The sequence below is a fragment of the Erythrolamprus reginae genome, chromosome 3, assembly GCF_031021105.1.
Source record: "Erythrolamprus reginae isolate rEryReg1 chromosome 3, rEryReg1.hap1, whole genome shotgun sequence".
Classification (NCBI taxonomy): domain Eukaryota; kingdom Metazoa; phylum Chordata; class Lepidosauria; order Squamata; family Dipsadidae; genus Erythrolamprus; species Erythrolamprus reginae.
The window spans coordinates 233432359-233504447 of record NC_091952.1 but is presented as its reverse complement, the minus strand read 5'-3'; the positions used below and the strand labels follow the sequence as shown (position 1 = coordinate 233504447).

The following is a 72089-nucleotide window of genomic DNA, read 5'->3' as shown; positions in this document are numbered from 1 at the left end:
GCACTTACAATAATTTCTTTTATATCAGGTACATTTTAATAGCACTGAAGAATAAATACAGAGATGTAAATTTGGTTAGTAGTTTCTGAGGTATGCCAGCCATCAAACATTGTCCACTTGCATCCATTTTTATTAGTATTAATATTTACATTGCACAATTCTCTATTCAGTGGCAAATAAATAGGGGATCATAAAACCCATCATAGTTCTGTATTCTTCTATTTTTATTTTTTATTTATTTTATTCGATTTTTATGCCGCTCTTCTCAGGGTGGCTTACAACATGTTAGCCATAGCACTTTTTAACAGAGCCAGCATATTGCCCCCACAATCCGGTTCCTCATTTTACCCGCCTCGGAAGGATGGAAGGCTGAGTCAACCTTGAGCCGGTGATGAGATTTGAACTGCTCACCTACAGATCTAGTCAGCTTCAGTGGACACTATGCTGACAGACACAGCGAACCTTCTTGTCCAGCTCGCATTGATGTGTATCCTGGATGACCTGCACTACCTGAACCACTTGTAAGAGTTGTAGAGTCCGCCTCATGCTTCCACGGGTGTGAAAGCACAACCAACATTCAAAAGTTATCAAAACATCTGCCAGAAAGCATTGGTACTGAGATGTGGTCTGTGGTCCCAACCTGCAGAACTACTCTTTTATTGAGTGTATCTTGATCATTGCCATCTTCCTGCCCAATTGATTTTTTTAAAAATAGATATGGAAACAACTGTTATTTTAGATAATTGCCTAGATTAAGCAATGTGATATAATTTGGGTGATATAAATTACAGCATGCAAACAATGAACATATGAGCAAAAATTATTCAAATTATATAACATTAAAACATGTGGAATATATTAAAATCCAAAATATAAAATGAAGAAGTACCATAACGTAACAACCAGAAGATGATTCCATTCATCTGACCCCTATTATTATTTATTCTATCATGTTCTCATGATGAGAACATGATAGAAGAGGGTATAGCATTGGACATAACTTGATGTCCAATTCAGCTAGCCAAGTGATTGCCTTTGGCATTGCTTCATTGCCTTTGGCATTGCTTCATTTCGATCTTCTAGGGCAGTGTTTTTCAACCAGTGTGCCGTGGCACACTAGTGTGCCACGAGACATGGTCAGGTGTGCCGTGAAGCTCAGAGAGAAAGAGAGAAAGAGAAAGAAAGAGAGAGAAAGAAAGCAAAAGAGAGAAAGAGCGAGAGAGAAAGAGAACAAGAGAGAAAGAAAGCAAGAGAGAGAAAACAAGAGAAAAAAGAGAGAAAGAGAGAGAAAGAAAGCAAGAGAGAGAGAAAGAGGGAGGGAAGAAGAAAGACATAGAGGGAGGTATGGAGGGAGGGAGAAAGAGAGCAAAAAAGAGAGGGAGGAAGGAAGAGAAAGAGGGATGGAGAGAAAGAGGAAGGGAGAGAAAGAGGGAGGGAGAAATAAATAGAGTGAAGGGGAGGAAGAGAATTTTTTTGTCCAAACTTTTTTTAGCGCCCCCCCCCCCCCCCCCGGCTCAATGTGCCCCATGGTTTTGTAAATGTAAAAAATGTGCCACAGCTCAAAAAAGGTTGAAAATCACTGTTCTGGGGAACCAAAGAATTGTGGTCAATCTTGCACAATATGTGTAATAGTTTGCATATCAGCATCACAATCAGAACAAGAGCAATCTTTCCATCCCAACGGATAGCATATAGGCACTTCTTCCAGCATCACACCTAATTCTATTTAATTTTGGCCGGACAAAACAAGGGTGTTTAATAAAACCAGGTGATTTGATAGAGGTTAGGCCATAAGAAGGTACCTTGGACCATTCCTCTCTCCACGCATTCTTGAGTTAAAGTTAATAGATGTTAAGTCAACAGCTGTTTTCTGTGTTGGGCTATAGGATTTCAATCTTGTAATAGACTGTGCATTATCCTAGTGAAGAGTGGGCCTTGTTATTTATCATTCTTGAATATTGCTGGATGAGAGCTTGTCTTCTAACGTAACCAGTGCACAGAAGTGGGATGCAATGTGCCAGTAGTGATATGCATTGTCTGGTGGAGTTGGACATCAAACATTCATTCATTCGACTTGGAAGTAACTAGGTCATCTAGTTCAATACCCCTCCCCACCAAAGCAGGAGTCCTTACATTATTTTGGCCGAGAGCAATCCAATCTCCCCTTGAAAGTTTCAAGTGCTGAAGCGCTCACAACCTCTGCAGGCAAGCTGATCCACTGGTTGATCGCTCTCACCTTCAGAAAGTTCCTCATTTCCAGGTAGAATCTCTCCTTGGTCAGCTTCCATTATTCCTCGCCTGGTCTTCTGGTGCCTTGGAAAACAGCCTGACCCATTCCTCTCTCGGCAGCCCCTCAAGTATTGGAACATCAGGTCTCCCCTAGTCCTTCTCTTTGTTACACTAGCCATGCCCAGTTCCTGCAACCTCTCTTTGTATGTTTTAGTTTCCAGTCCCTTATCATCTTGGTTGCTCTCTTTGAGTGTGGGTGCTGTTATTGACCATTTGAGTGCGGGTGCTCTTAAGCCACACACCACCACAATATTATGATCCTTAATGCCTGTGAAAAAGCCTTAATGGTTTTTAATCGCTACGTCAATATTAGTCTTTATTTTAGTGATCAGGTCATACATAGTAACGGTACCATATAGATTTCTATGACTTGGATTGCCCACTCCTGTCTTTGAAGGAAGAAATTTGGCTGATCGATGAAATTAATTTGAACTTTTAAGGACTGAAAAATAGGATGAAGTATTCTCAGAAAATATAAAGTGCCAAGGAGGGCAACAGAACTAACTTTAAAACTTCTTTTTATTCCTTCACTGCAAGCATTTCTAGATAGAAAAATAAAAGGGAGATGTTTGCCTCCAGCAAGAGACAGAATCTTTAATGTCTTGTTTTATGGATATATATTGCTGTTGCTCTTGGTGGTTACATTAAAACTAACAGAAACCTAAATCTGTGGTTATGTTGTTGCCTTTCTCCCATTTTCCTATATGGTGGGAATATGAGACAGAAATTATCTGACTCCTCCAGATGATAGTGGCTGATCTCTCTCTCAAAAGAGAGCTTTAAAATATCCTTTTAAAAATGGGCATTGGAAGTGGAAACAACATATCCCTTGTGAGGAACGCATGACAGACAGTTAACTTATTTATTTCTAGTTAACACACTTCAGGCTTTCTGATTTTATAGCATTACATGCACAGAACCTCTTTAGTAAAGTGGGGGTTTCTCATTTCAGTCTAACTGCTGTTAATTTGTTCCAAATGTTAACATTGCAAATAAGGGTCTGGTTACCATCTCAACATCAAGTCGATAATAAGAACAGAACTGATCAACATCTGGTTTAGTTCAGAGTTAAAACATACTGCCGAACACTACAAAATTTGGACTGGAAGAACCTGGCCATTTCAGGGCCACCAAGCCCTTTCCTCGAAGAACAGATCTCTCCCTAAACAGCATGTGTCATTATTTATTGCTTGATATGTTCACTAAAAATGGACTATCACATTACTAATTTTGGGCAAATTCTGAAATATGTAAACAGGCCAAAACCTCTTAGCATAAATTATGAAAGAGCAGCTTTAATGATAATTTTTTAAAAAAATGGCTCTTGCCTTCCGGACTTGGAAAACCATTTTAAAAAGAAAAAGAAAAGCAACGTAAGAGAGAAAAATTTAAAGTTTCTAATTTCATCTCTGCTGCAGACAGCTCCTACCATAAATATATCATAGTATATTGGACACTGCCCCTTTGTGAATAAACTTGAAAACAAATTTAATATATGAATCCAAATTTAACCCCAAAATGAGATTGCTGCCCCTCCAAAGAGGAAAAGGGAAAGGGGGAAGAGAGAGACAGACAGAGACAGAGAGAGATCCTAAAGTTTAACCAAAGTCATAACAATTTTTAAAGTGCCTAAGTATAAAGCGTTTTCAAGTGTTCCTGCATTAAAATTTTATTTCTGGTAGATTTATATTTTGGACATTTCCTTGCTTGGTGAATTGTTCTATTCATTACATGAGTAATAGCATGGAACAAGTCCATGAAAGAGTGATAAATCTAAGTCAATATAAGCTATATAATTTCAGTGAGGGTATGAGATACTAACAATACTCACTTATATGAAGACAACTGCAAGAGAGGCCATTCATTGCAAACTCCCCTTGTATAGATGCCACTTTAATTTACAAGATATATTTTTGCTTGATCAAAATAATCACATTTGATTTGTGAAGAGAGAAAAGCTCTATTTTACCCTTGCATTGTACTCAACAATTAAGAGCCAGCCAGCCAGCCAACTAACCAACCAAAAACCCACCAACCCACCATGTTTTAGCTTAGCACAATGGAAAAACTTAGCTGCAATTGTAAAATACTTTAGCTGGAATAGTCATACTATTGAATAGTACAAACATTCATACATTTGCCATTTGGAGTAAGTGGCAAAAAAATTCAACATGATAGAGACACAGACACTGTAACTAGATTCAAATAAAAAGTTTCTTCATAAAAGTAGTATTCTTATAAATAATGGCAGTAGAACTTCAGTAATACCTGGATATTCATTTATTGCTGACTCCACATTCTGTGCTTAATGAGTGAATTCAGCACTGTGTTATTTTATTCAGGAAGGAAATATTAAAAGGCCAGGATTAATAGGAGATGCAGTTAAACAATAATTGGATGAGTTGTTGCTGAATTCCGTGACTTCACTGACTACAGGATTGGGGAGTCTGGCTTGGCAGTAGGATGTGTTAAACATTCAGGATGTTTCTGTTGAACACAAGCAAACATGTGCCAACGGTACAATGCAGCTGATAAAAGTTCAATTATTCTTTAGAGGTTCATTAACAGAAGTGCAGACCCCATATTTCTAACATAAATATTATACATGCAGTTTTGGTTCCACTAGGCAGTGCATCTCTTGCGCAAATAGTATTATTGTACTGCCACTGCTAACTTGCAAGTTCTGAGTTGTAAAGTTTATTACTATGAAATCTTTTCTTACAGTACAAACCACTTTATGGCAAAGGACACAGTGATATTCTTGGGTGGATGGAAAATTCAAGCAATGCAATTCTCGCTAGGAAAGAAAATGTAGTTATGGGTTTTGATCCTTCCGTTGTAAAATATTTGAAGCCCACGTAACCTTATAATACAACAGGCAGCAGGATTGACTGCGGTCAGAAAGACAATTGTGCCAAGGGAGAAATAAAATGTCTAAGGCTCTGTAGCAATGAGAGATAACAGAGGTAAAATCGAATTAACCTACCATCCAAAAGACAGATTGTGAAAATGATGGAATATATTTAAGTGAATTTTTCCTTCATTATAGACTTATCAGAACCCAAAACATCAGATAAGTATTTCTGGGAAAATAGAAAATATTTTAAGAGTTTTATTTAATATATTATTTTTGTAGACTTTTATACAATTAGCCTAGTTATAAAGTACTGGATGAACTGGAGCCTTTTTATCTTGATGTATGCAAGGAATGGAATTGTTGCTTGTGATGCATATTTTTCACATTTTTTTAAAAAAATGGGCAGAATCTATTAAAGAAGAAAACAAGTCCGCTTTTTTATCTCATTGGTTTTCTTCAGTTCAGTTCCTTTTGCATTCAGAGTAAGATCTGATGAATCAATAATATACAAAAAATATTTGTTAAAACTTAGTCACTAACAGGCTAAAATTATATGTTTTACAATTTGTTTCTACAATTTTTCCAAACAAAGTATTTTATTTATGCGGTTGAAGCTAATGCCCATTCCACACTGATTGAGAAACAACCATTTTTATTTATGGATATACAGTGATCCCTCGATTATCGCGAGGGTTCCGTTCCAAGACCCCTCGCGATAATCGATTTTTCGCGATGTAGGGTTGCGGAAGTAAAAACACCATCTGCGCATGCACGCCCTTTTTTTCATGGCCGCGCATGCGCAGATGGTGGAGTTTGCGTGGGCGGCGGGGAAGACCCAGGGAAGGTTCCTTCGGCCGCCCAGCAGCTGATCTGCTCGGCAGCGCAGCAGCAGCGAGCAGACGAAGATCGGGGTTTCCCCTTTGCGTGGACGGCGGGGAAACCCCGATCTTCATCTGCTCGCTGCTGCTGCGGCCGCCCAGCAGCTGATCTGCTCGGCAGCGCAGCAGCAGCGAGCAGACGAAGATCGGGGTTTCCCCGCCGCCCACGCAAAGGGGAAACCCCGATTCGGCTCCTCGCTGCTGCCGCGCTGCCGAGCAGATCAGCTGCTGGGCGGCCGAAGGAACCTTCCCTGCGTCTTCCTCGCTGATGCCCCCGCTCGCCTGCCCGCCCGCCGCCCGCCAGCAAGAGGGGGAGAGATAGAGAGAGAGAAGGAAAGAAAGAGATGAGAGAGGGAGGAAGAGAGTGTGAGAGAGGAAGCAGCAAGATAGAGAAAGAGAGAGAGAAAGAAAGATGAGAAAGGAAGAGAGTGACATCATCGGGTGGGAAAAATCGCGATATAGCGTTTCGCGAAGAACGAGATCGCGAAAATCGAGGGATCACTGTATATGTTAATTCATGCTGCACACTAATTATGTGCAGGACAAATCCCTTGGATAAAATTAACCCTGTAGCTCTCTACCCAGTCTTCTCTCTGCAGGCAAGAAAATCTGCCCTGCCCCTTATACTGCCAGAAAATACCTATTTAATGATTTATGTCATAGCTTAAAATCTTGCCAATGCATCACTACAATCCTCTCCCTTCCTTAGCTAACTCTCACCATAAAATCAGAGCCAAGTGAAACATGTTTCAAAAAGCAAAATGCCCAAACTATGTGATTTAAACAGGAAAAGAGATGGGGTATGGAATAAACTGGTGATTAGTTTTGTGAAGCAGTTTTCCTATCCCCCTACCTTCTACAAGTTCTAAGTTCTGGTGTGATAATAACCTTAGCTCAACATGGAGAAATTAGAAAGGGTGTTATGAGAAAATTAACATACCAAGAACAGCCTTAATGCATTTTTTCAGTTAAAATCTCTAATTAATAGCACATCACTTATATTTTATCAATTAATCCTGAAAAACAAATGTTTGGTTTACAGGTAATCCTCCTTTAGCAAACATATCTGGGACTGTCAACTAAGGGGAAGTGGTCTCTAAGTGAAGCCACATCTGTGCTTATCACTTGATTTCAGTTTTCCTTTGCTTTAGACTGGAGGATGCCATATTTTTAAATTTATATTTCATATTTGTCAACCACCCATCTCCCTCAGAACGTGTCTCAAAGTTACTTTTTCATCATTATTATTCCTGGAAATGTTCATTAAATGTGACTAAACAATGATTACTTATAATTAATTAAAATTAATGTGCCAATTTAAATATCAAGTTGATTTCTAATCCATCCTTTTTTATTAAAAAAAACACCCTATCCTTTGTTCTCAATCAAATAAATATGGGTATAGTAAAAGCTTAAAACACATACTCTAATGTCTATTATTAATCCAAGTTTACATTTAAAATAAAGGTGGGGGGAAATAAAAATATACTGTAATTTAAACACAATTTTTAACTCTTCAATCTAAATGCAGCTTGGCAAATGAAATTTATGTGACACAGATGAAAAATACTTTTTTAAAAAATTATGAAATAATACTTTAAAAAAAGCAACTGTATTTTGAATTGAGTTCCAGTTCCACCCCTAGAAATACCTATCTTATTACAAGTAATTATTGAATTTTACAATCAAGAATCCCATTATTACTTTTGATCAGTTATATTGTAATGAATACATGTACTGTATATGACTTAAGAGATTCCTATTTTGCCTGGATTCACATTTTGCCTGATGGTATTCAATATCAAACACTTCAATACATCTTAGATTTATTCAATCGAATATTCAATGGATTCAATATTCAATGGATTTATACAAGAAAAACTTTTGAGTGACAGAATCATCAAGTTAAGAGATGCAATGAGACTATTTTATTTAAATGGCTGCTTGCAGTGTTCTACAACAGATCCATTTTGGAGCTTATTATGTGCATTAACTCAATTTTGAGATAACTCAATTTTGAGACATTCTCAGATGTTCATTCTTTTGAACTACGTTTCTATTGCATGGAAATTGGCATTTGGACAAAGAATGTGAAGCAAGCACAAAGGCATTTTTAAAAATGAAGTAAAGCTGTTTGCTGTGGAAGAATGGGCAAAAATGCCTATCCAGCAAGTTATAGGAAAAGGGTGGTTGTAGTTATTGCAGCTAAATAGTTATGGATTTAAGGCAGTGACTACTTTTCCACAACAGCACATTGCATATAACTCTCTCTTATTCTCTTATAGAAAGCATATTTAAGTTATGGATGTATTCAGAAAATCTGAAAGGTAACAAATGCTTTTTCACAATATTTAAAAAGTTTCAAATGAAAAGAAAGCATTCTTCCCTAAAGTTATCTATACCAAAAGACCAGCAACAGAATCAATAATAAACACAATTTGTTGTAAAGTAGGAATCCATTAGTAAGCCATGGAAGAAGTTCAATGTTTGGGGGCTTCCGGTTTGGTGGAGATCGCGGCGGGACGTGTCTGGCAGGGCTCTGCCAGGCGAATCCCTTCTACCCCCTCCGAAGGTCGCATTTGCGATCGGATCGGGCCCGGATGGCCCGATCCATGAACAGGGGGCTCTCCTCTGCCCGAGGATCCATCGCCAGGACTCCGGAGGCAGCGGTTCGCCCCGCAGCTTCGAAGACGGGAGAACCGCTCCTCTTTGTTTAAGAGGACCGGCCAGCGCTTTCTCCCCTCACTCAGCGGGAAGAACAAAAATCAAAGAAGTGAAAGTATAAATATCTACATCTACATTGAAAAAGAATATAGCAGAGAAAGGACCTAAGGTAAAAATTTCTATTCTGTTTCGTGTTTAAAGCCAGAAGATCGTAAAAGTTCTAAGTAAAAGTTTTTTTTCTCCAGGGCGAAAGTGAAAGTTTTTTCTTGTTTAAACTCATCCGCAAATAACAGCCGGACCTAATTCTTTTTTTCACTTTTACTTTTCCATCTTGAACGTGAACTTTGGAACCTATAAAATAATTTTCTGACTTTATGGCTTAACAAAATAGTTTAAATTTGACATGACTATTTAGAAAATTTTAACTGCTAAAGGAAATTCCTAGTGATGATCAGAATTTGTTGTTAATAGACTTTTAAAATCATAATGTTCTGGACTTAATTTTTGAAGCGGAGGAACACAGTCTTGCTGCCTTTTTTTTTTTTCTTCTGCTGCTCCTTTTCACAACATGAAATAACTTAATAATTATGAACTAAATGGAATCTAGAAGAGATTGAAATCACTTCTTTTTTGGATTACTTATTGTTGGATTAACCTATTTGGAATACTTGCTGAGCCTTTTGGATTATTTGCTGACACCTTTTGGATTATTTGCTGAGAATTCTTTGGTTTAACATCTGCCTGCTGCACGGAAATTAACTTGACTCCATCTTGGGATCTGTTTCTTTGCTCCTGTCTTGAATTTGGAAAATAAACTGACTTCATTTTGAACACAAGCAAGCCTTGGATTTGTTTTACTCTTTGAATTTTGAATTGAAATCAAATATAACTTTACCCTTTGAGATTTGGATTTTCATCTCTACTTCCTAGCAAAACTATAGGATTTATAAGAAGAACTTAAGTATATAATACTGTTATTGTGTCTTTGAATAATTATTTGTTTTTTTTTTCCTGATTCTTCTTTGACTTTCTTCCCTATTCTTGGACATTTCTATTACTAGAAGAAGTTTGGTTTGAACTATATGCATTGTTAATAAACCTTGGGTTCCTGCTCTATTCTAAATAGTTGAACTAAAATATTACCCTCTTTCTTTTCCTTTCTGAACAACTCTTTTTACTTCATTTTTTTCCCTTCTCCTTTTTCTTCCCTCCTCCTAAAGTTTCTCCTCCAACTCTTTTTCTTTTGTTTTCTACATATAGTTGATATTCCTTCCCTTCTTTTATTTTTTGTCTTCCTTTTACTTGAAAAGGCTAATACCTGTTCTTTTTTTTCTGTGGCACTAAATAATAATATTTCTTTTTTCTTTTCTTTCTTCTCCCTTCTTTTTTTTTTGAATTCTGTTATTAATTGAATTGCTATTGAATTGGTATAGTTATATTATAAGGGAAACAAAATACATTTAACAGATTTGGAATTTATAGTAATTTTTTTTCCTTTTCACTACATATAAAATTGAAACTAACCTCAAAATTTGAAATAGTGCATTCTAATTTGATAATGTCCCATACTTCAACCCTTGTTAAAACAACAAAAAAACAAACTACACCAACTACCCTATCTCCACAAGTGTCACCGCATTCTTCTCCCTCGCATCAAGTGTTAACCATGTCTACCAAAGACAAAGACAAAGACAAAACAATGCAGTCCAATCTTGCAACTATACATGAGACTTTGAATACTTTGAAGGACTTCATGGTCAAATCACAAGAAGACGCCACTCAACAAAGAGAGGCCATAAAGGAGGAGGCAACACAACAAAGAGAAGCTATAAAGGAGGAGGCAACACAACAAAGAGAAGCCATAAAAGCTGACTTGGCAGAATTTAAAGTGGAGATGGCCCAAATGAAAGCTGATATGGGCGAGATGAAAGACCAGATAAAGCAGATCCAACAAACACTTCAAGAAAGTGACGACCGAGTTAAAAAAGTTGAAGAACAATCTGATAAAAATGAGAAAAGAATGGATTATCTTGAAGGGAGAGCCGATGAGAGATACAGAAGATATGATGAATCTATTATCCAGCTGGAGATGCAACGAGCTTCGTACGGACTTCGATTTCAGAATATAAAAGAGGAAAAAGATGAAGACTTAAAAGCGACTATGGCGGAAATTATTGGAGCTATACTCCAAGAGGACCCCATAGCTTTACAGAGAGAAATCGATGAAGTATACCGAATCTCGAATAGCTATATCCGTCGGCACAACCTCCCAAGAGAGATACATATTAAGTTTACAAGAAAGGCGTTGCGAGATGAGATACTTCATCATTCAAGAAACTCCCCGCCCCAACGTCAGGGAGTAGAAATAAAGATACTAAAGCAAGTTCCAAGAAGTGTCAGAGAAAACAGAAGAGATTATCACTTTCTAACTAAAATTTTGATTAAAGAAAACATTACTTACCGTTGGCTTATTCCACAAGGACTTTCTCTGACATGGCGTTCTACAAGGTACAAACTGGAAAACGTAGAACAAGCCATGTACTTTCTTGAACAGAGTGGTATTGGCCACTCCGACTACGCAAGTAAGCAACAAGTGGTCCAACTACAACTAGTTCAACAGCAACCAGGGGAAAAATTACCAACTCAGCAAGAAGAAAACTTGGGGGCAACTGCTCAAGTAATAGAGCAGGACCAAGGTGCTAGAAGAGTTCAACCTCAGCGAGAAACCAAAAAACCCACTAAATGACAACGAATAAAGACTTAAAAATCTTTTCCGTAAATGTTAATGGACTTAACGAACCAAGAAAAAGGAAGCAAATTTTCTCTAAAATTAGAAACCAAAATGTTCAGATTGCAATATTACAAGAAGTTCATATTAAAAAAGATAACCAAAAATTACTGTTGAATCCCAAAATTGGAAAAATGTATGCTGCATTAGCAGACCAAAAAAAGAGGTGTAGTGATGTATGTTAAGAATTCTATAAATTCCAAACAAATATATAAGGATAAAGAGGGTAGGATATTGATTGTGCAAGTAGATATTGAACCTAGACCTCTAGTGGTTGTTTCTATTTATGCTCCCAATGAAGACCAAATGACATTTTATAAAAATTTACACCAAATAATAATAGATTTAGCTATTGATAATGTATTGATAATAGGTGACTTCAATGCTATCGCGAATAGACAATTAGACCACTCAGGAGGGGGAGGTAATAAAAAAAGGGGAAAAGGCAAAAAAAACAAGAAGAAATTTACTACCTAGCACTTTTCAAAAAATGAAAGCGGAATTATTACTAAGCGATATTTGGAGGGAAAGACACCCTCACAAAAGGCAATTTACCTTTTACTCCAATCCTCATAAAATTTGGACGAGAATTGACATGTTATGGGCACCAAAAACGGTGGCAGAACAAATAAGAGAGGTTGAGATAGACGTTAATACATGGGCTGATCACAACCCAATAGTGGTCTATATGACGATGAATAATAAACAGAACAACTGGCGGATGAATAGGTATATATTAAATGATAAGAAATATAAGGATTGGATCGAAAAGGAATTAAAAATATTTTTTGAAATTAATAAAACATCAGACACTACTCCACAGAACTTATGGGATACAGTTAAAGCGTATATAAGAGGTTTAACAATATCCTATACAGCAAAACACAATAAGGAAAAGAAATTAGAGTACTTACAATTAACAAACGAACTAAAACAATTAGAATCCTTATCGCAGCAACACATTAAGAACAGAGATCTAAAGACAGAAATAAATGTAATTAAACATAAAATTAGAGTTATAGAACAAAACCAACTAACTGAAAAGATCAAAAGAGCAAAGCAACAATATTTTGAACATGCAAATAAACCTGGCAGATGGCTAGCGTATAAACTTAGAAAACAGAGTCAATAAAAATTAGAAGATAAAGATGGTAAAATAAAATATGATACAGAAGGTAAGGCAGACATTGTGTATAATTTTTATAAAGAATTATATGCTAAAGATCATGTTATTGAAGATGAAGTTTTTAACTATTTAGAGGCTTCAAATTTACCACAAATAACAGAAGATCAACAGGCCACCATGGATGGACCAATAACAATGGAGGAACTCCTAATAACAATTAAAAAACAGAAAAGCAACAAGGCCACAGGCCCAGATGCCATACCTGCAGAATGGTACAAGATAGACAACGAAACAATAAGAAACCATATGTTAGAAACTTTTAATTTATGTAGACTTGAGGGAAAAATCCCCAAATCTTGGTCAGAATCACTGACAACCTTAATACATAAACAGGGTACAGAACCAGAAAAAATTAAAAACTATAGGCCTATATCACTATTAAATGTAGATTATAAGATCTTTATTGCCATTTACGCAGAGAGACTCAAAAGAGTTATAAATGGAATAATACACCAAGACCAAAATGGGTTTCTTCCAGGGAGACAAATTAAAAATAACATTAGAACTGTAATAAATATACTAGAGTACTATGAACAACATCCAGACAAGACGGCATCTCTAATGTTTTTGGACGCTCAAAAGGCCTTCGACAACGTTAATTGGATATTTATAAAAATGCAATTAAATAAAATGAGATTTGGCCCAAAATTTGTTAACCTAATAGATACCATATATTCAAAACAAACAACGAATATAATATTGAATAACAGTCAATTACCAATACTTGACATAAATAAGGGAGTTCGCCAAGGATGCCCTATATCACCATTGTTATTTATTATGACCCTTGAAACCCTATTAATTAAAATAAGAGCGGACCCCAAAATAAAAGGTTTAACCGTAGGAGATGAAACCTACAAACTCCAGGCCTTTGCAGACGATCTAATGTTTATAATTGAAGAACCGACTACAACAGTTCCTACCTTACTACAAACCATTGAACAATATGGAAACGTAGCAGGTTTAAAGATAAACAAAAGCAAAACACATTACTTGACCAAAAATATGAATAAAACACTAGAAACTAAATTAGAAAGTATTTCTGGAATAAAGACTGTAAAAAAGGTAAAATATTTAGGAATAAATTTAACAGCGAAAACAATAACATTAAAAAATGATAATTATATGAAATTACTAGCAGAAATTAAAAAAGACTTAGCAATGTGGAATAATTTGAAAATATCTTTCTTAGGAAGAATTGCAACAATTAAGATGAACATTTTACCCAAGGTCTTATTTCTCTTTCAGGCAATACCAATAAACCCAGGGGGAATCTTTTTAAAAACTTTAACAAACTTAGTTAAAAAATTTATATGGCAAGGTAAAAAAGCAAGGATAAAAATGAATTGTTTAGAAGATATTAAAGAAAGAGGTGGATTTGGCCTTCCAAATTGGAAACTATATTATCAGGCCGCTGCATTAACATGGCTTAGAGATTGGATAATCTTAGATAATAAAAGAACACTTGACCTAGAAGGACATGATTTAATGCTTGGATGGCACGCATTTTTATGGTATGATAAGGACAAAAATCATTCATATTTTAAAAGGCATACATTAAGGAAATACTTATTAGAAGTATGGAAAGACATAAAGAAGAATCATTTCTTAAGCATTCCAGATTGGTTAGCTCCTTTAGAAGAGATAACGCATCCAAAGTCTATAAAGGACAAGAAAATGACTTATAGATATAAAGAACTATTAAATGATCAGATGAAGCTTAAATCTAGAATTGAACTACAAGAAGAAGGGATAATAATAGATTGGTGGCACTACGCCCAGATCCGATCTAGATATCAGAAGGATAAAACTCTTTACATTTTTAATAAAAGTAAGAATCCTTTAACTACTTTAATAACCACTAACTCAACAAAAATGATAGGGAAAATATATAAACTACTTATTGCTCATAAAAATATAGAGTTGACTTTAAAAGATACTATGATAAGATGGTGTAGAAATATTGGTAAGGAAATAGACATAGACACATGGGAGAAAGTGTGGATTAATAATTGGAAAATGACTAAATCAGTTTCTCTAAAAGAAAACCAAATCAAAATGTTTTATAGATGGCATCTCCCACCAAATAGGATAGCAAAAATGTTTCCCAAAACATCCCCAATATGCTGGAAATGTAAGAAGGATATAGGAACTTATTATCATCAATGGTGGACATGTAGCAAAGCAAAAATATATTGGAAGATGATTGAAAAAATATTAAAAGAAATAATAAAGCAAGATATAGATAATACCCCGGAATTTTACTTATTAGGTGTCACAAACCAGATCTACAAGAAAGAAATTTTTTATCTAATTATACACATACTAACTGCGGCTAGAATAATATATGCGCAAAACTGGAAAGGGGAGGAAATCCCCAAGGAAGAAGAGGTTATAGCTAAGATATTAGATTGCGCTGAAATGGATATGATGACAAGAAGATTAAACGATCAAGAGGATACTAAATTTTATGAAACATGGAACAATGTTTACAAATGGATAGATAAGAAAAAATAAGATATATCTCTAGTGGTTGTTTTTTTTATCTTTTTTTGTATTAGTTTTTACCTAGGTGATAATAATATTAATATTAGTTTAAAAGGACTTTTTGATGATTATGATATAGTAATGTATGTATAAGTATAAGCAAAATACTAAGATTTTCGAAGTAATAGTTGAATTTAGTTTTACTGTTTGGATTGAAGGTTTGATACTACTTTACTATAGTAATTAGGATTATATTAAAGGTATTTTTTCTTTGGTAATTATGTTATACTAACCCTACCTAACACCCATATTAAGATTTGTAAACTTTAACCCAAATTTACTAATTTTTTTTTTCTATATAATAGTTAACATATATTTAATTATGTATTCTTTTTCTATATTTGAATGTATACTTTCATAAGAAGCGGGGGAAATACACCCCCACTTTATGTTCATTGTTTGTATGTATTTGTTTGTTTTTTATGAAAAATAATAAAAAAATTGAAAAAAAAAAAAGAAGTTCAATGTTTGATCATCCCCTTGAGTATATTTTTCTATATATTTTCTGATAGGAGCATAATAAAATTTCTAGAACTGATCAATTTTGAAGAGAATCCAAGTAGACAAATTGCCTACTAAAGCCAATTCCATTTTGTTCTTACCTCTTGCCATCTTTTATCTTTAATTAGTTTTATTATAATTTCTTTGACTGTTGTGAATTGGGTGGCATGCAAGCTTAATAAATTATCTTTATATATATAAAGATAAAATCCAATTGGAATACCAAGGAATCTATGAAATCCCTTGCAAAACATGTGCAGCCACATACATTGGACAAACCAACCGAAGAGTAAGTGCACGCCTTGCAGAACATGTGAATGCAGTTAAAAAAGAAGAAAAGACTTCCTCCCTTGTCCAGCACATTAAAAAAACAGGGCACGAAATTGACTTTGAAAAAACTAAATTACTTCACAAAACAGAGAATTTATATAGAAGAATTGCTCTAGAAGCCATAGAAATTGAGAGGAGCCCCCTTTGCATAAATAAAAGAGATGACACGTCCCGCCTACCAGAAATTTGGAAACCAGCCTTAAACAAAAAAAAACACCTCATAAAAATCACCATGTCAATCCTTCTAATAATTATGAATTTTGAAATTTGAAATTTGGAAACCAGCCTTAAACAAAAAACACTTCATAAAAATCACCATGTCAATCCTTCTAACAATTATGATTACACCAACCAATCAGATCACTGAAACATAATCACCCAATCTATTTGCTACATTCAAACCAAATCTCCACCCCCACACTATATACTAGGAAGAAATGTCAGTTGCAAACATTCCATTTTACAACAGCACGAAGCTTGGAAACTTCAGCCTGATGATGGTGAATGTGATTTCACCGAAACGTCGCATAAACATGCAAAATATTTAAATTGTCATCATTTATTTAAACAAATTTCAGGTACAGGTTAGAATCAGCAGCATGAAAGTAACTCCACCAGTAAGGCTTCACTTAAAGGTGGTAATTAGTCCATAATGTTCAAAGTCTAGCACTTACTATTTTTCTACCATTTTAAGAATCAGTGCTGCAGTCATATTAATAGTATTGTGCAATACAAAATATTCTGGTGAATATTACTTGATCATTGTGATGAACTTTAAGTCTAATAGGCGACTTCTATTTTGTAGACTTCCACAAGTGTAATAAATAATTCTGTATTATTATTTATTTTTTACATCCAGTTATGGCTTAAACATTTGCTGTATCATGTCTGAACACAATTTACTCTTTTTATTAACGGTAGTGACTTTTCATCATAGAAGCAATAAATAGAAATCTTATATTTTTTATAAAACATATCATTCAAGGTAGCAACTTTTACTGACAACTGTTAAGTTTGTGAGAAAGAGAATTTCGGTTATGGAGCTGGAGAAAAAGGTCTATCACCACCGGTCATCCTTCCTAAGCTTTATGACTGAGTGATCTGTAGGGCCTCCAACATGTCTTCTACAGCTTTCAATGAATACTTCGTCTCTTTCTTACTACGGCCAGCATACTATGCAAAAGAAAAACAACAAAAAAGTATCTTTTAAAAAACACATGCAAATAAAGTATACAATAGTCAATACTTTTTAAACTTGAGGAATCTTGATTCTATAGCCTAAGATTTCAAAGATAATAAAAGGAAACCAAAAGGTTACATTGGAACCTTTAGGGAAAATAAAGCTGATCGCCAAAATGCATTCAGACATCTTTGATTTATTCTTTAAATACATTAAAAGAAATATGAAGTATTAAAAAGCTCCATTGAATGGCATTGCCATGATTGAAACATTTTTGTATGTATATATGTTGTATTTTATTCTGGTGCTTCACAAACAGACACAGAGAAGTCTTCAATATACGTTATCCAGCTATACTTTAGTTTATTACATTATGTTTTATTACACCACTGTAACTATACGTTTTCTCTCATACAGTTCCACTAGTATACACGGCTGGTGAAGACATGCCTCTAAATTATATAAATTCTGTAATTTGGCATGCTCTTTAGGTGAGATGTTTGTGTGTGCTTTAAATCTATACCATATGGCTACAAAGACACATCTGAGAATGCTCTGACATCTCATTAAATTACAGGAAACATTGGCAAAACAGCCCATCATTATCAACTCTTCATGAGTGTAAGAGTAATCCTGTAAGATCTGTTCAAGGGTTATATAATCCAACGTTCTACTATGCAATAGCTAATAAAGTATTTTTAAGGAGCCAACAAGCAAGATTTTAGGGTAGAATGATAAACACCCCTAGTTTTTGGGGAGGAAAATAGGGGGGGGGGGGAACCTGCCTACCAGGTATCCATCCAGCTAGTATCCTTAGTCTAGTCAGCTTCAGCACATTATTTTATCCCTTGGTTAGAGTAAAAAAAAACCCCCTTCTTCGAAGGCAGTAGCAATGAAAACAAGCCTACAAAGACTTAGTGATGGAAAAAAATCATCTTCAGAGACAATAGTAATGAAAAAGCCTGCAAACCAGCAAGCTACATCCAGGGTATAATACACACCCAAATTTTTAGCCTCTTTTGGGGGGGGGGGCAGCAAGGTGCTTCTTATACTCCAAAAAATACAGTACAGTGATCCCTCGATTATCGCGGGGGTTACGTTCCAAGACCTCCCGCGATAATCGATTTTCCGCGGTATAGTGGTGTGGAAGTAAAAACAACATCTGCGCATGCACGCCCTTTTTCCATGGCCGCGCATGCGCAGATGGTGGAGGCGGGGAGCGACGAAAGTTCGGAGGCTGGCAATGGTTGTATTTAATGTCGGCCACCCGTAGGCACCCGCCCGCCGTTCGCCCGCTTGCTCACCGCTCGCCCGCCCGTCGCTCGCCCGCCCGCTCCCCGCTCGCCCGCCCGCGGGCGAAGAGAAAGAAAACAAGAGAGGGAAAGTGAGAAAAAGAGAGAGAGCAAGAGGGGGAGAGATAGAGAAAGAGAGAGAATGACAGGAAAGAAAGAGAAAGAGACATAGAAGTGATTCTTGGTGATGACGTATGACATCATCGGGTGGGGAAAACCGTGGTATAGAAAAAAACCCGTGGAGTATTTTTTAATTATTATTTTTTGAAAAACCGTGGTATAGCGTTTCACGAAAATCGAGACCGCGAAAATCGAGGGGTCACTGTAGTGCAATTAAGTAGTTCAGGTTTATCAACAAGGTTTCTCAGAAGTAGTTTGTTATTTTCTCCTTCGTATAGCTGATCACCAATAACTTACTAGTCCATAGTAGACCTGGCTGACTTTGTGCCTAAGGTGTGGCTAGAACTCAGGGCCTCCTAGTTTTTATCTTGATGCTTTAACCACTACACTGTTTTTCTGTGCATACACAAATGATTCAGGATCTAACAAATCTAACCTATTGAGTTACTTCCTTAAAACTTCAGTTCTTGTTCTAGCCTCCTTATTTAAAAAAGAGGGCAAAGGGGAATACTTTGCTCTGCTCACAAGATGGCAATCTCTAACAACCGAGATGTTTTAAAGAAACAATACCTACATTCTCAGTCCATTTGCTGGGTTTTTTAGGTTTTTAGTAGCTTTAAATACATATGGACAAGGCAAACCACATGATGCACTCAGGTCAAGTAAAGTTTGGTATTTGTTCAGCAGGTTTTTTGTAATGGCATCTTTTATAAGGGTGGGGTGTAAACTTGATATTCAGGCCAATTTCTCATTTATGTAATTTTATCCCACCTATTTAAATTCCCCTTGCAGTTTTTAGCTAGATATGGTATCTGTCACTTTTCAGTTAAAATACAGCTGAAGTATGCAATATATCATAAATACATAAACTCACAAAGAAATGCTGACATTTGTTTTAAGTATATTTTAGTTGAGTAACAATGCAACTGTTCTGTTAAGTATCAACTGAAAGAGGAGCCAGTTAACGATAATTTTGATTCACTTCCAACATAACTTCCCAATAGCTTTAGAAGTGGAATATAAAGTTATAAAATATAAATTGCATTCTATAATTTGTACTGCTGTGTTTAGAAATGAACTAAAAGTATAAGGAATTCTTAGTATCTAACTTTACAGAACCGAATCTTAGTAGCAGGTTTACAAATGGCTGATATTATTTTAAAGTCAGTTTCATAAAGTCAGTTTTCTTTTATCGCCAAGAAAACTGATTTTCATATTATGAAACTGTGTGCTTAGCATTTAACCTTTATTAACATAAAACCCAGAGCATTAATGATTAAGAATGAACTAAATAGCCCAAAGTGATAGGCTATTTCATAAACAATGATAATGTTCTTACCTTTCCAACTAAATCACTACAGTACATGATGTAACAATGCCAATAACTGAAGATATTTATAACAATAGCACTTAATACTTATACAGTATACCACTTTACAGTGCTTTACAGTCCTCTCTAAGTAATTTACAAAGACAGCACATTGTCCCCAACAATTTGGCTCATTTTACCCACCTCGGAGGATGGAAGGCTGAGTCAACCTTGAGCGTGAGACATTTGAACTGCCAAATTGCAGGGAGCCTACAGTCAGCAAAAGTAGCCTTCAGAACTGCACTCTAACCACTATGCAACTGCAGCTCAATAGGAACAAATACTGTGTATAGAGTGCAAAATGCTAAGGCTCTCAAAACCAGGAATGCTGGACTGTAATCATCTTCACTTATTCAACAACTGGGCAGCATTAGAAATCAATTGAACAAAAATTCCATGCATTATTTACAATTCATTATGTGATATCAAGTTGTCAATTCCCAAATACTATAAAGATTTTCTCCATGACAATCTGTCCTTGCATCCATTTATTTTGTTGCTTGTACTCTTCTCCTCTTTCTTTTCCCTTTCTCAGCATTAAAGTCTCCTTCAGAAAATTTAGTTTTCATATAATGCCTTCAAAGTAGGATAATTTGAGCCTGAATATATAGAAACATAGAAGTCTGACGGCAGAAAAAGACCTCCTGGTCCATCTAGTCTGCCCTTATACTATTTTCTGTATTTTATCTTAGGATGGATATATGTTTATTCCAGGCATGTTTAAATTCAGTTACTGTGGATTTATCTACCACGTCTGCTGGAAGTTTGTTCCAAGGATCTACTACTCTTTCAGTAAAATAATATTTTCTCATGTTGCTTTTGATCTTTCCCCCAACTAACTTCAGATTGTGTCCTCTTGTTCTTGTGTTCACTTTCCTATTAAAAACACTTCCCTCCTGGACCTTATTTAACCCTTTAATATATTTAAATGTTTCGATCATGTCCCCCCTTTTCCTTCTGTCCTCCAGACCAGTGATTTTCAACCTTTTTTGAGCCGTGGCACATTTTTTACATTTACAAAACCCTGGGGCACATTGAACGGGGTGGGGGTGGGGGCTAAAAAAAGTTTGGACAAAAAAATTCTCTCTCTCTCTCTTCCTCCCTTTCGCTATATTTCTCTCTCCCTCTTTCTCTCCCTTCCTCTTTCTTTCTCTCTCTCCATCCCGCTTTCTTTCTCTTCCTTCCTTCCTTCCTCTTTTTTGCTCTCTTTCTCTCTCCCTCCCTACCTCCCTCTATGTCTTTCTCTCTCTCCTTCCCTCCCTCTCTTTCCCTCTCTCTTTATTTCTTTCTCTTGTTCTATTTCTCTCTCTTGCTTTCTTTCTCTCTCTCTTGTTCTTTCTCTCTCGCTCGCTGTTTCTCTCCCTTGCTTTCTTTCTCTTTCTTTCTCTCTCTCTTGCTTTCTTTCTCTCTCTGAGCTTCGCGGCACACCTGACCATGCCTCACGGCACACTAGTGTGCCACGGCACACTGGTTGAAAAACACTGCTCCAGACTATACAGATTGAGTTCATTAAGTCTTTCCTGATAAGTTTTATGCTTAAGACCTTCCACCATTCTTGTAGCCCTTCTTTGGACCCGTTCAATTTTGTCAATATCTTTTTGTAGGTGAGGTCTCCAGAACTGAACACAGTATTCCAAATGTGGTCTCACCAGCATATGTGTCTGGAGTGAGACCTCAAGCTAGATTTGTTTGATGATCCACTGATTTTATTTATTTTTGTCTGTCCATAATATTTAGAAGTCTTCTCCAACATGAACATTCAAAGGTGTCAATATTCTTCCTATCCTGCTTCTTAAAACCCAACCTTTGCTTCCAACAAGTGTTACAGAAAATACCATAACTCGCTGCAATTCTGATCTTGGTAGATATAGACACATCACATCACTGGAGTATCTTTTCCTCATGACTGTTCTATCAAGCGCTAGTCTGTGGTCCAAAAGGTGCTTTTTCAAAAAATAACTGGACTTTTCTTGTTTTTGCCTGAAGACATCCCACTCCTTACCGGAGACGTTTCTTCAATTCTTTTTGAACTTCATGTAGATTATTATTTCTTTTTCCAACAATTCTCTTCTTTTTCCAATCCAATTTTCCTTAATATATGTTAAGATGTGTGCAGAGCAACTCTTGAGTTATCAAGGACATGTACATAGAAACAGGATATTGCAGTAGATATGAGTAATTATCTACTCACACACAGAGAGATACATTAAAATTCATATGATGTTTACTTTTAAGAAATAGCACATTCCAAATAAACAGTCCAGCTCATACACATTCAAATCAGCCAATCTCTAGATGTAGAATAATCTTCTTACCAGTTTATCTTTGTCATATACTTTCAACAAAAATATTACAGCTTATAAACACATCAGAATATCAGTGAGAAATAACAGAGCATAACACAGAGAGCATTATCAAGTCAAAGAGACAATCAGAATGAAATAACAGAGACTAAACCATGCTCTCTAGCTCCCTCTTATGGCCACTTGCATCACTATAGCCAATCAGAACATAGCATATATTTTAAAGCTATATTACATCAATCCATACAACCATACATTGTTGGCTTGTTTATATATTACCAACCCAACCATTTGGATAGAGTACTAACAATATACATTCAGAAAACAGCTTGAATAAATAAGTGGAGAGTATATAGATTTGTTATATTCCTTTACCCACCTGAAGCCAAGCTGTTTCACCCTGTTCTATCCTTACTATGGCTTACTGGCCTGTATATAAATTGCTCATGAGGACAATGAGGCATTTTGGAATTCTCATTTTTGTGATCACTTTTTATAGACTGGTGTGATTTACACAATTGAATGCCTTTTGATAATAAATGAAGCACATACAGTGACTTCTTTTTTGTATCACTTGGCTTTCTCAATCCAACATGCACCAGCAATAATTCCATGTTTTCCTCCACCTTTTCTAAAATCAGCTTGAATATCTAATATCTTTTTCAATGTAAGGCTGTAATTTGTGTTGGATGATACTAAGCATTATTTAGCTAGCCTGTGAAGTTAAAATATTGTACAATAGTTCGCACACCCCATTAAGTCTTTCTTTTTAGGTACCGGTATTTGAATGTAATTTGACTGTCTTCAATGTACTGGCCACTCTCTTGTTCTCCAGATAAGTTAAGATAGCTTGCTTAGAAATTTTACTGGTTCTTCTGTCCATATTTCTGTGAGTAGTGGTAATAACTGCAGTGGTTCTTCTGTCCATATTTCTGTGAGTAGTGGTAATGACTGCAATGCTGATCTAACTTTAACTGCTAGTACCAGAGATTCTTATGAGAAGGGAACATCTTCCAATATATTTTGGATGTTGGGATATCTATTGTATAATATTATAGTATAGCTTTCACCTCTACTGTATTTGGTCTCTTTTGAATTGGTTATCTATCTATTAGTATACCTTACCCTACCCATTCAAGATGCAACCCATTTCTGAATTCAGAGTTCTTTCCTTATTTTTCTATGTCTGTTTCCATCTTCAAATATTTTCTTCCACTGGTATAATCACTGCCTTTATAGATATTGTTATAATAACAGTTCTTGCCTCTTCTAAGCACTTTTAAATTCTTCTAAGCACTTTTAAATTCTTTAAGTCCTTTTCTAAGGTTTTTTTCTTTTTTGTCTACTCTTCTTTGCAATTTTCCAATTTATTCTTATATCCAGTTGGCTTTTTTTCTTTCTTCCCCACTGGCAGATTCTTTTCGCATTTATCCCACACAGCTTTTTTAAGCTCATTCCATCATTCCTCCAATTTTCTATTAGTGAGCTGCAGGACTTCAAAGCAATTTCCAATGTTCTTCTTGAAAATGGTGGGCATATGTTCAAGATCATATTGTGGAAACTGACTAGCTTTTTTCTTTAGCTTAACTTGGAAACTTCATCTAAACAGTTCGTAATCTGTTCCACAGTCAGCACCTGGCCATGCCTTTGATAATATAACTGCACTCCTTTGTCTCCTTTTAACAATAATATAGGCAATTTGATTTTTATATACTCCATCTGGTGATTTCCATGCACAGAAATGCCATTTTGATTGCTTGGGCACAGTGTTAGGTATTTGTTCACAATATATGGTCTTAATAATTTTCCATCTACAAATATCCAAACCTAATTAATCAAAGATTCTACTCAGGGTTTTAAGACAAAGCTACATCAATGCACAATGGACTGAACCAGGGAGCTTTCTGAGTAAAGTTTGGATCACTTCATTATCTCTCTGCCTACGGAGCTGATATAGATAGGATTAAGATACACCCCCAAGTCAAAAGACAAAATATAAACGCAGTAAATTTAACAATATAATAAATAAACTAACAAAGCCTATTGGGTACATTTAATAAAGTAGATTTAACAGTTAGCAAATAGCTTTGAGTCTCATGATATATGGAAAAAATGATTTCTAATGATGCAATGCTGGGGGGGAAAAACCATAAAAACAAATAGGGTGGTTCATATCTTCAATATGTCCCTGTGCTAACAAAATAACACTTACATATTCAGAAATTAAATAGTTTATATTCATGATTCCTCAAGATTAAAAATAGCACTTAGACTTATATTCTGCTTCAGTGTGCTTTTTACAAACCTTTTTAAGCGGTTTACAGAATCAGCATATTGCCTCCAGCAATCTGGGTCCTCATTTTACCCATCTCAGAAGGATGGAAGGCTAAGTCAACCCCAAAGAATTTTTTTTTAAACCCTCTGCATTATATAGGTCATCACACAAATATGCACGTGAGTGGCTTGTTATGATCATTTCCTTTTCTGTACCCTCAAGTTTTAAAAACAAATATATTATTTAAAAAATTATTGAGTTTAACAAAACACTCACCTGGTAAGCTCTATTGATTTGGTTTGCAGCCCAACTAGCATATTTCATATTATCCTTTTTAACTTTTGCACTGGCTTTAGTATTGGATGCAATATGGCTGGCAGACTAGAAGTACAACAGGAAACAAATCAGGAAACAATTTTTGACAATTAAACTAAAATATGGTATACATATGGAAAATGGTTAAAACATTACAGTGAAAATGTGTAATCAAAAGGATTGAGGTGTATCTTGTCCTGTGATCTATGCTGAAAAACTAATACTTTTTAAATCAAAATTCAGAATCAATAAATAAGTATTTTGATTCTATTGGATAAAAATTAAAGATATGGTAGATTTGTTTACCAAAATACAAAAAAACCTAGCTACTGAATTTCTTTGAATTTCTAGTTTGAAAACAGTGTAAGTTTGAAAAGTCCACTGTATCATGGAACAAAGGTATTTATTTATTATATGGCTTCTCACTTGCCAAGTAACACTCAATGGTTTACAAGGATAAAAGCATAAATCAGATTACTTTGGATCACATCAGTGCCTTGACTTATGACCGAAATGACTTATTAAAGATTTCTAGCCCCAATTATCATAAGTCAAAGAGTACCTGTAAACAACCTCACAAGTATACCGTGTTTCTCCAAAAATAAGACACTGTCTTATTTTTTGTTAACCTGGAAATAAATGCTTAGCCTTATTGCCATGCCCTCAAAAGCCTGATTGGCCTTATTATCAGGAGATGTCTTATTTGGGGGGAAACAGAATAGATATATTTCACTGTGTATACCCACTGTATTATTACATTGCAACAGGATTTATGTGTTTCTTTTTAAGATAAGATATATTCATGCAAAATAGGTTAGCTGTTTCATAGCTAAAAAGACATTTGGAAGTCAAAGCTATTCAGTCATCTTTCCAACAGCTTAGTTTAGGGCAAATTCATTTATCAGAAAATCTGCATATACTGTATTGTAGAATAAATTACGAAATGTAACTAGTAAGTTCCACTTTAAATTTTTAATGTGATTATGGCATCACCAAAATTCAATGCTGGTACTGGCCAAAAAATAAAATGCATAGAAAACATAAATGCTGCTAATGCTAAGTAAATCTACATATCAGTAGAGAAGAACCAATCCAGGCTTTTTCACAATAGATCTTTAAAATCTTTCCTCTTTTCTATTAGTAACTTTGGAAAAGGTCAACTTTTCAACCTTCCTTTTCCAAATTTAAATAACAAGGTGAATCATTTTTGAACAAAAGGGCTGTTGGTCCTACCTGATACACTTCTTCTAGGATGGTGGATATAGCAGCCACGCATGGGTTAATCTTGTCTGCTCGGTGATTGGGCTGAGCCTGCCAATGCTTCTATTTATTTATGTTGCGGACGTCCTTCCTGGCTCCAGTTCAAAACGAAGAAGCGAAGCGGCAGACTCCGTTGTGCTACAGCCACTACACTATACAATCTCCACTGAAGCCAATTTACACCCTCAGATAAGGGTGGGGCTGGCTGCTATATCCACCATCGTAGAAGAAGCGTATCAGGTACGGCCAACGCCCCTTCTCCCTTATGGTGGATATAGCAGCCATGCATGGCACAAACCCAAGCTGAATGTCCACTACGGGAGGCCTCTGTAACTTTGCGAGGTCTCAATCTCTCATTACTTGTTGAAGAACCCTACAATTAAATGCTGCTTCCGCAGACGCATCAATTTTGTAATGTCGCAAAAAAGGTGTGGGGAAAGTTCAAATAGCTGCCTGGCACACCTCTTCAAGCGATGCCTAAGTCGCCCATGCTGCCGAAGTAGCTGCCTTTCTGGTTGAATGAGCAGTGAGTCTGGAAGGAGGCCTTTTTGCTCACATTTTGTACACCTTAGTAATGGTGGAATGGATCCATCTCCTTATTGTAGACGGAGTTACCTAGTATCCCATGGCAGCTGGCTGGAAGGAAATAAACAGAGTCTGACTTCCTGAATTCCTCCATACCTTTAATGTTCACACGTAGTGACTGTTGTACATCCAGGATATGCCAGAGTCTTTCTTCAGGAAGTACTGGATGTGCACAAAAGGTGGGAAGGACAATATCTTGCGTCCTATGAAATGTTGTATTGACCTTGAGTAAAAAAGGTGGGATCCAAGCGTAATACCACCTTGTCCATATGAAATATGCACAAGTCCTCCCGAATTAACAGGGCAGCCAGTTTGGCAGGCTCAGTCCAATCACCGAGCAGACAGGATTAACCCATACATGGCTGCTATATCCATCACGAGGGAGAAATACAGTGCTTTCTGGACTTACCATGTAAAGACCAAACAATGCTCTCATGTTTCGGTTATTCAGTTTCAATGCCTGTGCAAAATATTTTCGGGAAAGTTCAAGGTTCTCAAGCCCTCCTTGAGTATATTTAACCTGTAAATTAAATGTTTATTTTAATAAACTTCCTAAAAATGTCAATTTTTGAAAAATATATAATTCTACATGCTTTGCATACATGAAAAATTTATACAATTTTCTTTCCCACCAAAAGAAATTTTTAGCAGGTGAGATAGTTGAGATAGCTGATGCTAGGTATTTAATTCAGGCATTGTCGGGGATCCATCTGAACAGCTAGCTAGTAATTTTGGCCTGTATTTACCAATTTTCATTTTGCCACTTATTTTTACCTTTAATTAAATAAACTTACTCCACTTGTTAGTAGCTTTATTGTACTGGAGAACACAAATGTATAAATTTAGTTTGGTTTAATATACAAGAAAGATATGTTTTCATGGGCTTTCCTTTTACAAATTATAACAAACTAAAAGATTAAAAAATTAATTAAAATTTAAGATTGAAAAAAAATAATTAAAATGTATTATAAAGATACCCTCATTAAAAAAGAAGGACTTCTGAACTAGGAAACAAGATAGGGGATATAGGATGGAAAATCACCGTAGGAGAAATTGAATGGGTAGCCACAGGAGAGGACGAACAAGTAGGTTATGAAGATAGTGTATCTTGTCAACTGTACTTTGGGACAAGTACAAACTGCTTCCAATATTCTAAAATACTCACCTCTGCAAACTGTTGGCAATACAAGTGGTTGTGAGGATTAGTCATCATGAGTTCCTCTAGGCAAAAGGCAGCCTTTGCATAACTGAAGACAAAAGAGAGGTAAAGATTTGAGTGTTTATTATAGTACTGGTATAAGGATGAAAACAATATTAAAATTATTTGAAGAAAAATAGATCATTTTTTAATAGATGAAGCAAAAGAAGGAAGTATTAAATGCAATTTAAATGACAAAGAAATTTCAGTGAGGAAGATTTTGCAAACTGGATAAGATAAGATTGGATTGGATTCACTAAATCTTATCCATAAAAACTCTATTATTCTTTGGAGCATCTGCAGTTCAAAATATTACTGAAGTTTTCAATAGTAAGTTCTGTTTAGCAAAAGGAAGGGGAATTTTTCAGGATTCTAAGTACCAAATTTCTCAATTCTCAAAGTTATAAAAAAAATGAAAAGTGCTGTTTGGTACGTAGTGCTTTCGTATACAATGTGGTTTTAAGTGATGCTTCGTTACAGTAGTTTATTCATGTAAGCTAAATATGATCAATAATGTCACAAAACTCATTTTTTAAAAGATTGAAATAGGCATCTTTCAAACACATGCTTTTTATAAAATATACCCAGCTTCTACAAGATCTGTAGCAATTGACTTCCAACATACGATAGCAAAAGAGTCCATGCTTAGTTGCTTCAGATTTATTACCAAACATGTGTTCCAAACCCACATTTTGAAAGAGAAAAAGAAAAAAAAACGAACAAAAGCCACAACTTTTATTACAAAATCAGACTGCAGTCTAACCATACCTAAAAAACAAATGCAAACAAAGGAACTGCTGTAATAATATAACAAACCCACCAAAAGCCTTGTTTGCTTGTTTAATGAAATTTGATAACTATATTCTACAGTAATCAGAACTGAATTTCATTTGTAGACCTTAATACATCTTTAACCCCTTGTGTTGCATTTACTGAACCATAAAAATTCACATGTTTTTCTGTGTTACGTCTTGTAATCAATGAAAAATGGAAAATACTGATTCCAGGGGTCTTTGGTGTTCCCTAAGCTTGGTTTCTTTACCCAAACTAGGTAAAGGAGAGGGGCGGCATACAAATCTAATAAATCTTAATCTTAACATCAGCAGTGCGCTACTGAAATTCCCTAGTTTGAGTAGTGAAATGTCTGCAAAATAACTACCAAGTTCAGACAGCACCAAAGATCCCTCATTTCTACCAAATTACAAATATTCTTCCCCTCTATTGAATAGTAATTATTCTGACAACCTTTTTCCTCTACAAAATTCCACATGCATCCCTTGACCCCTACCTTTTTAGTTCACTTTATTTGCAATTTAATACATGTAACCATTATGTTTTTATGTAACTCTAACTTTTATCATCTCTGATTTTATTTAACATTTTTACCAAAAAGGAAATATGTGGAAGATGAATTCTTTGTGAATTTTGTGAAAATATTTGACTTCTGTTTCAAATTTTTGGATAATTTAATGTCTAATTTTATCAATACACCAGTTTATGCCTGCTATTAAATCTATCTAAATGTGTATTTTTAATTGTTACCTACCAGTTTTATCCATGCTACTGATAAAGTAGGACACAGTTCATATTAGAGTATGTCATAATAAAGGTATTAATAAAATATGCCACAAGAGGCTAATAATAAGACAATAATATTTTGTTTCTAAATCCCTTAATTATAAATTATTATACATATATTTTACTTATATTGTTAATACGCTGAGAGCAATGTATAAGTCGCTTTGATAGGGCAGAGTACAAATTTAAATAGTAAATAAAAATAAACAAACAAATAGATCAAAGCAATCAATCTAAATTAAAATTACTCATTGAGATCTATGGACTACTCAACAAATGCTATGTTGTTAAAAAAAATTAAGTTATTTTGATAACTCAATAACAATCGTTACTTTTCTCATTACTTTCTTATTCCTTGAAATATGCATGGGAAGCAACAACACCAAAAGATTTAAGCTAAAAAAGTAAAACTGGAGAGAAAAAAAGAAACACAATAGTTTGCTTTTGGAATGAAGGTTCGAATTAATGCCATATATTTTAAAAAACTGAACTACAGCTGTACACTATCCACTCATTGTGGGATTTCGTCTTGCCACTAAAGCAATAAAAAGTGAACAACGACATTCAAGATTCAATAGAAAAGTGCCAACATTCTTGAGTGCAAGCTGTTATTTATCCAAAAGACAACGATCTTAATTTAATGTCAATTTAATGTATTTATTGTTTAGAAAACATTCATTTCTGTTGCAAATCGTATCTAGCCTGTTTCTTCAGCGAAAAATGTTAAAATTTTAAATGCAGTTCATGCATGCCCTTTACTAAATTTAGCAGATCAGCATTTACATTAGACAAATTAATTAAATGTCAGTAACCAAGCTACCAACAATATGTCAGCTTAAATAAAATGTGCTTGACAAGTCCATAAAAACGCATTCTAATAAAAAAACCTAAAACCTACTTCCTATTTATAAAACAGGGGGAAGAATGATCCCTGGGAAAAAATAGTATGTATGCTATTTATTTTACGGGAATTAAATTAAGAACCTTCCAATAATCGCTTTAAGAAAGCAATCCTTTTTGTATACAAAAAAACCCTACCTTTCTCCGCCCTTTATGAATTAGGTTTTGCAAGCAACTTACTCGTGTTCATTGATGTAAAGCTCTGCCAGCTCATGCCAGGCTTCCTGGTCCCCAACAAATCTGAACAAAGGAAGGAGGAGAAAAGAGTTAAAAACAGATTCAATAAAATGAACAGTAAGGAGGCAAAGAAATAAATAAAATGTAAATGCCTTTTTAATTAAAAAGGAGATTAGGATTAACGAAACACAAGGCATATTCTTATAAAACACTCACTGTTCCAAATACTCATTCAGCTCTCGGATGGCTTCGCTGTTTTTCCCCTGGGCTTTCCGAATGGCAATCTTACGTTTTCTGGCTGCCTATAGGTTAATATTGAGAAACAGATAATTTGACTCTGCAAATTATTATTTTAATGACCAAAAAACTGCATCGCTGAGCAACTGCACGACAGGAATTTTCACACAGATTCATACACAATGACATCCAGTGAAGAGATTTAAATAGTTTTTCTTGCTTTGGCATTATGTTTTAACTTATGTGCTCAAACTGTATGCATCGTAAAGGGATGGTCCAGATTCTGATAATTACAACCATTGTAGAACCCCAACGTTCCATAAATCTCAAAGCAGAAATCTGGATATGTTGAAGCAGTCTCTGCATATTGCAATAACCACAGGAAAAAAGTAGCCAATATTATGCACACGATTACTGGCATTATAACAACTCAAAGAACATTTCAACTGTTATCACAGCTAATTCTAAATCAGATTCATAACAGGTAAACAAAGGACATGTCCTAGCAATCTGGGGCACATGACTGCTGATTCTCTACCCCTACCCCATACCCTCTGTTCTGTCTGGGTCACTCCAGAAGCCAATACCAACCCAAAAAGAGAAGTCAGACACACTGGTAAAAGGCAACACAGGTAACAGAAAATGTCCTTACAAACAGGAAAAACGCTGGAACTTCAAATATATACATGAAGGCAATAGTCCATGAAGCAATACCAGATTCTTGCTGCCAAGACAAAGCTGTAGATAGCAAACATGCGCCTCCCACAAGTCTTCCAGACTGCTAGGCCACAAGCCAAGATCAGAGACGCTGAGAATCAAAACAGGTCACCGCAACTCCAAATGATAACACTCCACATGGCTTCAAGGCCTTGCCTGCCTTTTAAACCCTGCTGATGAGGACCACACCCAAACCCAGCTGTTTCTAATTCAATGGTGATAATATTTCTTTAACTGCTCCTTTCGTTGCTCTGAACGTCTCTGTCTCATGTCAATGACAGCTTGTGCGTCATCACCTAATGACTCCAAGCTACTGGCTGGGGAGAGCCCCCCCCCCCCCGGGGCTCTCATGCTGTTCTCCTTCGTCCCATTCCAGACTCTCCTCTCCCCCGTCCGACTGTTCAGCCCCCTCCTCGGCGCTGTCATCCTCCTCTGGGCATGGAGCCAGCAGAGAAGCAGCCGGTCCCTGAGCAGCTTCAGGCTGAACCACAACACCCTCTTTTAAACCAAACTTCTTCATCTGTAGCAGCTGAGAAGACAGTTCACTGCCATGAGGTTTCTTTCTTTTCACCTCTGAATGCTCTTCCTTCAGAAATACACAGGGCCTCCTCAAATGATCTGGAATTAAGACTTTCTAGTCACTCCTGCTGTATCTGTAAACCACAGTATTCCCACACAACAGAAGCTATTCAGATTCCTAAGTTTCCTACCAGTGGAAACATTATATGCTTTTCCAGCATGCCCTGATCTTTATCTTGCACTACTAAAGGACATTTGATCACATCAGAAGATGAAGGAGTTGGTGAAGTGTGTGCGTTATCTCCTTCTAAGATCGCCTGCATTAAAAAGGGCATGAAATTTCTTGTACTACAGGTAGCCAAACAACTTTCTTCACTTGCAGACTTTCAAGTTCTCTCGAGTAGTATAATCGTAAACGAAAGCAATAATCTCGCCAATTTTACAACCACAGCTATTTTATGTGAAATTGGAATTTTAAACTTGGAAAATTAATAACTGTGTATCTGTACTTCCTAAAGTGACATCCCGTTAGCACTCTGGCCAATTTCTAACCAATCTTTTCTCCCGTACACTGTTTTAACTGTCAGCTAAAAAAAAACCAACCTAGAACCATAAGAGCAACACACATATAAATCCTATGTTTTCCAAATATATAGCATCACTACTTCCCAAATCCCAACAGATGTAAAAATTGATTGGTCTCTAAACTATTACTAAATATAGGTACTTCCCAGTTGAAGAATTATTGGTATACAGTAGTCCCTCACCTATCGCTGGTGTTACGTTCCAGACCTGGCCGCGATAGGTGAAATCCGCGATGGGGAATTTATCGACTGATAGTACTTATTTAAGTATTTATATTGTAATTGTTTGGTAAGTTTTCATTGTTTTAAGTGTTTATAAACCCTTCCCACACAGTATTTATTTTAGATACAGTATTTAAATACAGTATTTACAATTTTAGATATATATTTTTTTTAAAAAACCTGCCGATCGAGTTCGGCGGGCTGTTTAAATCTGCCGATCGACTTCCTCAGAAACCCGCGATGAAGTGAAGCCGCAGTAGGTGAAGCGCGGTATAGCGAGGGACTACTGTAAACAGGAATTGGCAACTTTAACCCTTCAAGTCAATACATTCACTGCAACATGTTCTATTTATCAAAGTTGCTTTGGACGGTGAGATGGGAAGCATATACCGTACATTTAATAATAAAAATAAGTTTTTACTGGCAGAACATTTTTCAAGCCAAGGGAATGCTTCATTGCACTGACAATATAGAAATGGACTTCAGAGATACTTGTGGAGTTAAACCTACACATGTTCTCTTGATTCCATCACACAATTTTTCCATACTTGCTATATTAAATACAAAGCAAGGAATATAGTTAGAGAAATCAGAAAAAAGATTTATCTCTCTTCAGCCAGCAACCAAAACATAATATGGTATAGGGATTAGGATGCTGATTTAAAAAATTGTTATGGGGAAAATAGGTAGAAGTATTAGATATGTTTTCTGCCTTGAGTTGCTTATAAAAATAATGAATAATGTGAATGATTGTTTTTTATAATTGGGGTTTTAGATAAAATTTTGACTGTTTTAACTAATGGATTTCTTATAAGTTTTTGTATTGTTTCTGCTGTAAGCCACCCTGAGTCTGCGAAGAAGGGCGGCATAGAAATCTAAGTATGTATGTATGTATGTATGTATCTACGTATGCATGTATGTATGTATGTATGTATGTATGTATGTATGTATGTATAAATATACCAATTTTGGATCGGTCTATTGATAGCCACAGACATTATTCTGGCATGTATTTGTATAAATATTTGCAATTAGAAAAAAATCCCGAGAACTGTCTTGAGATAACCCCCCCCCCCCTTTTCACTTAAGTTGATACACTTTGTGTTATGATAGCACTGAGCAAATTATGGTTATGTCTGGTATCTCAGAGTTCCGGCCATCCCACCATCCCCATGGTCATGTGATTGGAAACTGTTCTGCCGGTGTGTCTCAACCGCCCATAATTACAGGTAATTAGTCCAGGAAGACACACACCACACAATAAAAGGAAAACCCAAAAGTTTTTATAAACAGAAAAACAGAAACAGCTCCATTTTTAAATGTCAAAGGGATTTTCTGGTACACACAAGGCACAGGTTAAATGCAGTCCAATTGCTCACCCAATAACTGGGAAATTGAGTCCAATTCTAAAGTCCAGAGAGTCCACACACACAATCCTGAACAGCAAAAACCATGATCTTGACGAAACAATGAATCAGATATACTGCCATGAGGCTAAAACACCAGGCTGCACTTTTATCTGTAGCACTAATTACAGCAGCCCCACCCAACCACAGGTGGCCTCATTTTCTCTTGTAATAATCCTTCAGTTGTTGTCTCCTCTGCATCACTCTACACATGCATGGATGTGTCATTAATTCTTGTTCAGAATCCAGGGATGACACAGATGACTGATCTCCTCCTGGGCTGTCTGCCAAACTCCCCCCTTCCCTGTCACTCACGCTTCCTTGGTCAGAGGAGACTTTGTCGGCAGATTCTACTGGGAGCAAAACAGGCCTGCGGCATATGGATGTCACCTCCACATCCACATCCACATTCCTTGGGGCAGAGCTAACCACAACAGAAACTGGCTCAGAATTATGACCAGCCTGCGACATTCAACAGTTACATGATTGCAATTTGCCAATGTCTCAATTAAATCAATGAAGAAATCAGCAGGAAAGGTCACAAGTCTCTAGGTAGGTCTCCCCTACCTAAGCATTCTTCCTCACCCCTTCTGGACTCAACCCATGCTGCCACTCGTGCTCTCCTCCCCACCTCTCTCTCAAGGTTCCCTCATAACCTCCTTTATCTATGCCATACAGACCTCCCTCATCCATTCCACACGTTCCCTGACTGTCCCTGTGTCCTCACACACCCTCCAATTTTTCTGTGTCCCTGTGCTTCTTGGGGACCACTTTGCACCTTCCCCAATATTTAGTAGCCACTTATCCGCTGGCCAACCTGGGATTTTGCAATTTCTTCTGGCTTGCCTATACTTTCTAGTTTTGTGAAGGCATCAAAAGGATTCCTGAAAATTCAATATCCTGTCCATTGCCCAGACAGGTTGTCCTTGACTTATGGCCATTTTTTAAACAATGGTTTGAAGTTACAGTTGCACCGAAAGTATGACTTATGACTTGACACTGAAGTTAAAACCACTGTGCCATCCCTGATCATATGACCGCAATTTGGGTGCTTGGCAACCATCTCTCATTTACAACAGTTGTAGCTTTCTACAGTCATGTGCTTGTAATATGCAACTTCCCCAGCTTAACAACCCTGTGATTTGCGTAAATACCATGTGATTTGCTTTACAATCATGGTTTTAAAAGGTCATAAAATGATTTTGGTTATGTGATGATTTGCTTAATGACCATATTGATCAGCCATAAAAATTCCAGTCTAACTGTGGCTGTAAAACCAGAATTACACGTAGTATATTTAAGATGATGGGACAGAAATTCAAAATGGCACAACACTGGCATTTGTGAACAAATGCAATAATCATACATTCTCACTCACTTTCCCATGAGATTATTTACATTCATACCTCAAATCTCTCTGCTTCCTTCCACAAATACAGAAATGTTTTTTAGATAATGCTCTAAAAGCAGTAAAGTTCCAGAGTGCAAAATCAGACACATCAGAAGTTGGAAAGAGAGAGATTAATTCCTACCCAAGGATTCCTTAGTTGAAGCTAATGGACTGTAACAAAACTTGGCCTTGTGCAAATTATATTGCTCAGAACTGTTTTTCAATTCCCATCAAGAAAGTGCTTAAAAAGCCCATGGGTTCGGCCTTTCAGTTTTAGTATTAATATAGAAAATCTTATTTTAACGTATCTTTTGAAACATTTAAATATTTGTTCCTATTCTCATTTCATAACTGCAATACAACAATGACTGGCTTTAAGAGGTACTTTTCCATTATATAAGGTAAAGTTTACAGCCCTCTGTACTCTAACAGAAAAAACTGTAGGATAGTAAAATAGTTTTTTATCCTTATGCAGCCCCTATCTTTCCTGTCTCAAACTGTCAGCTCCTGCAATGCATGATCTTTACATGACTTATGTGAACGAAAGCTGATGTATCACTTGCCAAACAACAGAAAATGTTTAATATATCTAAACAACTCCATGTGTCAGCAGACCATAAGAGACTGCTTTAAGCTCAGGTTAGTGCCAAGACAAACTCGGGAATAGTTTCAGTTTAAAACCATGAAGCATTTCTTTTCCTACAGCAGCCATATGTGCACATGGAAATAATTAACAGGTAGATGACATATAAACAACTCCAATACCTGACAATTTATCAAAACTTTTTACTTAACCTTCATTCTTCAGCACACAAAATCAAAGTACCCATACTTAACCAAAGAAAAAGCATTTGCTCAATAGTCAAGATTAATACATTAAGACAAGATACTCAGGACTAATATTTACAATATTACAGAAACATAACAAAACTAATAGTATTAATGATCTAGCAATTTTAAGAAGCTTTGCTATAATCTTTTGAATTGGTAATAACAGAAATTGGATTCCTGCACAACAAAAAACAGAAATTAACAGCACTAATATTGCAATTTTGAAAATTGTTAATTTAATCGCTCATTATTTCATTCAGGCTTAACTGTGAATCCAAACTTAGTTTATGGAACTTCAACATATCCAACCTAATTGTTCTTATGTATCATATTAATTTTAAAAGTAATCACTTCAAAGCAACTCAAGTTATATCCACTTTTTAATAAATTATCTGATCAGTTTATTCTTTGTATCTAACACAATAGTTATTTATCTAAAAGAAAAACAAACTAATACTTTTGATTTTCATTATTTTCAAGATGATTTTTTTAAAAATATGATTACGAAAATATTGCAGAATAATCCATTATTTTCAATTCTCAGAATTAATTGTGTATCATTGCCGCCCCGAGTCTTCGGAGAGGGGGGCATACAAATCTAATAAATATATATAATATATTATATATATATATATATATATATATATATATATATATATATATATATATATATATATAATATTTCTAATCAGTAAAGCTTTTTGAATCAAGTATTTTTTTAAAAACCATACCAATTAATCATTTTTCTTGCATGAAAAGAAAATAACAAGCATCAGCAAATTAAAATAAAAAGGGTCCCTGCATATCTTAGGTAACTGCCAAGTTAACCGAAGCCCGATTTGTTGCAATACATATCAATGCAATATTCTCTTACTGTCATATCAACAAGCAAGCATTCCACACTGAATGTACACTTGGACAGATTTATACTGCTATAGATTATTCTTTACATAATGTCATGTTAAAATGGTTCAGGACTTGAAAACCACAACCAAAAATGTATGTTGCTCTCTGAACTGATGTAACATGACACAAAGTCTTAATCAATCTCATTGTTCCTACAACTATATTACTGAGTGAAATTTATGAACAGTTCTTAAATTTGGCCCATTAAAAAAATTACATTGCAGTAACTCACTCTAGTGGTATTGTGGGAAGGTTGACTATTCTATAATTGGACAACAGAGACAACAAAGTTGTTAACACAACTCCTGAATTTACTTCCTATTCCTTTAAAAGTGCTGAAGCAAATCCAACTTGCTTACTTGATTCTTCAGAAGAAGAATAACATGAAAAATGACACACGCTTTTATTAGGTAAATGATTTTCCCAACTCAAAAGTATTCAAGCAATATTATATTTCTGTTTATTGTTCTTGTCCATGCCAACTTTGATTCCAGAAATTTTATTTATTATTCGGTCACTGACCAATAAAAATACATTCAAGAAAAGAAATAAAACAAAATATCCTCTCACAACAATTATCAGCAACCATTTGCAAATCTTATACATAATGCATCAGGATTTTGCTACTTTTAGAGAAATAAAAATTATCTTGGTTATTTAATGGGTAATGCAAAACCAGAGAGAGAGAGGGAGGGAGGGAGGGGGAGAGAGAGAGAGAGAGAGGGAGGGGGAGAGAGAGGGAGGGAGGGAGGGGGAGAGAGAGAGAGAGAGGGAGGGAGGGGGGGGAGAGAGAGAGAGAGAGAGAGAGAATGAGAATGGAAATTTAAATCCAAGAGGAATAATCAACTGATGACAAATATCCCTGTGAAGCTGACAACAGAGAAAGCCATGGTTTCTATGGCACCTGTGTTCCATGGCAATATCAGGTTTCATTTGGTTTTTCCTATATTTTCCTTCCAGGACAATTATGAAGAAAGTATTAAATCAGACAAAAGATAAGTTTCTCCTGATTTTGGGAATTGATGTAAATATCAGGCTGATTTAGACATTACATTCTGATGTCAAAATCTGTCTCAAACATCCAATCTGCCATGATCAGCAGTAGATGTGTGGGTGAGCTGCAACATTAGCTATATATGTTAATATTTGCAGACCAATTTCCCAGTCAATATTAATATATTGGAAGGAAAAGGGAGTATATGGGTGTGATCTTTACCTCCCTTATTCCCAAATCACTTCAATTAATTCACTGGAACCAGTTCAAAATTCTCCAGATTTTAACCTTCACCATATGTGCAGCATTTATCATTTTAAATTGTCATATAATAATAATATTCAAACTTGCTGCCATTTTTCTCTCACAACTATTTAAAATTATGGTCTGCTTTTACAAATTCCATTAAAGTTTCTAAATATACCAGGCTATTATTCTGAAATCTTATTTGTCAGCATTCAAACATATCAATGTTCTATTACTACACAGGTAATTTAATATATATATATATATAATATATATATAAATTTAATATATAAATTAAATTATATATTATAAATTATAAATTATAAATTATATATATATAATTTGGTGATTCTTTTATGCTGGAATTTTAACACAAACTATTAACCGGAAGAAAAGTATTACACTATTAAAGAAAAAAAAGGCAATGCTTAATTTTTCAATTTAACTTACAGTGTTTGTTGAGTCCTCTTGTAAAATCCTGTCATATAACTGTATTGCATCATCATAGCTGTAAATATGAACAGAAAACAATTGCAGGTAAATTTAACAGTGATTTACTATTTCTAAAGTTCTTAAAGCCATTCATTCCAACCCAGTAAGATGTACAAACCTCCTGAAAAATAACATTTGGATATGGACATAAATATGTATATAATGTTGTTCATCTGAAGTCATTTAAGTAGCTGAATTTGTGTTTTGGTACATTTGAAGCCACTATCCTCAGTGCAGACACTAGAGCACTTAAGTACAATTTTAACCAGACTCAACATCTTTGTTGAGACTGGTTTTTATTTTGATTAATAAATTGTTGTAACTTTCCTGGAGGATCACTTAGTAAAAAGTTTATATATTTTATTGCATTACATGTAGTCCTCCTTACGACTGCAATTGAGTGCTCAATTGCTCCTAAGTGACAGAAATTTGCGGAGTTTTGTCCAGTTTTTCTTCCCATTTTTGTTAAATAAATTACTGCGGTTTTTAAATAAGTAACATGGTTGTTAAGTGAATATGGTTTTCCCAATGATTTTGCTTATCAAAAGGAGAAAAAAGGTGAACAGGTGACCCCAGGAGATTGCAACCATCATATATGTGAGTCAGTTGTCAAGCATCCAAATGTAAATCATGTGATAATGGGAATGCTGCAATGTTCGTAAGGCACTTTCATCAGTGCCATTGTAACGTCAAACAGTCACTATGGAAACTGTTGTAAGTCAAGGACTACCTGTATAGGATTTTAGCAAATTTACCCATACATGCTAAGAACCTAAGCCAGAGTTATTGATATAGAATTTATGTTATTACTGAAATATGATATTTTTATATTAGAGTCTAATTTTCTTTATACCAACTGTAGGCTCTTCTCACTTCACATAGCTTTTTCAGAATCAGATTAAAACATTTTCAGCTACTTATTCCAACTTAAAGTGATATCTCAGGACAATGGCTTCTCACTCTCAAGAAAGAAAACCATGCTAGACATATTCTGTTGTAGGTAGTTCTTGCTTGGCATACTTGGGACAAGCAACACCATCTCTAAGTCAAACATCACATAACTGCAACAGACTTACTATACTACTTTCCATTTACACATTACTTGTGTCACCAGGGTTGCTAATGTGGCATCAAGTGACCAAATTTGAGCTTTTACTGTTGACTTCTCCACTGACTATTACTTGTCAGAAGCCAGTTGAGAAATGCACAAACTGCAGTTATTACTGCAAGATACTTCCATCTCAGATATACTAACAATAACAAAGCCTCCTACAACTGACCCCATCCCTCTGCCCCCCCCCCCCCCAAAATATCTGGTAATCACAGAGAAAGATGAACAAAATATAACATCAAAAATGTAATAGAAAAAGCATAACAAAGTGTTCTTCTTGTGCCAATTCAGAAAGCTCAGACTGCCCAAGGAGCGGTTGTTATAGTTCTACAGAGGAATTATTGAGTCTGTCATTTGCACCTCTATAACTGTCTGGTTTGGCACTGCAACCAAACAGGACAAACACAGACTTCAGAGGATAATTAGAACTGAAGAAAAAACAACGATCAAAACCGGCATTCCATTGAGGACCTGTATGCTACACGAGACAGAAAGAGGACTGTGAAAATATCTCACACCCTGGACACAAACTGTTTCAACTTCTTCCCACAAGATGACCCTGTAGGGCATTGTACATCAAAACAATTAGATATAAGGACAGTCCCCCCCCCCCCCCGTGTCATCACTCTGCTAAACATCTAATTCCAACAAGACAGTCAAAACTACCTAGTAGTTACTATTATCCTTCTCATTTTTTCTATTATCTATCTCATCATCTTTTTATAACTGGAACTTTGTTATTTGAATCTTATGACTTATATTGTTTTATTTAGTATTCTAAAATGATTTATGTTGATTGCTTTAGTATCCTATGACTATCACTGAGTGTTGTATCTTATGATTTATGATAAATGTATTTATATGACTATAATTATGATTTATCATTTGTTGCTTGTATGTACTGAGTGCTTATGCACTGGAGACTAATTCCTTGTGTCTTCAATCAATTTTGGCCAATAAAGAATTCCAATTCGAATGATCACATAACTGCTGTGATGGTCAGAAATATAAGATTATCTATCACCAGAATTGTTAAATACTTAATTTAATACTTAATAAGTTCACATCTAGTCAATTTATATTCAAAAAGGTTCTTAAATAATTAGAAGCAGAATATGAATGAAACTATTGTTCCATTTGTTTCAAATTTGAAAGATGTCAGAAAAAGAATTAAGATATTCCTTCTGAACTAGTAGTATATATTTCTTTAAGGAAACAAAATGTGAACATTCCAGTTTATATACCGGTAATTGATTATGAGTTAAGCACAGAACAATTGAACAAAGCATTCTATAATACAGAACAATGTCAAACAAATTGGACAGTGCTACTGTCTCTAAAAGATTGTTAACTTTAAGAAGTTGCATAACCTTAATTTTTAATGTACTGTACATTTCTATTACATTTTCTGATATGTTTCCATTCTACTTCATCTTTATTTATAATTTTCATACCTTACTCTCAACTACATAATGTATTCCTTCATAACTTTTATATTTATATATTCGGGGAGACGTCTTTTAAAGCTGCATCTGGAAAATATTCTTTAGAATTCAGTTACCTCTCCATGGCTTCAAATTTCATACCAGTTAACCGTTTAACTCTATGGCTCCCAGGGAATTGCCGCCTTAGTTCTTGAAGGCAATACTATAAATTACAAACATGAAGAAAAATAAGTAGGTAAGGAACATAATTTTCAAATGTTTCAGTGATGTTTATTTGAATGCAGTAACTAAGAGATTCATTTGGCAATAACCCATCTCAGCACAACCTAAATATCAAATTTACACTTCGAAAATATTTGAAAGAAGCCAGTATATAGATAGCTCCAAAACTACAAACATATTCAAAATATAGTTTTAAAAAAACCTACAGGAACATATAACTAATTAATAAGGTCAGGGATTGTTGTTTTTCCCTTTTCAGACATATAATGTACTGATAACAGAATTCAGCAATGGAGAAGTGCATACAAAAAGATCTTTACATTAAAAAATACACCATATTTCATTTGGATTTAATGTAATAAATCTATTATTTAAAATGAAAACAACTATTATTTCACCTAAACCAGTAACAGCTATTAAATGCAAATTTAATATACCCTGTCAGACAGAAACAAATTCCAAATTCAACTACTCAATTCAGTGCTTGGAGACATGATTAGAAGCTATCAAAAATAATAAAACATGAACCTTATATAGACTAAAAAAATAAAGTTTTGTAGCTGGAGGGTCTAAATCTAAAAACTACCATGGAAAAGATATTTGACAAGCGATCATAAGAAATAAAAGTGATAGTAAAGATAAGACCTCAGACATGAGTGTCAATCAAAAGACTAGAGCTGACTTTGAAATACTGGATGAGGATTTACAGACATAAAGGAAGGTGAAAAGAACAGAGTTAGATGCTGCTCTTTAACAAAAGGCCCACAGCTAAAAAGCACATCCAAGTCACAATCATGGGGATATAAATTCATAGTGACAGGAGGAAAATTCAAAAGTCATGTTAGAAAATATTACTTCATAGAAACAGTGGAAGCGTGTAACCAACTTCCGGTGAAGGAAGTGGGTCAGTCAACATTAACTGAGTTAAAGTGTACTTGGGATAAACACACCTCCAGTATCTGACAAAATTAAAAATAAATAAAAATGGATAAAATATAAAAATTAAAAATAATAAATACATAAATTTAAAAGAAAACAAAAAACACCTCAATGGTCAGACTAGATCAATAACTAGATTTGTTCTTCCTGTTCTTTCCCAATGCTTCTTAATAGCCAACTTAGAGAATACCTACATCCTTGGTGATGTTTGAGCTTGGTTGTTTTCTTGAAGACATTTCATTACCAAAACTACCATAGTTAACACTGCCAGTGATAGTTTCGGTAGTGAAACCTCTGTAAGAAAAAAAACCAAGTCCAGAGAGCACCAACGACCCCCTCATTTCAACCCCTAGCTATAAAAATTCTCCTTTAGTTATGCCTAGGTTAATGTTATGACTATTTGTAGCCCAGATTCACTTGAGATGTCAGCTATAGAAATTAATTAATTTAAATAAATAAATAAAATCCATGCAAATATATGGTGGCTTTTAAAAGAATAGGTGATCTAACTAAATCTGTGGAGGTACACGTATACATGGGCAATATGGTCACCTGAGAGAAAAAAAAGGAAAAGAACGCAGACTCATAGTTATGGGAGATAATATCATCATCATCATCATCATCATCATAATTTATTAGATTTGTATGCCGCCCCTCTCCGAGGAATCGGAAAAGATACACTTTGGAAGGTCAACATACAAGCATACCATATTTCATCTGGAAATGATGGCAAACATTTCTTCCCAATTCAGGTGTTTCATTTGTTGAGTCAATAAAAACAATAAAAACCTAAAATTTTCTTTACGATTCCAGAAAGTGTAAGTACAGTATTTTTCGGATTATAAGACGCACCTTCCACCATCCCAAATACAGCCACCAAAAACAGCCACTTTTGGCTTTCCGAAGCCCCACCCCCGCATGCCATTTTTGCAAAAATTGGCTCATTTTTTGTAAAAGCAGGTGGCGCAGAAGGTTTGGAAGGCCTTGCTCCTGGGAGATGGGGAAAGGCAAAAATGCCCCCATTTTTGCAAAAAACTGGGGTATTTTTGTCTTCCCCCTGCCCCCAGAAGCACTCTGTAGCCCCCCCCAAATGCTCCGTGTGCGCCATTTTTTGCGAAAATGGGTGAAAAATTTGCCCATTTTTGCAAAAAATGGGGCATGCAATTTGGGATGCCTGCAGAGTGCTTATAGTCCAAAAAATACGGTATATTACCGCACAAATGCAAACTATTTTCAGATGCAGTTGTTTGACCATTCCTGAAAAAAACAAACCAATGCCAAGCATACTTAAGTCATAATGTAGATCTTGGAGGGGGAGGAGAGAAATAATATTTGGTACAGATTATTATCTAGTTTAAATCACTGCTTGCAATGGAGTATGGATTGGATAAGGCTAAATGTGGTAAAATTCAGTCAATATATAGAGGTTCTCAACAATGAACAAGCGGTGTTGAAAAGTTAAGGTTTGCACTTTGGGGATACTATTATACCTGGCCTTGTGCCCAGTGGTTTTGGCGTAATATAATCGGAGACCATTTAGCATGATTTTATTCCTTGTTTCTAATTATACAGTTTGCTTTGAACTTTGGAAAGCTAGTTTATACAGCTGTTTTATTTTAGCCAATTGGGGGTTTCAATGAAAAATATTAATTACCACAACAAGCCATCCTGAATTCATCTTACAAGTATATATAATTGCTGTCCTAGTTTATTTTTTTTTTAAAAACTTTGAAAGATTTACTTATTTATTTGTTTGTTTGCTTGTTTATTTATTTGACTAGGATACCGCCCCTCTCCATGGATTATCACTGAAGGCCAATACAATATGATTCGGCAAATGAAACAATGACAAGTGTGTATAATCTTCCTTACTTTCATGGTGTAAAATATGCTTAATTTCTCTAAGTCAATAGGCTTCACATAAACATAAATGACAGGATAAACACTATGATGGAATAAACTATTGGGAGAAACAACATAGCCTCAGTTCCCCCAGGTTTCATTGTACCTCTTATTAAAACATAAAGTATTTTAAAATATAATTTCTAAATCACACTACTTCCCACAATAGAAGAGTAGAACAGTAAAGGCAACAGAGTTAGCAAAGATGGCGAGACTGTTTCAATCAAAGACAAGAGTTTATCTAGCTTCATTTCTACTTGAAAACAGCGTCTGGACTTTTTGTTCAACACTGGGAAAATGAAGCTTTAATTTCAGATTTTGAAAATTATGATAATTTTGTCATTACAAAAATGGATTGAAATGTTGCAAGATATAAAAGATTGAGGTTGCATTTTTTAATTTTACTGCATAAAAACCTCAACATTTTTTTCTTTACTTTCTCTTTTTCTCTTAGTTTTCTACCTTTTTTTTTGCATTTTTATTTTATAATGAAACAATAAACATACATAGCTTTCAATGCAGTGCCCAAGAACAAGCTCAAGAATACATAAAAGACAAAAACAAGTCCACTATTAAGCTATTTAAAATTATGGATTGAAAACACTGTGCAAATTTAATATTTATCTGCTCTTTCACCTCAAGAAACAAATTAACTGATTTTATAGCACTTTTCTTTTGCCCAAAAAGAGAAAAATATTTCCATGAGCAAGAACAACATTTCTATAGTAGTAAAATAAGAAAATGTACATGAAAAAGAAAAGGGACTAAAGTTTTTTAAAGTTTCAATATATCTACTGAAGATGCCCCTGGCTAGTTAACTTGCATATCATTGAGAGAAGGAAAACAGTAAAAACTGAATTAATACATATCACTGTAACCAGAAACAAATACAACTAAATCATTGTGAATACCAATATCTAAAGAGTAGAACAAGCCATAATTACGGTATATATTAAAACAATATCTAAAGAAGCAATGCCCATAATGATGAAAAAGGAATAGCTTTATAGGTACATATCCATGTTTAAATCCATGTTTAAGCTATTGAACTAATAGGCCTAGAGCATTAAGAGATTCCCTCAATTTTTAAAACATGCAACCTGGGCAGTCCAAAAAATGATATCCAATTATAATCTCGTAATAAATATATTTTACTTTAAATTCCAAATATTCCAATATACAGTCCTTCAGCAAAAATGCATGCCTGCCCACCCAAAATCACATTGTTTTATTAATTGTCCAGAATAAATTAGGTAACATTTCAAAATAGTATCTTAAAAATTGAAAAGTTCATAGTTTTTAATCACTTCTCTTTCCCAGTGCAGCTTCCCATTTGATATAATATGCTATGGTTTCATGAAACTCTTCCGGAGTTTCATGAAACCATAGTGAATACATTTAAAACTTTTGAATGTTACTCCTGGATACCTAGGAAATATGTCCTTGCAGAGATACTTTCCAGTCATGCAATTCTCAGACATGGACGTTTCAAAGATTTAAAAAGGAAACTAATGTATTTCACAAGATTTACTGAGCCCTAAAAGTAGACTGCATAAATATATTCCAGCAATGGACTGCAGAAGAAAATAAGAAAGCTGCTCACCTATTGTGTTAGCAAAGATTAGATTTACTGGATTTGCAAAAGACGTTATGCAACTTACCGATGCTAAATCATCTCGGTTGCAATCCAGCGCGGCGATCATCACTTGCTCATATATTATCCAAACTAGATAATACAAAATATCATGAAAAACAGATTTCCAACAAGCCTGCTAATTATAATTAGCTCATAGCAAATTGTAGGACATGTTGTCTTTTATAGCATGAGTATACTTAATCTTATGGAAACCCATCACACTAATGCTATACCCTTGACTAAAAATAACCCAGTCTAATAAACTGAACTTCTTTCAACTCCATGCAAACCCAGATTGTTCAGCTTCCATCAAGAAAAAAATAATCATAGACAATTTGCAATACATTTTTTTGCATTATATTTATATTTCTCTTGTGTAAAATCTGAAAGGATTCTGAGAATAGACAAACTTCTTAAGCAAAATAAAAATGTTTTAAAGTATAAGCTATGTGGTTAATGCAGACCATAAGAAGAGTAAAAGACATGACAGCAGGAAATTATAGTTAATTTACTGCAATCCTCTGGAACAATGACATATGTATATTACAAATTAACTGGAACAAAATATTGTTGTTTGTAATAAAAGTAATGTGTTATCTAAATTAATGAAAGTTATTAAGTTGTTACTGTAAATTCATAGAGTAATTCACCTAAAAAAGGTCAATGAGTATATTCAACTATTCTGATAAGACAATCACTATTTCCGATATAATTTACTTTGGTTCAAAATAGAAATCAGTTCCTCACAAGTTTACTATTCACTTATTTTTACGAAAGAAATCGGATTTCACGACTCATGGTTACTTCTGGCAATATCCTAGCATTTAATAAATCCATTTAAGAAAAGCTATATTTTGTTGAATTTAAGTATTACTAAGATCAAAATTTCCTAAAATTAAATAAAGAATATTCTAATTCAGATCTTCGAGACCTCTGTGAAAAATAAACTGCTCATACTGTATGAGTTAGGTTAACGGAATTACAAAAATGAAGATAAAATAATTAAAATCAAATATTTTTTCATTCCCTTTCTGCCTTCATAGGAATCTTAATCAATCCTATACTCAGATGCTTTACCTTGCATTGCATACATTCTTCTTTAAAACTTTTTCTTCAACAATTCCCTTCTGATATAAAATACGGAATGCCAAGCTTCTTTCTGAGAAGAATTTATATTATGAACTTTCTTCCCAAATGATACTGCATCTAATGAAAATCCAGGCATATCCTACACTCTCCTGCCCAACTGCATTATAAAAGCAACCTTCATACTGATTTCACGTCACTGACTTTACTTTAATTTTTGCAGGAATAAACATCGTTATTTCAATCCCTAAACATTAGACTAGTTGAAATTTGTTTAAAGATTTCTGGGAGCTGTGGAGCGGTGGGGAAGATACTTCCCAAAGTATCTATTTGAATAGAAAGTAACTTAATCTGTTATAGCTACAATGTCCCTAGCCACACGCTATACTTGTAAAAATCAACGTCTAGGAATACCGGTCGGTTTTAAGCATACAAAGTTGGTATTGCGAATTAACATACCATCAAATAATTAACTAAAATAGATGAAATGATAGAGAAATCAATTGTATTCTAATTGTGACCAATTCAGATCGAATCCTGTATGCTAATTATTTTATCTGATATTTTAATGTAAATACATATGTCTGACTTTGTTGGCCTTTATTACAAAATATGCAAATTTTAACTGGATACTAATAAAACTTAGAACATGTCATATACATCAGAAAAGCTAACTAATAAGGAGAAGTAAAACAGTAACCTACTGTCATCACCAAGCTTAGCTGCATATTCATTAATTAACTCTTCTCCAACTTCAACTATTTGCTCACTGTTCCGATAGTTCTCTTCCCTCCATTTTCTCATTTTGTCTCGCATCTCTGAAATAAATACAATGACAATTAGAATAGGCTAATAATAGTGTCAAATATTTTGAATGATATCCAATTTAAACAAATAATCCTTGCTGAGATATGGCTGTCATATGAATACATGTGTATAATTCTATTTCTCGTATTACACTCACACAGCTTTTCAACAAAATTTAAAATTGAAAACTTACTGCTGTAGTTCAGCATACTTCTACTTTTTGGGAATGACTAAACTTATACAAAGTATAAAACTCCAAACTGATTTTGAATTGCTATCCTCCTTGGTGACAAAAACACATAATGCTGTATTGCAAAAACATTTTACAGAACTGAAACTGTAAATTTCTAAATACCATCTCATTGTTTAGAAACCACCTGTTATTTTAAGATTATTTTTCTTTTCATTCAAAGGAATATTTGTTTCAATTTATAATTATGCTGGGAACCATTTCTCACTGCAAATGTAAAATGATCTCATTCTGAATGCGGAACAATTTCATTTTAAAATTACAATATCCAATTATAGATAAAGGATAATACAATCACACACACCATTTACAACTTCCTCTGAAAATTCTCAGGTTGTTTACAGCACTCTAAAGCATGCACTATTAAATGGTTAACTCATACAATTTTCTTACTTTAATAAAACTTATAAAAGGGTAATGTTAACTTATATAGAAATATTTCTTACTATTTTCTAAGTCAAAATAGACGTATATGAGAAAAATATTACTCTTAAAAGTAATGCAGCAGCGATATATATGTACACTTTACACTTTTAAAATATTAATTTTTCTTAATTAATAAAATATCCACTAATACGTCAAAAAGAGCAACAGTACTTCTTTATACAATTCATTTATTTTTTGAAAGTATTAAGGTTATCATAAATATGGCTATAATAAAGTAAATGTCAAGAATAATATCATGGTTGTCAAATATGCCGCTAAGTAATATAAGCTTAAAAACATATTTGTTCATGAAATCTTTCCACGGGTTTTTAAAGTGCATTGCAGAGTCCTCTGAAAATTTGATTTTACCCCTCTCTCCCACATAAAAAAAAATCTCAGTATGTTGGAAACATACTGCATTTTATTCTAAAAGTCAATAAAACCACTGTATATTATGTTTCATGTGCCTGAGTAGAGCTAAATGGTTCCTGACTCAAGAGGATGTCTGGAAATTAAAAAATGGACATAAACAACCTGAGTGAATATCGTATCTATTACCAAGACTAAGAGATTAAAATATTAGAAGCTGTATTTTTACTGTGAATTCACTTCACCACTGGTAGAACATCCATGTAAGACTCATTCCAATAAAAAAAAAGATTCTATGTCAAAATATACTACAGGATTTCAAATACAGTACTGGAAAAAGTTTTGTCATCTGATTTGTTTTTAAAAAAAGAAGGTAAGTAACTTGAAGTGTTACAGCCGAATTGTTCCCATAGAAGAAAACTACACTCTTCAAAGAACATTTGTCCCATGACAAGTATTGCAGACTAAGATAAATTAAAGGACCAGGTATTAAGATATATATATAGAAGGAGAAGAGGAAGAAATGTTTTCAATTGTAGCTGTACCAAATTAGATGCAATGCTCATTATTGTTCTGAGTCTTTCAAAATTATTGTAAATATTAAGAATTACTTTTAAAAGAGAAACTATAATATACTCCAAACAATTCATATAGCAAATTACTGTAAAAAGCTATCACGATAAAAGTTACAGTTCTTTCCCAGCTATAATTAGCTTAATAAGTTTAATTCTTTCAAAAATGGAAACAAGAGTAGCACCTGATTGTAAAAATTACACCTATTGATGTATCTCTTAAAGGCATGGGGGATTTGAGACACCTTTCCCCCAGGCTTATTATAATTTATGTTTGGTATGTATGTGCTGTTTGGTTTTTTTAAAATTGATAGGGTTTTTAGTTTTTTTCTTAATATTAGATTTGTGCCTGTACAATATTGTTTTATCGCTTGTGGTGAGCCGCCCCGAGTCTTCGGAGAGGGGCGGCATACAAATCTAATAAATAAATAATAATAATAATAATAATAATTATTATTATTATTATTATTATTATTATTATTATTATTATTATTATTATAACCTGATAGAACAGAAATACCATGGGTGGCTTGAGTTATAATTATGGCCATTGTAAAATCAAGACAGGGCACATGGTGACCCACTTAATATCCACAATTGCTTAGAACCAAAATTCTCAGCTCAAGTGTGATTGTGAGTCCAGGATCACTTGTATACCGTTTCCCCCCAAAAAAGACATCCTCTGATAATAAGCTCAATCAGACTTTTGAGTGCATGGCAATAAGGCCAAGAACTTATTTCAGGTTTGAAAAAATTATAAGACAAGATCTTATTTGGGGGGAAACATAGTAGTTTTCTGTACATATTATTTCTGCGTATTTTTAGTTCTTATGTTTTGTATTCATTGTATATTTAAATAAGCTTTTAAAAAGAAAGGTTATTCTCAGAACTTTATTCTAACATTTCTACTATAGTTCACTCGTTATTCAGCAATGCACAATAAACATTCATCTTAGGATAGTAACCAAATTCAAGTTGATAAGCCAATAATTTTATCTTCCTTACACAATTTCTCATATATGTCTATTTTTGGATTCTACCTCTCTTTTGAATGTATAAAGTATGAACACTGAAACAAAAATATGAAATTTCAGAAAAATGAAGGCTGAGGAAAGCTAAATATTCTTTTATACCCAGTTACAAAAACACATTGGATACTCTCTTAAGGGTCATTGAAAAGAGACACCTTCCGTAAATTTCATTTATGAAAAGCGCCTTTTGTCTTTAGGCTCCCTGCACAACTCAGAAAGGTCCAAATCCTAAAGACAATATATATGTACAGTGATACCTCTACTTAAGAACTTAATTCTTTCCGTGACCAGTCTCTCAAGTAGAAAGGTTTGTGAGTAGAAGCATTTTTTCCCATAGGAATCAATATAAAAGCAAATAATGCATGCAAACGCATTAGGAAAGAAATAAAAGTTCGGAATTTGGGTGGGAGGAGGAGAGCGAAGAAGAGGAAGAGGACAGTCGCCGCTGAAGGAAGAAGGTAAGGTGAGGGTAATTTTAAAAAATCCAAAACTTTTAAGCCTTTTTTTTTAAAAGGGGGACTCTGAGGCGGCGAGGAGGAGCATGTACCTCCCATACAGCCGGCACGAGGCTGCCTCCCATACATTACATCAGAGAGAGAAACCCAGGTGGAATGGCAGGAAACTGGCCGGGCCTTCATGCCGCTCTCCAATTTCCTGTTAAATTTTTCCTGGCTCAGGTTCTTAAGTAGAAAATGGTTCTTAAGAGGCAAAAAAATCTTGAACGCCCAGTTCTTATCAAGAATAGTTATTAAGTAGAGGCGTTCTTAAGTAGAGGTACCACTGTATTTGAAAATTACTTCCCCCCCCCAAAAAGATTGGGAAATCTACTAGTTATTTATTTATTTATTTATGAATGAATGAATGAATGAATGCTGTATTTTATTTATTATGTATGAGTGTAACAGTTAAGACTCGTTCTTTATATATTAGGATTCACTTCAGGTAATAATTTGAACCATGACATAATTCATCAGAAAAAGCTGAAGTTTTTGGAAGTTCTCCTACTGTCTTTATGAGGGCAGAGAAGTATATCCTTTCAAATTTTAAAATAATGTGACATTCTATTCCTATGTCACCATTCATGAATTGAAATTAGTCATAACATAATCCAGAAGCAAGGGTGGTTTTGGTTTCTTACAGTTAACTCGGTTGGATTAACACATTATGCTTTGCTATACAGTGGAACCCCGACATAAGAGCTGCTCTACTTAAGAACAACTCGAGATAAGAGCTGGGAGGGGAGAGATATTTTTGTTCTACTTACAAGCCCAAATTCGAGATACAAGCGCCAAGGAGCTGTCTCCTGAAGCCAAACGCTAACTTCCGCGTTCGGCTTCAGGAGACAGCTGCGAAGCGGCGCGCGTGTTTTAAAAGGTTGCAGCCGGCCTGAGGGGCTCGGGGGGGTGCTTGCAGCTTTCTTTCTTGCTCTTTTTCTTTCTCTCTTTTACCTTCCCTTCCTCTATTTCTTCTTTTCTTTCTCCTTCCCACCTTCTTCCCTCCCTCCCTCCCTTCACTCATTCCTCTCTTACTCTCCCCTTTCATAAGTTTCCTTGCTTCCTTCCTCTCTTCCTGTCCTTTCCCCCTTTCTTTCTTTCTTTCTTGCTTTCTTTCTTGCTCTTTTTCTTTCTCTCTTTTACCTTCCCTTCCTCTATTTCTTCTTTTCTTTCTCCTTCCCACCTTCTTCCCTCCCTCCCTCCCTTCACTCATTCCTCTCTTACTCTCCCCTTTCATAAGTTTCCTTCCTTCCTTCCTCTGTTCCTGTCCCTTCCCTCTTTCCTTCCTTCCTTCCCACCCTCCGTCCATTCATTCACCCATTCCTCTCTTGATCGCTTAAAGCCGGTCCCTGGTGCAAAAAGGGTTGGGGACCTCTGTCCTACAGGATTGGGTGGCAGAGAAGTTGAACATATGTAAATTTAAAAGTTTAAGAAAGTTTACAAGTTAAGTGAAAGAAACTTCATTATTCATTTATATGTACATGTACATTTCTTCATTAAAAACATGTCTTTCTGCATAATTTAGACTAACTTTGTGAGTTTTTTGAGGGCTGGAACCAATTAAAATTATTTACATTAATTCCTATGGGGAAAAGTCGTTCGAGATAAGAGCTGCTCGACTTAAGAGCCCAGGTCCGGAACGAATTAAACTCGTATCTCGAGGTACCACTGTATTGTGTTTTAATTAAGGGTTCTGAAGTCACATCAGCTGGATTCAGACAAGCTAAATATAGCCAAATGAGCTACATTACATCAGTAGTCCTTATTTTTCTGTAAATTATTATTATTATTATTATTATTATTATTATTATTATTATTATTATTCTTCCCAATATTACAGATCTGATTCATACATTACATCAAATCATAATATGGTTTACAAATCCACCCACTTTAATTGCAAAACATGGTTTATGGTTTGGCATGATATATGAACTTAGCCAATTGTTAATTTTAAGGCGTTAAGAACTGATATTTCGTACACAACAATCAAATTAAATCACTCACTCACTCCCTTCCCCCGCTTATTGTATTCATTAATCCCATGCCCTTCATTAATTTCATGACATTTTGTTGTGCAAATATATAAATGGCATATTTTCACTACAAATAAGTGGGAAAATGGATTAATATTATGCAATGTCAGTCAAGCAACTTTGAAAATGTTTCTAGTTCTGAATATACGTGATATAATTCTTACTAAATACTGCCAAGTTTGAAAATGGGTCAATCCTTTCCAAAGCGTTTTGTTGTTGAAATGGAAGGAGGGGTAAATATAGTGATTTTATAAGACTGTAATATAAAATTTGATAAGACTGTAACCTTAATTTAATGGATCAGATACAAAATATAATATCTACATACTATATCCTTCTGCACATGAATAAAATCTTATCTGTCATTTTACATATGTGAAAAATATGCTTGCCTAAAATCCTGTTTGAATTTAATGTTTAATGGAAACTGCTTCCCCAATTTTCTGTCAAACAGTGTCTTATAAACTCTGTTCTCCCACTAAATTTAGGCAAAAGTGGATAGTTGAAGGAATAACCTCTATAGGTAAGAGAGTTCAATCCCTATGGAAATAACATTCTAATAAAGTTCAAAGATCATATAAATTGGCGCTCTGTTTATCTAAACAGAATTGTTGGTTAACTTAATAGCAAATAGTTAATTAGCCTTTCCTATTTTCTACATTTATATGGTTTTTGATGCATAATTACATGTAGAGCAATAATAAATAATACCTATCATCAGTCTTGCATCTTTTCATACCCACAAGTTATCTAACTCTAGCCTACCTTGAATTTCATTATTATAGAATTGGGAAAAATTGTGTGTGTGCACATATGTATATGTGTATGTATATGTGCACACACACACTTTTTTCCCCATTCAATTGTGTCTGATTCTTGGTGACTGCTTACATAAATCTTTCTTTAACCTCCTTCTTGGGACTTGGGTTAGGATACCTAAAATCACCCAGCTGGCTTCCATTTCTAAGGCAGGGATATTAAAGTTCCCTGGTTTCTAGCCGCCTTAACCACTACATCAACTAGCTCTAATATATACAAATATATAATTATAGGAGTATATTATACAAACATATAAAATATATAGAAATCTTAAAAACACACACATGGCTAACTCAGATAAATGGAAAACAAAATATTCCAATTTGCTTTGTACCTTGAAGAAAACATGTTAAGAAATTGAGCGAGCGGAATAGAATATACCTCAAGTAGACCTGACAAAAAACACAACTGCATGAGCTAATTCTACATTATTGTAAGGCTACATTAACACAATCTTGCAAATTTGAAAATACAGTACAAATCTCATATTGTCTCTTTTTTACCTCCTAATAAATTAATGCAGATTATTATTATTATTATTATTATTATTATTATTATTATTATTATTATTATTATCTATCTTTGCAGATTATTCAGCTTCAGGCTTTATCTGATCACTTCCAGGGCAGAATCTCTTCCCTTCATCCCTCAAGGTAATTCCCATATACCATTACAAATATAAAGTAGAATAATCTTATTAATTTGAGCTGGTCAGCTCAAAGTTATTATATTAATTAGCACATAGAAACATAAAGACTGACAACAGAAAAAGACCTCATGGTCCATCTAGTCTGCCCTTATGCTATTTCCTGTATTTTATCTTAGGATGGATATATGTTTATCCCAGGCATGTTTAAATTCAGTTACTGTGGATTTACCAACCACGTCTGCTGGAAGTTTGTTCCAAGGATCTACTACTCTTTCAGTAAAATAATATTTTCTCATTTTGCTTTTGATCTTTCCTCCAACTAACTTCAGATTGTGTGCCCTTGTTTTTGTGTTCACTTTCCTATTAAAAACACTTCCCTCCTGAAACTTATTTAACCCATTAACATATTTAAATGTTTCGATCATGTCCCCCCCTTTTCCTTCTGTCCTCCAGACTATACAGATTGAGTTCATTAAGTCTTTACTGATACATTTTATGCTTAAGACCTTCCACCATTCTTGTAGCCCCTCTTTGGACCCGTTCAATTTTGTCAATATCTTTTTGTAGGTGAGGTCTCCAGAACTGAACACAGTATTCCAAATGTGGTCTCACCAGCGCTCTTTATAGTGGGAGCACAATCTCCCTCTTTCTGCTTGTTATACCTCTAGCTATGCAGCCAAGCATTCTACTTGCTTTTCCTACCACCCAACCACACTGCTCACCCATTTAATGTTAATTGATAATTAATAGCTAATTAATAGAACTCACAAAATTGATGATCCTAAGCTGAAGCAAGCTCAAAATCACAATAAAAAGAGAAAATAAATACCCTACAATTTCACATATTTTTAGAGGATAAACACGGTTTACCTCCAGGTAAATAGACAAAAGTATTTTCTGCCAATGTCTTTCACTGTGTCATAGGGCCCAGTTACGCGAATTGTATTTAGCTGCTTTTATTTAATTGACCTCAAAAGGCTGTTGCGGAGATAGCAGGTGCTACCATGGACTCTTTGGAGAAATATGAAAGTGAACCATTTCTTTAGGAATTGCTGCAGAACAGTATTTCCAACTTTTTATAGAGAGCAGGAATTCAACTTGAAACTATTTTTTCACTCTTCAAGACTAGTAGCTTAGAATCAATACATCTGTAATAAATAAATTCACCTATTAAATATTCTGAATTCAGAAGTATCAAAATATCATGTCTGCAGGTCTATGCCCAGCTTTCTATATACCCAGATTTCCGAATAAAAATATATCAGGATTGTTATCTGCATTCCACACAAGATCCAAGTCTTATGTTTCAACATTATTTAAATAACCCGCCTACATTCATATTTCACACAGCCATCATTTCCAATTTTTCCTGAGCTTCAGTATGCATATTAATATATAAAAAAGAAAAAAAGGCAGGCAGACCATTCTCTTTAACATCAATTCCCTGCACTCTTAATTCACAAGCTCAAGATCACACTACTTTTAAATTCTCTTATTACTGCTTATCCCATCATTGAAAGCAAACCAGACAGACTTGAAAAACTTTCTGAAGGTTGACAGCTTTGAAAAAAAAACTGGAAAAGGGGAGGGGGGAGAGAAATCAACATCAAATGTGAAATGCATATACCAAAAGCCAAGATTTAAATATATTAGATAAGGAGATTTTGGAAAAAGAAGGAGGATCATCATGATGGGTAAGAGTTTGAGAAATATTTTAATTTGTTATGTAATGATAATAAAAACACCCACTTAGGGAAGGATTTAGCTGGTGGAAGGGAAGTAGGAAGGAAGGAGAGAAAGGAGAGAATGGAGAAGGGAAGGGTTGTAGAAGGATGGAGGAAGTAAGAAAGTAGGGAGTAAGAAAGTAGGTACTAGTGGTGGAATAGCCACCTGAGACAGAAAGAGGGAAATGGAAGGAAGGAAGTTGGATATAGATGAAATAATATAAAGCAAACTTTGAATGTGAACTAGTTAATTGTACTGGGATAATGATATAAATACATTAAGATATATTGAAGGTATATGAAGCTGTATGTTGACTGTGGAGAAAAATAAATAGAACAGAATTCTTCATTGACCAAGTGTGATTGGACACACAAGGCATTTGTCATTGGTGCATATGCTCTCAGTGTACATAAAAGCAAGGATACAACAAGAATCATGAGGTACAACACTTAATTATTGTCCTAGGGGGTCAAATAAGCAATGAGGAAACAATATTAATAAAAATTGTGTGTGTGAGTGTATACAGTAATTCCTTTCCCCTCTATATGAATTCTTGGGATGGAAGTCTCCCAGTTTGTCTCCGGAGAGGATCAAATTAGGGATTGTTATTTTTATAATTCGTAACTTCACACTAGACCAGACTCCACCACCCTTTCTCCTCTAAAAACAACTGTGAAGAGTTATTTATACAGAGCATTGAACAAGCTACGCAAATGACAGCGATGCGAAGGCGATTACAGGGTTAATTACTCCGGATTATGCGCAAACGATATTTGAGAATTGCACGTAGAAAGACCTTCCCAACGCACTTTTTCTTTTCCCCTCGAGAAGAGGAAAAAAAGACGGAGACGAGCGAGGCTTCCGAACAGCGAAGAGGCGCCCCCGGTCGCACCACCGGAGCGACGAACGAGTCCCTCACGCAAGGGAAGAAACGTCGTAAGCACCCCAACCCTTTACGTCTACCCCACCCGCCGCTTCACGGCCCCCGGTTTACCTTCCCAAGTCACGTCGTACATCTCCGAGACTTTCGCCATTTTGCCGGCCTCCCCCTCCCTTCGCCAAGCCACCGGCTCACGTGATTCCGCTAAAAGCCCCGCCCTCAGTCTGCCAGCCCCCGTGCCGGCAGCTTGCGAACGCGATTGTGATTGGTTAGGAGCGCGGAGGGCGGGAAAGAAGGAGACTAGGCGTTGCGAAACCTGCCCGGAGGACTCGCTCGCTCTCGGTCGAGCTGAGGCGGTTGGCTGGTGTTGCTACCGATCAGTGGGGTCATGGTGTAGCCGGGCCCCGACGGGAGGTGTTTGAGTCAGAACCAGCCGTGACGACTCATCTTCCTTCAAGAAAGGGCCATGTTGGTGATGCTCACCTGCTTGGGTTTGCATTGCATCTGTGGGAAGCCCAGCTTCCCTCTCTCAGAAGAATGAAATATTTTGACGAATATTTTTTTTAAAAGCAGAATAAATAGAATGGAATAGAATACTTTATTGGCCAAGTGTGATTGGACACACAAGGAATTTGTCTTTGATACAGATGCTCTCAGTGTACATAAAAGAAAATGATACATTTGTCAAGAATCATGACGTACAACACTTTAATGATTGTCATAGGGGTCAAATAAGCAACGAGGAAACTTAATAAAAATCTTAAGAATACAAGCAACTAGTTACAGCCATAAGTGGGAGGAAATAGGTGATAGGAATGATGGGGGGGGGGGGAAACTAGTAGTAATAATAGTGCAGACTTAGTAAATAGTTTGACAGTGTTGAGGGAATTATTTGTTTAGCAGAGTGATGGCATTTGGGAAAAAACTTCTTGTGTTTAGTTGTCTTGGTGTGCAGTGCTCTGTAGCGACGTTTTGAAGGTAGGAGTTGAAACAGTTTATGTCCAGGAGAAATTGCGGGGGGGACCTTAAAGGAGGCAGAAACCGACTTGTTTCCCTGCCCCAAGCAGAAACTATGGTGGCCAGCTTATATTAATGCAGTAGAATGGTCAAACAACTGGCAACTTCAAATCTAAAGCAATAAATGCTCCGTCTTACATATTGGCAAAAATAATCAGAATACAAAATACAAACTTGGAGGAAACAAACTTGTAGATGATCCTTACTCTGTCAAAGTACTTGCAGTACTCATATCCAATGACCTAAGTGCTAGAGCCCACTGTAACATTGCCAAAAAAGCACTAAGTTGTTAATCTAATCTTATGTAGCTTCTTCTCTGGCAACATTGCACTGCTATCCAGAGCTTACAAAACATTGTTAGACCAATTCTGGAATACAGCTCGTATGTCTGGAACCTGCTTTGCATATCAGACATCAATATAATTGAAAGAGTACGGAAATATTTCACAAGAACAGTCCATTCTTCCACTCGCAACAAAATACCTTATTCCACCAGATTTGAAATACTGCGATTACACAATTTACAACTCTGTTGTCTCCAATCTGGTCTAAATGTAGTTCATAAAATCATATATCAAAATGTCCTTCCTGTTAATGACTACTTCAACCGCAGCAATACACGAGCACAAAATAGATTCAAACTAAATGTAAACCACTCCAAACTTGACTGCAGAAAATACGACTTAAGCAATAGAGTGATCAATGCCTGGAATGCACCATCTGACTGGTTTCTTATCTACAGTCGACCTTTCCCTGTTTCCAAGAGGTCTGTAAGGGGTGTGCATAAGTGTGCCACTGTGCCTACCGTCACTGTCCTATATTGTCCTCTTTTATCATTACTTTTTACTTATGATTATACAAACTACTACTATCCTATACAGATCTGGCAAACAAACAAACAAAAATCTGGTAATCCATTCAGAAAAACGGGGTCAGGCAAAAACTTCAGATAAGCAACATAATCAAGACAAAATTTGATCAGACAAACATCTAGGATTTGCATTTTCCCTTTTGCCTATAGAGCCAGCCATGACCCCTATATTCCTATGGGGTCCCATAGAAATCCAGAAGGTATAAAACCGACCCTCTCTAATAAATAAATTTTGTCAGCTGTCACAGAATCACATGTGATTGGAGGTTCTGCTTCATCCATAAAGGGATGCTTTCTTTCCAATCTGCCTCCCTTTTATCTCCAATGCTTTCTCCTGGATTGAACCTGGACCTGGGATTTTCCTTCCAACACATCTTTACCAATTCATTCCCAACCCTCAGAAGTCAGATTTGCACAATACTCGTCTTGTTACTTTCCAAGTCCATTAATCTTTGGATGATGAGCATCCCATCTCTTCCTACCTGCCAGAACAGGTTATTGGACAAGAATGTTGGTCTAGACAAGAGCAGTGTGTTTGTCAATCTCAGCCACTTTTAAGATGGATGGACTTCCAATTTCCAGAATTCCTAGTCAGCATGACTGAGGTTGGCAAACACTGCTCTACAATAGTAGAAATTAGACAGACCCTTGAGTGTCTTTTCTGCTGCAGGATTTGGGTTTGGATTTTCCCTATAGAGAAAAGGGAGAAGGGGTGGGCAGCAGACAGGATGGGGTGGAACGTAGTTCCACTGGCAGAAATGAAGATACATGCGCAGCTCCAGCTAATCAGCGGCTGTCAGTTCCTGGATTACTGGTCTCGGCTCGGCTCTCCTTTTTCCCCCTGCTGCTGCTGTTGCATCTGCGCTCCTCGCTTTTTTCCTCTTTCCTCCTTCCTGGCCTCGGACAAGCTTCCTTCTCTCCTGCCTGGGTTCCCTCCAGCCTCATGTGGCCACCTCCTGGCTGAGGTGCAAGCAGAAGGCGTGGGTGGAAGCGGCACTAGCAGCATTTATGCTTCTGGCAGCACCCATTTGCCTAGCTACCCAGCCTGAGGCGGGGGTGTGTGACCCAGGAAGGAGAGCACGGGAAACGCAAAACAGATTGTCACCCCAGCGAGCAATTGTCAAGGACTTAATAGTTCACTTAAATGATAATGATCCTTCAAGCCACTCCCACCTGATCACATGGCCGGCAAGCCACTCCTACCCAGTCACATGGCCATTAAGCCACACCCACAAAATAAGCCACACCCACAGTGTGGCAGTAAAAATTTGGGCTGCCTGTTACTTCGGAGAGGGGCGGCATACAAATTTAATAAATAATAATAATACTGATTAGGGATGATGTGATAGCAGCATTCCAAAATTTGAGTCTGACTCAATGAAGAGGGGGGTCAAATTATTGTCTAAAGCACCAGAAGGCAGGACAAGAAACAATAGTTGAAAACTAATCAAAGAAAGAAGCAACCTGGAATTAAGGAGAAACTTCTTAACAGCGAGGACAATTAACCAGTGGAAAACCTTGTCTTTTGAAATTGTGGGTTCACCATTACTGGAGGTTTTTAAGAAGAGACTAGACAGTCACTTGCCTGAAATGGTATAGATTCTCCTGCTTAGGCAGGGAACTGGATTGGAAGGCCTTCATGGTCCCTTCAAGCTCTATTCTATTTTATTAAAAAGCATACTTTTGTATGTTGTAACTGAAGACCGTTAATTTATTTAAAAGATAAATTTAAATAAATAAATATAAGTAAATAAATCTTCAACAATATGTGCTCTTCTGTAAAGAATCTCTTTGTTTTTATGATATACAGTAATTCTTACTTCTTAGTAGTGTGATTTTTTTTTCCAAATGTGTCTTGCATTTGTTATCAGTTGTGGAGGGGGAAAAAAGCCACTGATCTAGAGCAGATGTTTATAAACATGTCCACAGAAAATAAATAAACTACAACATTTGAATAAATCCATGATGAAATAACATTAATCTGGGATGTGGATGTACAGTGGTCTCCCGATTATTGCGAGGGTTCCGTTCCAGGACCCCTCGCAATGATCGGTTTTTCACGAAGTAGTGCTGCGGAAGTAAAAACACCATCTGCGCATGCGCAGATGGTGTTTTTACTTCCGCCGCAGCAGCGAGGAGCCGAAGATTGGGGTTTCCCCGCCGCCCACGCAAACTCCTCGCTGCTGCCGCGCCCGCCGCTTGTCTTGTCCGCCCGCCGCTTGTCCGCCGCCTGCCTGCCTGCGTGCCCGCCACTCGCCCGCCCTTCGCCCGCCCACGCCGTTCGCTCGCGCCGCTTCCCAGCTGAGTCCTGAAGCCAGAAGGCAAAGGCGAACTTCCGCGTTTGGCTTCGGGACTCAGCTGGGAAGCGGCACTGGGGTTTCCCCACTGCCCACGCAAACTCCTCGCTGCCGCTCGCCCCGCCCTTCGCCCGCCCACGCCGTTCGCTCGCGCCGCTTCCCAGCTGAGTCCTGAAGCGAACTTCCGCGTTTGGCTTCAGGACTCAGCTGGGAAGCGGCGCTGGGGTTTCCCTGCCGCCCACGCAAACTCCTCGCTGATGCCCGCCGCTCGCCCTCCCGCCAGCAAGAGGGAGAAGACCCAGGGAAGCCGCCCAGCAGCTGATCTGCCCGGCGCCATCTACGCATGCGTGGCCATAGAAAAAAGGGCACGCATGCGCAGATGGTGTTTTTACTTCCGGGTTGAAAAATCGCCATATAGCCGTTTCGCAATGATCGGGATCGCAATACCCGGGGGATCACTGTATTACAGAGATATGTTGTTGGACAGTTTTCTTGATCAAGAAATATTAATATTTATTAGTACAAGTAACAGTATTGTTAATATAAACAGTATTACTATTTTGTTACTTTTTATAATGAAATGTATTTGTATCAAGCAAATATGGTCCTTGGAGAGGGGCATCATACAAATCTAATAAATTATTATTATTATTATTATTATCATTGTCATTGTCATTATTATTATTATTATCTTACAAGGAGCTTAAAAAAGGTCAAGTATGCATAGTTGATAAAAATATTTAATCATTATTAATCAATTCAAAGAGGAATGCCTAGCTGAAAAGGAAGATTATGTGCATAGCTCCCTAAAGATGGCATTCACCAGTTTGGGAAGATAAGCATGCCACTTTTTTCAACACTTTTGTAATTTTGAATGGTCCCTAAATGACCTATTCTAACTTGAAGACTACCTGTACTGAATGACCATTATTACTCATAATACTGTCAGTCTATCATGTGATCTTTGGTGCTACTTAAATTTATATCCCGTTTGATTTCCAGGAATCTAAGATCAATGCAAATTTTAGTGGAAATTTTATATCTCCCCATTTATCCATATTATTACCTACAGCAGCCTTTCCCAACCACTTCACAATGAATGCTCAATTTTGCAAAAAATTGTGTCTTTTTTTTAATCATGATCTTTTTTGAAACTCTAGGGTTGTGCAAGATTCTACAATCTTATAGGAACTTTATAAATATGTAGTCATAATAGTCTTCATATTTTCCTTTAAAAAAGAAGAACTCAGCTCATAAACTCATGTGAAATTTGGCTCAATTGACTGTTTCTGGATTGGATCCTAGTGTTGATAAAACTCCGGGTCTTATTTCTGCTGGCATGTTTAATTGTAAGCAGAATGCTATTTTATTTAGGCTGCAAATTAAAAACAGAAAAGAGATTGTTGAAAACCATGTTTTGGGCTAGTTATGAGCATTCTTATTTTGTCTTGAGAAATATATCATTATTTTTAACAGAGACATGGCTGGTGTGCTTAAGATATCAAGGCTTATTCAAATAGGCATAGAACAAAGTCTAGCATCTCCAAGGAAAGGATGCTGTGTCTGGAAAACAACAGATGTAGACTCAAATAATTCAGCCTCAAATGATACAGATGTTTTCTTGAATGATTTTAAGGCAATGCTGTAGAAAATGCTGCACAATAACAAAACTGCAGACCACACACATACTAAAAATCCAGAATAGCAATATTAACTTTCTGAGTTGCCTAATATGCAACGAGTAAACGAGTATTGTTAGGATAATAATATATGTGAATCTGGGGATTGTGGAGCCTTCAGTTGAAATCCAAATGTTGTACGTGTTTATGTCACCAACAGCTGAGAATGCTTAGTTCAGAGTTGTCATGTATATTGGAAGTGGCAGGAACCACTGGCATCATCTGGAAGTATCCAGCACAAGTTCCAGTAACATATTTAACTAGGCCCTTTGGCAACAATATTATATCTCAAAAAGCTGTTGCGTTTGGAATAATTATTTAAAGACATTATTTTGAGCAAGTGGCCTTAGTAGAAGATGTTTTACCCATAAACAAAATTTTGTTAGTTTATTGGGCAATCTACAAATAAAAAGGAAGCAAAAAATGAAAATAATCACACTTCAGTTGCAATCTGAGGTCTGATCTCTTTTCTTGTCACTTTTAATACAGGCATAAAGATACTCACAGCACATTGTATGTGGTGGCATTGCTTTCAAGCCAGGAAAGCATATTTTTATCTTCATAATGTTCAGCGGTAAAACACAAGTTAGCAGTATTTACCAAGTATTTTCTCTCTATTTATTTATTTTATTTATTGGATTTGTATGCCGCCCCTCTCCGTAGACTCGGGGCGGCTAACAACAGTGGTAAAAACAACATGCGACAATCCAATACTAAAACAACTAAAAACCCTTATTTTAAAACCAATCATACATACAAACATACCATGCATAAATTGTAGAGGCCTAGGGGGAAAGAATATCTCAGTTCCCCCATGCCTGACAGAGGTGGGTTTTAAGAAGCTTACGAAAGGCAAGAAGGGTGGGGGCTATTCTAATCTCTGGGGGGAGTTGGTTCCAGAGGGCCGCGGTCGCCACAGAGAAGGCTCTTCCCCTGGGTCCCGCCAAACGACATTGTTTAGTTGACGGGACCCGGAGAAGGCCAAATCTCTGGGACCTAATTGGTCGCTGGGATTCGTGCGGCAGAAGGCAGTCCCGGAGATAACCTGGCCCGGTGCCATGAAGAGCTTTATAGGTCATAATCAACACTTTGAATTGTGACCGAAAACTGATCGGCAACCAATGCAGACTGCAGAGTGTTGGTGTGACATGAGCATATTGCCTTCTTCGTCTTTTACATGCCAGTTGCATTCTTCCATTTCACACAATATGTTCTGAACTCTTTTCCCTCCCTCATGGGATTTTAATTATTCATTCATCTAATTTGCATTGCCACCAATGAGTGATTGCTCTCATTCGAGACAACAATGAAACAGACGGAAGGCTGAACAACTAACCTTATGTTAGTTGTGTTGCGACCGAAACAATCTAGAACGGAACACACACAAAACCGTAGAAATGGTGGTAGACTTTAGGAGAAACCCTTCCATCCTACCACCTCTCACAAAAATAGACAACACAGTATCAACAGTAGAGACCCTCAAATTTCTAGGTCAGTGATGGCGAACCTATGGCACGGGTGTCACAGGTGGCATACGGACCTCTATCTGGTGGCACCAGAGCCATTGCCCTAGCTCAGTTCCAACATGCATGTGTGTGCCAGCCAGTTGATTTTTGGCTCACACAGAGGCTCTGGGAGGACGTTTTTACCCTCCCGCCGTCTCCAGGGAAGCCTTTGAAGCCTGGGTAGGGTCAAACACGAGCCTACTGGGCCCCTCAGAAGTTGGGAAGCAGGCCATTTCTGGCCTCCAGAGGACCTCCGGAGAGCAGAGGAAGCTGTTTTCAGCCTCCCGAGGCATTGAATTATGGGTGTGGGCACTCGCACATGTCCGATGGTGCACGCTCATGCTTTTTTGGCACCCAAGGAAAAAAAGCCTCACCTTCTTCTTTCTGCAGCGACTGTCTTCCTCCTCTTCCTCCTCCTCCTCCTCCCACCCAAATTCCAAGCTTTTATTTCTTTCCTAATGGTTTTGCATGCATTATTTGCTTTTACATTGATTCCTATGGGAAGAAAATGTTTCTACTTACAAACCTTTCTACTTAAGAACCTGGTCAAGGAAGGAATTAAATTCTTAAGTTGAGATACCACTGTGTGTCCAAACTCTGTTACCGTGGGTACCATCAAAGGACCCAGCTGGTGATATCCAGTATTCTCTGTCTTTCTGGACTATGTCCTTTGACAGAAAGGCATAAGAAAAACACCACTGTTCTTCAAGAAAAACATCATTCTGCCTGATGTTCTAGCGTCCTTTCCCACGTGGTTCAGTGGAAAAAGATACTTAAATGGCGTAAATGGTAAATCACTCTATTTACCATTCAGTGCATATCCTCTGTTCTTTTGAGATGCTGACCAACTGACATGGCCTTGCTTTCTACAGGAATATTTCACCTGGAAACAAGATGCAGAATATTCAGTCAATAATTCAGAAGTAATTGGACTCAGTTGAGGCTTTTAGAGGTTGCGGGGGAGAGAAAGAAATGGGGAAAACCCCACCAACCAGCAGGACCTCCTTTTTCCCCTCCTTTTTTTAATAATCTGGCAAGCTTCTACTTCATTACCCCTCTGGGCCTCATGTTTTTTTTTCCTTTCTGTTCTGTCGGGCTCTCTGGTAGAATCCTCCCAAAAATTCACAGGTACAAATTTCAGACACACACACATTTGAAAATTCAAAACAATGTTCTTTATAATGAAAATTCACTTAAACCAAGCCCTCTTTTTGTATAGCAAAGAGCACTCGTCTCCAAACAAACTGGTAATTTGTACAAGTCCCTTATCAGTTCTGTGATACTTAGCTTGCAGCTGTGAGGCAATTCACAGTCCTTCTTCTTTCACAAAGTGACACGCACTTTGCTCTGGTTTAGTTTCAAAGCGGGGAAAAATCAGCACACAAAAAGTCCAAGTCAGTAAAGCAGTCACGAAACACAACCATCAGATAATCCTCCACAATGGCCAAACCCACAGGCTGCTATTTATAGCAGCCTCACTAATTACCACAGCCCCACCCAACCACAGGTGGCCTCATTTTCTTTGATAATAATCTCTCAGTTGTTGTTGCCTATGCATCGCTCTCCGCATGCGTGGCTGTATCATTAACTCTTGTTCTGAATCCAAGGAGGAGCTAGAGAATTGATCTCCTTCTGAGCTGTCTGCCATGCTCTCCTCCTCCCTGTCACTCATGTCTTCTTGGTCAGAGGAGCCTTCATCAGCAGATTCCACCGGGGGCAAAACAGGCCTGCAGCATGTGGATGTCTCCCCCACATCCACAGTCCTTGGGGCAGGAGCAGGACCAGAGCTAACCACAACACTTTCCAACACAGATGTCCCCCCACTTTCATGGACAATTCCTGCAGATGGGATAAACTGATAACTGTGTTCTGTATTCTCATATTTTTAATTAAACTAACTTGAGCCCAGTTTCAATGTTTTCACAGGCAAACCAAAACTTTGGAAAAATGCTTGGGCCCCAAATCAGGGCCATGGATGTTATTAAGTAATATCCGAAACCTCTACAAGAGCTATTAAATAGAGAATTGGAATTGAAGAATTTTTTAAAGGAATAAAATGCCACATTTTTCATAGAACCTCATGAAGTCAAGATGACATTAAATATGAATAGTACTATTTCCCTTTTTTTAAAAAAATAGTGCAGAGATTATGGTGGGAAAACAATGTTTATTGGCACCAATGTGAAACAAGGAAGGATCTTTTACACAGTTAATGTCCTGATAGTTAGTAAGATGTATTTTCTTAACAATTAGATTTGCCTGAATTATTTTACTGGATCAAGGAAAAATATTTGAATTTGTTACTAGAAAGTCATTCACAATTGGTATGGCTTGCGGTCCAGAATTAGGTTCTGAAATATGCACACAAGGAATATTTCTTTGACTCCTTAGCACACTTACAATAGTAATTCATTTTTAATACTTGTTACAGATCCAGAGTTTCCGCCCTAACGTAACTGTGTTTTTTGTAGTATGTATTATGCTACCATTAATAAATTTCCCAGAGCCTGTGTTTGCATAACTCACTAGTCCATGACCTGCATGTTTAGAAAGTGGCATAAAAAAACAGATAAATGAATAAATGCAATATATTTATATTTTATATAAATGGTGATCAAAACAAAATAAATCAGACAACTAAAAATGTTCAGAAGATCTACCTATAATTAAAAAGAAAAAGATTTATTTGGGAAAGTGAAAGACTAGGTTGTAATCAGAATAGTATTTTAGATAGGGAAGGTGGTTAACATATAATCTTACTTTATAATCAAAATGTGTGAGACATGATTAATAAAGAGGGCTAAATAGTGTGTTTATCCATAAAGGAATAAAGGTGCATATTTACAAGTGTGCAAAGGATAATTGCAAATGTCAACATCTTTTCAATTACAGTGGTGGTCTGTATGATATTGATTATAATCCTATCAAGCTGTGGTTAATAGAGTTGCAATTATCTCTTCAGTAAATACATATTCTGTAATAATAGTTTAGTGTTCAGAACCAAAATGAAATAGCCACAATTAAACCGCAGTCTTTCTGGAAACCATGTAATATTTGGGTGTCCAGTAGGACATGGACCACCCAATCTGTAATTGACTGTTATTTCTCCAAGTTAAACTCTACCAGTTTCCAATTGAAAAAGACTCTGGATATCTTAAGTCTCAGGGCATAACATTATACTATATATTTCATGTACAGCGTATAATATTATTTTAAGCAGAAAATTATAAAATCCTGAATTTTCCATTTTATAATATATATGTATTATTGATTCTGGAATAGTAATTTAGTTGGTCCAAAATTGCCTATTTAGCTTCAATTTCACATCTGATTTGTAAGAGGCAATATGTAAAAGACGGATAATTGATCATGTGAAACCAAGGACTTTTGTACTTCATTTATAATAAAGCATTTATGAAGTTACACAGACTAAGAAAATGGATGAAGAGAAATATCCTTTATAAAAATACAACTCGAGATCTTTTATGGAAGATGAATGGTATCAACTGCAAAATAAATAAAAGGAACTACTCTTTCACAAACCATAATCATTATCCCATGGAATTTATTACTGCAAGATTGGCTACCTCTGTCGACATATTTTAATAGGCAGAGTGCAAGAATTAATGGCAGGTAAGACTGTTTTTACATTAACATGGGTGCATTTATTTTAAATATTCTGCCTTTGGTGTCAGAGATTTCCACTAAAGAGTTATAGCATACCATAATCACAATTATTATTATTATTATTATTATTTATAAAACTCTCAAAACAATAATCATAATAAAATCTATATAAAAATCTAAGTTCAAAATATAGCAGCAGATATAGAAGTATCAATATATCTTTAAAAAAGGTTTGTCAACTGAAGCAATATCGCAGAGAAAAAGATGTTGCTGGTAACTTTGAAAATAAACACATTGATAGATATATTGACCAAAGCCTCCATTTTGTCATAAGATAATATTCTTCATCATCCATAACCTATGATAATAATATCAACATCAGCCTCCCAGGTCTATGGGAGTGACTCTATAGATGGATAAAAATGTCAAATCTAGTCTGAACATCTAGCTGACTGCAACAGAACCATAATAATTGCAACATCTACATGAAATACAGTGGTACCTCTACTTACAAACTTAATTTGTTCCATGACCAGGTTCTTAAGTAGAAAAGTTTGTAAGAAGAAGCAATTTTCCCCATAGAAATCAATGCAAAAGTAAATAATGTGTGCGATTGGGGAAACCACAGGGAGGGTGGAGGTCCTGTTTCCTCCCAGGAGATTCCTAGAGAGGCCCCACAGAGGCTTCTCCCCACCTTTTCCGGCTCTGTTTCCTCCCAGGAGATTCCCAGAGAGGCCCCACAGAGGCTTCTCTCCGCCTTTTCCAGCCCTGTTTTCTCCCAGGAGATTCCTAGAGAGGCCCCATGGAGGCTTCTCCCTGCCTTTTCTGATTACAGTTTTGAAGGCTTGGGTTTGTAAGTGGAAAATGGTTCTTGAGAAGAGGCAAAAAAATCTTGAACACCCGGTTCTTATCTAGAAAAGTTCATAAGTAGAGGCCTTCTTAGGTAGAGGTACCACTGTACTAGCAAGCATTTTATGGGAGAGCCATAAAATAGAGAAAGTCATAGAAAATGAAGAAGCTAAAGTGCTCTGTGACTTTGGAACCTGTCACCTAGGTTTAACAACTGTCAATAAGAAATACAAAAAAATCTGGATAGTTGATGTGGCAGTAACTGGAGACATCAGAACAGAAAAGAAAGAACTGGAGAAGATAATACAAAGATCTGCAAATAGAAGTAGAATGGTTGTGTCAAAAGGAAGCAAAGATTGGTAATAGGCATTGTGGATGCAATTTAAAAACAGGGAGCATCACTCGAACACCATCAGCAAAAGGCAATTTAACTTGTAACAGCTTACATTATATCGGAATAGTTTTAATATTATTAAAAATATCTGCCTACCCCAGGTCCTTGGGGAAGAACTTAATAGGTAGATTAAAAATTCAAAATTCACCTTAAGCATCAGGCTGTCTGTGTAGCAACTAAAATAATGAGTACTTTAATAATAATTAATGAGATATCAGGAAAAAAAATATGAACACAAATATTGCAATATACAGTAGAAAATTTTAAAATTGTCTTGGTTAGGAAGAATTGAAGCAGTTATAATGAATATTTGGTCAAACCTTAATTTTCTGACCAAATTATTCCAATTATTATCATGATTATCATTGAACCTTAACAATAGATTATTTATTTAATTTATGTGCTGCTCAACTCTCAACCACTGGGAGGTTAAAAAATTAAAAATAGTATATTAAGTATGTGTCAAGTAACTAAATTTGTACATTATAATTTTAAAAATGAGGATTATATATATTACAGGATTTGGTCTGGCAGCTCTGAATTTCAAATTTAATAAACTTTTTAAAATATGAATCCCAGTTTGTATTGTATCATTGTTATTATTGTGGTTAGGTTACCGCAACTGAAGGAGCAGGATTTCCAGAGAATCTGTGCAAATATCTTTGGACTGATAAAAACAAAAATGGAAAGCTCATAATATTATATAGTAGTAAGTGGTGTATTGAAAACTTAGGCTGCTCACTCTGATCTTTCCTAGTACCTATCTTTTGCTCACTGAGATTCATTTTGTCTGACTGCTAATAAAATTTCCTTCCAAAGATTCAAACTTTTTTTCCATATCTAGAAATATATCTCTTCTTTTTCTTACTGTTGTAGAATTAAAATGCATTTATGATGTATCTGCTATTACCTCTCCTTTTTTAATGTAATTTGTCTGATCTGTGTAAGTGATTTTGGAAATGCACTTCCTTCACTACTATGGTAGTGTAAATAGTTACTTGTTGTGGTTAGCTCTTGCCCAGCTCCTGCCCCAAGGATTGTGGATGTGGGGGAGACATCCACATGCTGCAGGCCTGTTTTGCCCCCCTCCCCCGGTGGAATCTGCTGATGAAGGCTCCTCTGACCAAGAAGACATAAGTGACAGGGAGGAGGAGAGTGGGGCAGACAGCTCAGAAGGAGATCAATTATCTAGCTCCTCCTTGGATTCAGAACAAGAGTTAATGATACAGCCATGTATGCGGAGAGCGATGCATAGGCAACAACAACTGAGAGATTATTATCAAAGAAAATGAGGCCACCTGTGGTTGGGTGGCGCTGTGGTAATTAGTGAGGCTGCTATAAATAGCAGCCTGTGGGTTTGGCCATTGTGGAGGATTATCTGATCATTGTGTTTCGTGACTGCTTTACAGACTTTGACTTTTTGTGTGCTGATTTTTCCCCGCTTTGAAACTAAACCAGAGCAAAGTGTGTTTCACTTTGTGAAAGAAGAAGGACTGTGAATTGCCTCACAGCTGCAAGCTAAGTATCACAGAACTGATAAGGGACTTGTACAAATTACCAGTTTGTTTGGAGACGAGTGCTCTTGGCTATACCAAAAGAGGGCTTAGTTTAAGTGAATTTTCATTATACAGAACATTGTTTTGAATTTTCAAACGTGTGTGTGTCTGAAATTTGTACCTGTGAATTTTTGGGAGAATTCTACCAGAGAGCCCGACAGAACAGTTACTATAATAATTACTACAGTAGTGAATATCCACTGTTGATTATTTTAAAAAAATAGTCTATATGACTGGTTTCATCCTCTTCTTTGTGTATTAATGTTATATTGTAAATACCTCTTCCTGGATTTTTTGGGGGGTATTGACTTGTTGTCTGAATGTCATTCATTGTCTTCAATAGTGGTTCTGCTAGTTCTTGTAGCTCATTTTGTAAGATAGGACCACTAGCCCATTTAGGTTTGGTGCCTTACCAATTTTCTAATTTTCTTTACTGCTTTTTTAGCTTTTATAACTTTGCTTAATATTTGGCTATGTTTTTTCAATCAATTCTTTATACTGAGTTTTTAATATATGTTTTCAAATTTCCTTTGTCGATTTTGTACCTGGATAATAATTATTTTATATTTGGCAAGCACCTCTGTAATTTCCCATTTAGTTTATGACAGTTTGTTGCCTTTCTCTATTGCTGTTTCTTTCTCTTTTCTAATCTGAGATTCCCTGATTAGTTTGCATTTTGAAAATGATTTTGTTTGACATATTTTATCTTTTGGGGAAATTCAGCCATTTCCAATCATTGTTGCTTAATTGTATTTAACT

General features: G+C 35.9%; 1 protein-coding gene across 1 annotated transcript; it reads right to left on the bottom strand.

Annotated features, from left to right (window-relative positions):
- Positions 1-16583: 16583 nt before the first annotated feature.
- On the bottom strand, positions 16584-58053 carry EMC2 (ER membrane protein complex subunit 2). The gene is made up of 11 exons (XM_070748217.1): positions 57650-58053; positions 48182-48295; positions 46417-46481; positions 41809-41894; positions 39095-39152; positions 30809-30894; positions 30596-30655; positions 27905-27986; positions 27149-27259; positions 24856-24960; positions 16584-17213 (listed from the first exon to the last, which is right to left on the bottom strand). Exons 1-11 carry the CDS (start codon positions 57687-57689, stop codon positions 17127-17129), a joined length of 894 nt encoding a protein of 297 aa, XP_070604318.1. The 5' UTR covers positions 57690-58053; the 3' UTR covers positions 16584-17126.
- Positions 58054-72089: the final 14036 nt, after the last annotated feature.

Bases quoted from the DNA above. Each gene is read 5' to 3' on its own strand.
- EMC2 (XM_070748217.1), bottom strand. From the start codon at position 57,689: ATGGCGAAAGTCTCGGAGATGTACGACGTGACTTGGGAAG. The intron at 39,153-41,808 runs GTAACTGAATTC...TCATATTTACAG, and splicing joins AAATTTGAAGCCATGGAGAG to CTATGATGATGCAATACAGT. The intron at 30,895-39,094 runs GTAAGTTAAATT...ATTAACCTATAG, and splicing joins AAGAGGACTCAACAAACACT to GCAGCCAGAAAACGTAAGAT.